At 41.7% G+C, this 72,089-nt stretch overlaps 2 protein-coding genes across 5 annotated transcripts; both read left to right on the plus strand.

Annotated features, from left to right (window-relative positions):
* The first annotated feature begins 8,239 nt into the window (after positions 1-8,239).
* On the plus strand, positions 8,240-26,428 carry Nt5c1b (5'-nucleotidase, cytosolic IB). Of its 4 annotated transcripts, none has more exons than XM_059248242.1 (10): positions 8,240-8,378; positions 9,938-10,027; positions 10,353-10,526; positions 11,197-11,334; positions 12,569-13,114; positions 13,297-13,464; positions 15,322-15,451; positions 18,131-18,253; positions 18,822-19,006; positions 26,056-26,428. In XM_059248242.1, exons 1-10 carry the CDS (start codon positions 8,346-8,348, stop codon positions 26,383-26,385), a joined length of 1,917 nt encoding a protein of 638 aa, XP_059104225.1. In that variant the 5' UTR covers positions 8,240-8,345; the 3' UTR covers positions 26,386-26,428. The 4 variants fall into 4 exon arrangements, with proteins under 4 accessions (XP_059104225.1, XP_059104226.1, XP_059104227.1 ...); XM_059248243.1 differs by having other exon boundaries at positions 12,572-13,114; XM_059248244.1 differs by lacking the exon at positions 10,353-10,526.
* Positions 26,429-27,169: 741 nt separating this feature from the next.
* On the plus strand, positions 27,170-32,130 carry Rdh14 (retinol dehydrogenase 14). The gene is made up of 2 exons (XM_059248246.1): positions 27,170-27,606; positions 31,086-32,130. The coding sequence occupies exons 1-2, from the start codon at positions 27,217-27,219 to the stop codon at positions 31,701-31,703; spliced, it is 1,008 nt and encodes a 335-aa protein (XP_059104229.1). The 5' UTR covers positions 27,170-27,216; the 3' UTR covers positions 31,704-32,130.
* The last annotated feature ends 39,959 nt before the right edge of the window (positions 32,131-72,089 follow it).

A 72,089-nucleotide genomic window follows, 5' to 3' on the forward strand; every position in this document is an offset into this window, starting at 1 on the left:
GTGTCCTTTCCCCTCTGAAGAGAGTATCATTATCATTCCTATTTAATATAGGAGGACATGGGGGGTTAGAGCAAGCAACCCACAGAGATGCACAGTAAGAAGCACTGTTCATCTCAGAGCCCAAGGTATAACAATGCTGCTTCGTTCCTGAGCAACACATCACTCAAGGAGGTGAGTGCATCACCTGGGATGTCACCGTGCCTAGAAGTGAAGGCCACCACCGCGCAGAAAATAACTATCGACAGAGAAAGCACAGCGAGATGAACCCTGTGCGTGTGCTGATGATTCAAATTCTCTGCTTCTTTCTGTGGAAGCTATCTAATATAGAAAATGCCTTGTTTTCCAGCATTCCTTCTTAGATCATAGGTCGCCCTCGCGAGTCAGTAAAGTATGAAACGGTCCTCCCTAGGTTGTTCTACTAAAAGCCTGGCACTGACAGCAGATGCATTGGGGTGTTACATAGAATGCGTCTACATACAGACCAGCTTCTGGGATGCATGTCTTTCTGTCTATATATACTGTAATTCCAGGTGTAACTGCTGCTGCACCATGTGTATACACATAAGCCCCACTTAGCCCTTGCACCAACTGGCCAGCATGAGCAGGAAATCGCCCCCTCCCTGGATGAGGCATACAGCAAGTTGATTAATGATGTGAGGCAGAATTGGCTGAGGAGAGGAGTTCTTCACATACCTTCTTGAAGAGAGCTAGAGCTGGCATGAGGAAAGAAAGGTGTGCTTTGTAAGTAGGAGGTGGCAGGCAGCACTGGCTAATTAGGTTTTGGTTAAGGTTGGTGGGTGTTGAACATTCCTGCTAATGGCTGTTACTAATGGGAAAAAATGGGATCATTTGTTAATTTTACTTAAGAGTGGGTGTTGAAGGCAGGGTGGAAGGAAAAAAAAAGGTGAATATGGACCATTTGGGCTAAACTGGATGAAAAGTGGAAAAAATAAGTCACGATTTTTGAAAAGAGAACAAGATACCAATTTCACATTTGGGACCAGGCTATCTTTCCTTTATGAAAATGTGATTACCATCTTCTATTTAGCCAGGCAGATTTTCAAGCTCTTGGCTGTCTTCCAATTGACCTTTCTCCCCCTATCCAATCTATAGATATGCTTTACATGCTGCTTGTCTTGAAGTTATGTGTTGCTAAGAATGTCTAGGCTGGGGGTGTAGGTCATTGATAGAATGTTTAGTGTTCAAATCTGGGAAAGATTCTGCCACTGAGAAAAAAAAATGTTGTGGACTTCCTATATACTTTTACTTCCATGACTACATTCAGACGTTGCAACAAAGCTATTGGGGTGTTGGTGTGTACTTCTGTGTGTGTGTGTGTGTGTGTGTGTGTGTGTGTGTGTGTGTGTGTGTGTGTGTGTGAGAGAGAGAGAGAGAGAGAGAGAGAGAGAGAGACAGAGACAGAGAGAGAGAGAGAGAGACAGAGAGACAGAGACAGAGACAGAGACAGAGAGTTTGATTTTGATTTTGATTTCTATTTTACAAGTAAGAAGATTATGAATACTGCTTTATTGAAAATTTTATGTTTTATGGAATATCTTTACATTTGAGATCCCCTTTGGTAGAATTTTTTTCAATTCTTTACTAAATTATCAGTGTTTTGCATTAAAAAAATTTCTTTCCTCCATAAAAGACATTACATCTCAGTTTTTATAGACAGAGTTATTTGGCCCTCTGACTCCATGGTAACCCCTGAATGTATGGATACCCAATATGGACTGGATCAGGAACTATGAACTTCAAAGACAACTTATTATTCATGAGGGATCTCTAAAGAGCATTCTTCTCTCTGCATAGGATTCTTAGGACTTGTATTTCACAGCCTTGAAACATACATAATGCTGATGTCACCATGACTTAAGAAGAGCTTGGTATAGACACTGGCCTTCAGTCAAACTTTTAGGCAAGGAATTTCGACTTCACAGCTTTTGGCAAGAATATTCTATGAGTATGCTGAAGTAGGTACCCCATGATGGGCGGCTCTTTGATCTTACCATGAGATTTGGAGAGACACAACATTCTTGGGTTAAAGCTCCTACTTGTAAACTGAGAATATGTCTGATCCACTTCTTAAGTCTCTCTGACTGCACTGGACTTCAGATGACCTGCTCTGATGGTGGATGAAAAGACAAGGCAATTGGAGACGAGAAAGGATAGTTTAAAATGCCAACCATTATAAATATTAGAGGCCCGTAGGACAGAAATAGAATCCTGATTCCACCAATTGTCATTTTGGAACGCTAGGCATGTTGTATCACTCTATACTGCTTATAGTTTAAAAAAAAATGGAAAACAGTGTGAACTATGCATGTCTTCAGCTACTCGTTCTCTTTGTCTATGCTTTCTCAGCCATGAATATTTCAACCCAATCTCCGAGTAACAACACCCCCAGAGGTTAAATCACTCAAATACTTGCTGTGATCCCCTAAGATCTTGGAGGAACCTGTTACTTTGCTCCCTAAAATCCTGACCCAACTAGGCATAAAAGCACCAGCTTTATAGACACAAAGAAATAAGACTCCTGGATTAGCCATATAGATATGGCAGGTTTTTTTTAACAAACTGAGAACCATTAGACTTAAAAGAAATAATGATAACTTAGGTGAACTGGACATGGTGGTATGGGCCTATTATCCTGTACTTGGGAGGAGAAAAGAGGAAAATGGGGAAACTGAGGCTAACCTGGCCACATAGTGAGACCTGGTCTCAAAAACAGAGTGTGAGCTTTCAGATATTCTTGGAAAGCAACCATGAGAGGTACCTCCATTTATACAAAAAACAACTAATACGAATGCATCAATTTCACTTTTTATATTTAATTTTACTCAAAAACTATCTTTGCAATATAAATCCCCTTAGGTTTAGAGGAGCACCCAGGTCTGTTCAATTCCAGTCTGGACAAGAGTGACCTCAAAGGAGACCAGAGAATTACACTAATCACCCAAAGACATCCAAACAAAAGAATCTAGAGGACTTAAGTAAGTGCTCCAGAAATTCTGTGCATATTAACTATCGTAGGCCACCATCTTATTAAATATCAGGACATGTCTTCAGATCAAATGCCCAGAATCACCTGTATTTGCTGAATGGTTGGCGATCATCACTGACTACAACCCTGAACCCTGAGCATTATTCAATTAACCCCATGCTTTGAAAGCTTAACAAGGCAATGTCAATGAAGAAGTATGTGGTCATGCCTTGTAACAGCATCAGCAACACCACAGCCAGGATACCGACACTGATGGGATCAAGGCACCAAAACAGATCTTCCATGTCATTCTCTTAGAACTACATCCACTTGCCCTGACTCACTTGTTAACTCTGGCAATTACAAGTCTGCTCTCTATTTCTACCATTTGTCATTTGAAGAACAGTATACAAATGTAACACACAGTCTACTACTTTTGAAGATTTTTTTTTTTCGCTACAAAATTGTCTATGTGACTGGCTGTATGGATAGTTTTCTCTTTTAACTGTTAACTAGTATTCCATGTGTGGATACGTCATAATTAAATTATTAATTAGCCTGTACAAATCTCATTTCATAGGATCGCCAGGTAATCTGATGCCTTCTCAAGTATGATAATGACTAATCTCTGGATAAAGTGCTTACAAAGGTGAGCAAGAAAAAGAAATATAGCCAACAGTGGTGGAAGAGGCAGATACAGGAGGACCATGAGTCCGAGACCAGCCTGGACTACATATTTAGGGGCTAGAGAGATGAATCCGTGGTTAAAATCACTTCTTCTCTTCCAGAGGACCCAAGTTTGATTCCCAGTGCCCATGAGAGACAGCTCACAACCACCCGTAACTCAAAATACAGGGAGATCTGATACCTCTGACCTCCTAGGTCATTTGTGTGTGTGCGTGCAAACACACACACACACACACACACACACACACACACACATTTCAAATAATAAAATTAAATCTTCCAAAAATAAATAAATACAGCAGTTCTCTTATTTCCCACCCTCTGTACTAGTATCACTTCTTGAAGCATAAGACAGTGACTTCTCCCTTTCATTTGTACCACTGCTGTTAACAGAGGCCTCTGTGCCTTTCTCATCACTGCTAAATGAATGACTTCCCTAGCAGATCAATGCATCCATGAGACAAACATTTAGTAAAGCACCTGCTAGGAATTGCTCTGGAACATGAAATCACAACTGTGAGAAAGATACACGAGGTGTTTCTCAAAAGCTACTTTCACTCCAGTGGGGACTGGAAATATGATCAACAAATAAAATCTTGTGAAACAGAGTCAGGTCAAAATAGTTGTTGTGAACAAAAATAAAACAGGTAAGAGTTATAGAGCTAATTGAAAGGAGGGTGCCAACTTTAATGACAAAGACCTCTGGGAGATGCCATGGGTGCAGAAAGCCAGCTGGAGTGAGCAGTTGAGCCATGCAGTATGAGGAACGTTAGCAGACAGAGCATTAAGTTTAACTGTCTTGACTTGAGACTACTCTTAGCTCATAGACCTAGTGATGGTCATAAAGAGAATGCTGTGGGAGATGAGATGAGATGAGAGCTATCATACAAAGAACATTGACTTTGCTTATGTGTATTTGGAGAAATAGAGTTTTGAGTATGATCCAAGTCACAGCTTTAAGTCACCATTTGTGGTGTTGTCTCAGGGTAGGAAAGAATGGATGTGAGATTGCAGAGACCTGCTGAGGCACCTCTCCAAGCAAGAACTGATGAAATTGGTTCTCCGTAATATGCCAAGTTGAAGGCACTCTAACTACTTGCTGGAATTACTAGCCATTGTGAGAATAGACTTCATGCTAAAGAAATTTTACTCTGGTTAAGCAAAGAAGCAAGAAAAACATTATTTGTACTGAAGAAACATTGGAGATGTCCCCCGAATTCAATAGTAGGAAAGTCCTTATGTAAACTATTGTGTACTCAGTCTTTAATGTTATATAGTCATTAAAAGCTATGATTCCCAAAGCAAGTAACAATATGGAAGCTATACTTAGTATTATGCACAAAAAAACAAAATATTGAATTGTGGATGCTATATAATTCTTGCAATACTTGACAGAAAAGACGTTAAACAAGATAAATGAATTCTAATAATTATATTAGTATAGGAAGTTCAAAGATTTTTATGGCTCTCATTATTTTATCTTATGATATTTACTCACTTACTTTCCTTGCTTCTTTAATTTTTAAAAAAAAATAAGTCATTTTTATGACAATTTCATGCATGTTTATAATGCATTCTGGTTACTCTTTCCACTTGTATCTCCACCTGTGCTTCTAAAGCTAACTTCTAAGGTCTCATCACCTCTAAGCCTGAGTTTCCCCATATCTCAAAGCACTTTAATGCAGCAGTGAAGGTTGTTGACATTTTTTATGCGTTCTTGTATCTTTAGACTCAGTAAAACTAGTAGACTAGGGACATAAAAAAATCTATTAAGGCAACAGAGCCACATCCCACAATATTTATTGCTACATATCTGAATAAAACAAGGTAGTTATGGTGAAAAAATGAGCCCTTGAGGTCTTCCCTGGATAGTAATTTTTAGTTGACTCAATCTTTGTCTTATACTTTGAAAAGCTGCAGACAAACCAATAGTCTACTAACATCTCCAAAAATTTCAAGTGATGACACTATTGTCCCAGAAAATAAAACCTAGAGGAGACATGGCCAGGTGGAAACTATGTTCCAATAATTTTCCTGAACCATCCTGTTAATAAGAGCACTGGTAACACAATGGGTAGACCATCTTTGTAACCATGGCAAGAACTGAAAAGTATTGCTCCAAGGAAATAAAGAATGTAGATTTACAACTCTCCACGTTTTGTGGTTTTCTAACATTCCTTCCCAATCCCTTTATGGATATCCTTTAAAAATTATATACAACTGGAACTGGCAATGATAATTAAATCATTAAAACCCATCAGAGGTGGTCTTCGAAGGCCACACAAAAATGCCATAATGATGTTTCAATTTGCCTTTATGAACAAGGTCAAACTCCTAGAGAGAAGAATCCTAGCCAAATAAATGACTTACCTCCTATACATATGTGTGCTTTTCCATGTTTAATAATGAAGTTAAGAAGTAGACAAGAATAAAGGAAAATAAATAAAGAAATCTGAAAATAAGCATGAAAGGGCTGTTTAATGTCACCTTCAGAGCTTGAAACCAAACAACATAGCTATATATTTAGATCTCAATTCATAAAATATTTTTAAGTACTTATTAGAATCCTACTCTCAGCCAGGCAGTGGTGGTACACACCTTTAATCCTAGTACTGAGGAGGCAAAAGCAGGTGGCTCTCTGAGTTCAAGGCCAGTCTGGTCTATAGAGCAAGTTCCAGGATGGCCAAGGCTACACAGAGAAACCCTGTCTTGGGAAATAAGAATCCTACTCTCTCATATGCTGTGTGATATTGGAAATATGTAATTGCAAGGTTAGTTGGAGGAGTATAGAAAAATGAGACAAAGATGGTAGGTGTGGTTTAGAAAGTCCAATAAGAAATAAGACTGATTTCAGCTCTCTTCTCTGTAACATCTTTATTCTGCAGTCAAATGCTCTATCACCGATATATCCACAGCACCTACTGTATTCTGTAGAAAGCAGGTTAGAGTTTTCCCACAGCCTGTCCTGTGCCAACTGGCTAATTCACTGTGCTTGTACCACTAAGGCTACCATGTAGGGGATAGGAAGACCACAAGACTGACATTTGATTGTTCATAAATCTAGATCAACAACAAGTATACTTTAAATTCTGTTCTTACAACTAGATATCAGTAGTTTCTAAATTATTTAAATTTTTCTATGTAGATGCAGTAATAGAACTATAGCAAAAATTATGAGCAAAATGAATGTTTATTACTCACTTATAAATGTTTTTGCATACTCTACAATATCTCAACAATTACAACAAATATGTGTGTGTTCACTGATAAGGATGAAAGTGGAGGTCAAAGGTCGTCAATGGGACGTCTTTGTCAATGGCTTCCCCTCCCTATGTTTTGAAACAGGGTCTCTCAATGAACCTGAAGCTGGGCATTTCATCCAGAGAGGCTCACAAGCCCCTAGGAAGCACCTGTCTTTGCCCTGCTTGGTGCTATGGTTCCAGGTACTCCCAGCATAGATGACTTCTTATAATAGTGCCAAGGATCCAAACACAGGTCTTCATGCTTAACCAGGAAGCACTTCTCACTCAATTCACCTTGCCAGCCTCAACAATAACTGATTAATATTTATTCAGTTATCCTCTCCGTTTTGTAATTAAGAAAATTAAGATCATGAAACGTAACCGATCCGTTGGAGATCCCAGAAAGATATGATGGTAGAGAGTGGTGGTGTTAAAAAAAAAAAAAATCAGATCTGAAGCCTGAATGTTTTACTCACTAAAAGATTATGTGGAAAACATCTGCTATTCAAACTTGACAATCAGTAGCTTCTATGAAGATCAGAAATCTGTCTCTGTCTTTGATGGTTTCAACAGTTCATGTTGGCAGGACACATGAATCTTACCTACATTTGTGTGAAGATTAAAATCAGAACAGAAAAACATAGAATATTGTTCGGCTCTGTAAACCAGAGTCTAAGGACTGCCTTTCATATAGTGCTCTCTGTTTACACAATAGGGAAAAATATTTATTTCAAAGGCTAAGGATTGGGCTAACATAAGAAAAGATAGACACAGATAGTATAGGTGACATCCTACTCTGTCTAGCCATTGAAAGGATCTTTGACAGTAACTTCAAGAGTCTTTGCTATTATAAAAGCAATGTCACACACTAAAGCAATACCCAGAACCACACTTCATAACTAGAATAAATTCTCAGCTGTCAAGAAGTCTCCAGTTCTGCAGAAAAAAAAATTTTTTTGAACCCACAAATGCACTTGTTATTCATTGCAACAGTACCAGAAGATGAAAGATCTGAGTAAAATTAATAGGATGAGTGTCAGAATAAGACTTTTAAGGACTTATAAATAATTAAGTTGTAAAATTGATATTGCTGTGTAATGGACATTTGAGCAGTTTACACATCAACTCCTGGAGTTTCAAGGGAATGGCTATAAGTAGATATGTTGAAATGGGAAAGAAGGCCATTGCTCTACACACACACACACACACACACACACACACACACACACACACACACACGCACAGACACACACACGCACACAAGCATAATTACATATTTGTGGCATCAGTTAGTTACCACGGAATCACACATGATGTCATAAATTTGACATTCTAAATTCAGAGCTAGACTGAACCAGAAAAGTAACAGGAAATGGGGCTGGGGAGATGAAAACCTTCGTAACAACAAAAGAATTCCAACAGTTGAAGAAATGAGTCAAACATCTTTGAAACAGAAAAAGAAAGTGAGTGAGTGAAGTGCCCTAGAATCTTACTAGGAAGTCGAGGACATGTAAACATTAGTCCATCTTTTCTCTCTGGGAATGCTCTGAAAAAACAAATAAGTCTAGATCACGGTGACGTGTAGAGGGGAGTGGAGTGGTAGTGTGTGGGTCACCCTAGTAAGTCAGCATTTGCTGAGCATATGCTCATAGTTAATATGAAGAAGTTAAGTTCAATGACTCTGTAGGACAGAGACATAAACAGTACAGTTCAGTGCTCAGCAAAATTTGTATTAAAGACACAGAGGAATGTTCAATTCTGGACCCAGACTGGGATGAGCTAAGCTCTGAAGAGAAAGATGGTTTCCACAGAAATGACAATGAGAAAAGCTACTTAGCCTAAGTGGAATGTAACAGGAAGGTGGGGAGCATGGAAGCCGTAGGTAACGGGGGTCCATCCTGAGGCTTCTGGTCCTCCTGAGTAAATATAGAGTAGACCCAGGAATGAGCTAAACTAATTAGGCTTACATCTAATTACAGAGACAAATTTGGAAATGGGAAGGCTTTAGAAGCCAAGAACGGTGACCTGAGAGCCAGCACAGAAATGAGGAAGAGTTGGATTTAAATATCTTTGGGAGCTAGAAGTGACAGAATATTATTGAGACTAGAAGAGGGGCATGGGAGTTAGCGGAGAGAATTCAGTCAGTTCAATAATTATGCAGCTAAGCCATTCCTTATAGTCACATTCTCATTCAACTAACATGGGGAAGGCACTCCTAGGCAGACACAGGGAGTAAATGGATGAATACAGAAGTCTCTGGGAGGACTTGGGTCTAACTTATGTGTGGAGCTCCAGAAACAGACATTTAATACCAATATTAGTTACAGTATGCATCTGAATTAGCGTGAAACAATACAAATAGTGTCCTGATAAGTATTTCCCAATTAAAAATGAAAACGTCAGTATTTCTTTATGTTTCCAAGGAAGAAATGGTCATCCTCTCTGTGCTCAATTTTTCCCTATGGGTTTGTTTAGAGGAAATCCCCTTTTTCAGCTAGACACTGAGAAACTTTGACATTAAGAACAGATGTTCTGCCAATAAATCCATACAAGATTAAAGTCCTTGTTTGTAAAAATCAAATTAATATTGGTTAGGGTCAGTTAAATGAGTTTCTGTTTCTATATGGAAAATGAAAAGTTCCATAATTAGCAGTCTTAAGAAAATCAGAGGGGAAGAAACAGCTATTATGCAAAGCAACTTAAAACTTAAATCCAAGAGCTGTTGACCCCTGGAAGACTCTCATTACATTTCTCATGTTATCATTCTTAATGACAAACACTGCTCATATTCTGAGTCTATGGAATGACTGAGTCATATAACAACATGCTCATGTAATTTTTATTTATAAAATGTGTTCCTTTCTTATACTTGTCAGAACGGGCAAGAAACTGTGTCTAAAGTTCAACATATATTTTTGATGTTGGCAAAGAGACGAAGTTTAGGCTTTATGTACCCTTTTTATTTCCGAACCCGGGGTTTGGAAACCAACATTAACGAACATTCTTTGTTTCCCCTATTAAGAATGAGCCTGGGATGAGGTACTCAAAAGAGAGTCTAGATGCAGAGAAAAGAAAAGATCCTGACAAAAACGGAGCTCGGCTGAGCACTCAGGTGAGCTACTCCCCATAGCACAGCTGAAAGAGCAGAGAACCCACTAGAGGAAAGCAGGTGAGGAGCTCGGGAAGACCCGCGAGCCATTTCAGATCCATACCGCGGGGGAGCTAAGGTCCAGTGAAGAGGTTAGAGACACACTCAGGAGAAGCTGGCCCTTACCCTCCCTCCAGTCCACAGCCCCCCCTTGTTCAGGCAGAACGAGAAGTGTAGATATACCCCAGTCTCCTCCACTAGGCCAACAGGAGGAGACTGGTCCACGCAGCTCAGGGAGGGAAGGGAAGTCTGGCCATCGCATTGACCCATTTTCTGCACAATCTTTCAGATGAGGCGTGCAGGCTATCCGAATCACTCGCTGAGATGTTGCCCCATGCGGTGTCACCACTCCTGTAGACGCTGCCTTTGTGCAGCTGAGGGAACTAGCCCCTGTCGCACAATACGTATTTATATTCACATGTGCCTGTTGTGGGAACAGGGCCGGCAGATCACCATGATCAGGGTGAGCAGAGATCTCATGACTCATTTGGGAGGGGAGCCCGAGGCATCCTTGGGCAGGGGAAGGATACGGGACAGAAGCTAGCCCACTTGCCTCTCCCAGGTGTCACCATGAAACAAAGGCTGGCAGGTTGTATGGACTTGTGTGTGGCGGTCACAGAGCCCTGCTGCAGCTGTGGCTTGGTTGCCGTGTGCCCTTACTTTACAGTATGGTAAAAATCACAAAGATGTAATGTATTTACATATTAGTAGCTTGACCTTTAGTATTACTAGTATTAGTACTACTTTACTAATTAGCAGTTTGAGCTCTAAGGGAGGATGGAGGTGGGGGAGAAAATATGATCAACTGTTACTTGCCATGGGAGAAGAGTCCCAGGTGGCAAACTCTCAGCTACCACAGGGGTTTCTCACTATTGGATGCTCATGCTCTTCTAGGGGAATCTCCACTTTGTTACTTCAGGCTGAGGTTAGGACCGAGTCCAAAGTAAGAACAGTATACAACAAGGACCTAGAAGGACCTAGAGTGAATCAAGGGTCATAGAAATGGGGGATGGGAGTTTGCATCTTTCCATTTGTTGCTGCTGATTTTAGCCTGCCGAGCTTATTCTGTGGGCACATGCCTATAAAGAGTGGGTGGTTAAGAAATAAATATTTGGGTCTCTTCTCTTACACAGGGATCCCAAGAATTACCTGTGCCTAATACAGACTCTCGAGGGTACATTGTGCGAAATCAGTGGTCCCGAACATCACGGAGCCCATCAACCGGGGCTCCGTCAGTGGATGAGCCCAGAAGCAGGAATACAGTTGTCAAGGTAGAGCTAGGGATGAAAGAGAGGAGTGGACGATAAATAATGACGTATCTATTGGGACTTACTTTTCAAAGTACTCAGGCCCTGCTCTGGATAAGTTACTTGTTTATGGTTAATTTAGCTCTTCCAGAAACACTCAGGTAAACACAAATTTACCACCGGGAAAACTAGAGCACAGGGTCATCTGCCCTGGTTTTCACACTGCAGAGCAGTAGAGAGCAGTATTAAACACAGCCTTTATCTCTAGCTGTATGGTCTCTGTCCTTCAGCCACACAACAAATACCAACTTAGTACACACGACACTCAAGAAAGGAAAGGGACGAAAAAAATTAAAGCAACAAAAGGGAAAAATAAAATGTCATTGTGTGCTATATAGGCCCTTAACTAGGCCTACCACAATAAGCAAAACTACAAGATTCTTTTCAGGTGCATAGAAAATAATAGATCCCCTGGCCTGATACATGCATACATACATATACATACACACAAACACACACACACACACACACACACACACACACACACACACATATATATACATATATATATATACATATATTTACACCTATATTCTGTTGAATTTGGTTCAATAATCTCACCAAGAATATCCTTCCCCACATGTGAAACAAACATAAATTGAGGTAATATATGAATGTTGATAACAACTTTTTGCAAAGTTGTGTCAGTAAAGGTATTCTTTCTCTAGAATTGCCCCTTCTTACATAGTTCTGCTGTTACCAGATAGCATACCAAAACCGAAGGCACGTGACTCCCCAGCCTTCCCAGCAATCACATGCTAGTCGCAGGGCGAACAGAGCCAGAGAGGATCAGGAGAAGTAGAAGATTCTAGCCCCAGTGTCTTACTCAGTTTGTTCATAAAGCTGGCTGGAGTCACTGAGTGAGACAGGGTCTGTGATTTATGCTACGTAAGGATAAGAGGGCTTCAGCCTATTTACACAAAACCAAATAGCAGGTATTACAAGGAGCGCCCGTGGTGTACATTCGTGAGGTGCAGGTAGGGAAATTGGAGGATGAGAGCAGAGCAGTCTGTCTATTTAAACAGTAAGATCCAATGTCTGCTTGGCTGCTTTATGGATGCTTGGTGGCCTAGTTAAAGGAGCTAGAATGCACTAGGATTCTTTCAAGGTTTAGGAATAGGCTAGAGCTAGGAGATGCAATGTTGGAGATCGGGATGTGAATCCTCATGGGCCTGGGCTTCAACCCCCTTTTCTTCAGCAGGCCCCCAACAGCTCCGCGACCTCTCGAACTTCCTCTGCCTCCCCCAGCCATCATGAAACCTCGCCTCCACCTCCATCTTCAGAGAAGCCCTCCCTACAGCAGACACCACAGACCAGACCTAACACCCAGCTTGACTCCCAACCTCCCACACCCCCGGAACATGAGCCCAGCTCCAAGCGGACTTCGAAGATGTATGGGGGCAGTGAGCCCTGGAGTCTTAGGGACACCAGAGAGCCCAGAGACTTGCAGTTGCGGGACTACGCACACAGTTGTGACTCCAGAGAGCTGATACCCAAGACTCCTCGAGAGTATCCACGCCCTTCTCCTACTGAGTGGAAGCCCTATGTCCAGCGTCGCCTGCAGTATGGCACCTCTGTGGACATGGACCAGGAATGTCTGTCTGAAATCCAGCAGCAGCAGCAGCAGCAGCAGCAGCAGCAGCTTCGGCGACAGCAGATAGAGGAAGATGAGATAGATGAGGCCTACTGGGCATCTGTGAGCATGCTATACGAGAAGATCCCCAGCTGTGCGCGACCCAGGCCGGTGAGAGCACCAAGGCCTCCGGCAGCCCTGGGCCCCCTTTTTCCATTCCTTCAACTCCCTCCCACTTAAGGCCTAGGGAAGTCCTTCCGACCACGGTCCTCTTTCCCTTCCCAGCTGCATTTCCCTTCCCCACTCCCTTCTGTGTGTGCATTGACTCTCTTTCCCTTGACCTTTCTCCACAGCCCAAACCCAAGCACGCCATCACAATTGCTGTCTCTTCCCGGGCACTCTTCAATATGGTGGACGACAGGAAAATCTACGAAGAAGAGGGTCTAGAAAAGTACATGGAGTATCAGCTCACCAACGAGAATGTCATCCTGACTCCAGGGCCAGCATTTCGGTTTGTCAAGGTACTGTGTGAACTGCCTTGCATTCCCATCAGGGACTCTGGATTGGCAAGAGAAGGACCCACAGAGACCTTTTGGGAGTTTGTCCAGTCTTCCCGACAATCTCTGGACCGCCTATATAATTCTTGCCCCATTCCAGGTGACCAAGTCTCAAAGACGTCTGGAATTGTTGAGAAAAGGTGTTTGTTGTTGTTGTTGTTGTTGTTTGTTTGTTTGTTTTTTGTGTTTCAGCCTGCATCCATGGTTTCAGATCTTGACTTTTCTTCCTAGTTGTCTGACCTTTAACAAAAGCCTGTTTCCTCCATACATGTAGAAGTAGGAAGTAATATGGAGTAAACAATGGTCCTAAGTAGTGGAAATAAAATGTCTCATTAAAATGATAGAATTCGCCGGGTGGTGGTGGCGCATGCCTTTAATCCCAGCACTCGGGAGGCAGAGACAGGCAGATCTCTGTGAGTTCAAGGCCAACCTGGTCTACAGAGTGAATTCTAGGAAAGGCGCAAAGCTACACAGAGAAACCCTGTCTTGAAAAACCAAAAAAAAAAAAAAAAAAAAGAAAAGAAAAAAGAAAAGACAGAATTCACTTTAGCTGGTCTGACCCCAAATATATCAAGAAAATCAAGATGCTCCTGACACTTCAGGTCGTGAATGTGTACTAAAACATGTAGCACTTAGAACTAATCTCCTTTGTAAGCTATAGGATTATTGCACAATCAATCACATAACCATGGGAAAGCCAATGACACCTCTATGGTTTGGGGTAAACGGTGCTTGCACGACATGTAGAAGCATGGGGAGAAACCAAAGGCCTATAAAAAACATATGTTTTAAAAATCAAAAATCTGGATTAAGGGGCTGTAGCTAGAGTTTTCCTGCCTGGCCCACAGTCAGGACAAATCTCTATCACCTGCCAGCCCCACAGCCTCAGACCCGACCAAGTAAACTCAGAGACTTACATTGGCCACAAACTGCATGGCCACGGCAGGCTTCTTGCTAACTGTTCTTACAGCTCAAATTAATCCATTTCCATCAGTCTACACCCTGCCACATGGCTCGTGGCTTACCGGCATCTTCACATGCTGTCTCTCATCGTGGCGGCTGGCAGTGTCTCTCTGACTCAGCCTTCCACTTCCCAGCTTTATTCTCCTCCTTGTCCCGCCTACACTTCCTACCTAGCCAATGGCCAATCAGTGTTTTATTTATTGACTAATTAGCAACACATTTGCCATATAGGACATCCCACAGCAAGGGGCTGTTCTTGAAGAGGACCTGATTTTGGTTCCCAATCTCCATATAGGGAAAGTTACAACCACCTGTAACTATAGCTCCAAGAAATCTCTCTCTCTCTCTCTCTCTCTCTCTCTCTCTCTCTCTCTCTCTCTCTCTCTCTCTCTCTCTCACACACACACACACACACACACACACACACTGAGATTATCAATCTGCCTCCGTCTGTTTCCTGCACATGAGTAACATGTAAATTCCCAAACCATTCCAAAATTTCTCACAATAAAATCAAAATTTACAAACTTACACAAATAGACAAACCAGAAGGCAAGTCATAAAAGGGATACCCTGATATTTTTCTCTACCTACCCATGAGATAATTATAGTAAACAGAATGCTGTAATAACATCTCATGGGCATTACTCATCTGTGCCCTGGGCATTAACTGAAGCCTATGTGTAAAAGTTATAAAATGCAGGAATGGTAACATAACCATGTCTTAAAGGAGCACTGATTTCTCAGCCAGGACTCCGTGAAACTTGATTCTGACCCTGCCGAGGTGTTTTTTTCCGCCTGCTGCCTAAGACCCACCTTGCCTGCCCTTTTTAATACACCTATGTTTGTAACCTGCAGGCGCTGCAGCATGTCAACGCTAGACTCCGTGATCTGTACCCTGAAGAACAAGACTTATTTGATATAGTACTGATGACTAATAACCATGCCCAAGTGGGAGTACGGCTTATAAACAGCGTCAATCACTATGGTAAGTAAAATAAATACCATGTGGAAGACCAGCTCAGAGCTCTGCAAAAAAGAGGCCATGCTATTTTGCTAACTGGGGCTTAAACCACGGCAGTGTCTTTGATACCGACAACCCCTTCTGCGTGGGGAATGTTTATTTGCCTATGTCAGAACAAAAAAGGCCATGCTCATTTTTAACTTCAGCACAGAGTTGGGCTCAAAGCTCTGGACTTAACTTGTCAAGTGTGAATTTCAAAGTCTTAATCCCAGGTCCTCAATATATTTCTCTGCTTTATGTTTTTCACTTCTGAACTTGACTTCAAGGAGCCGTCAGCCCAGAGACTTTTTCTACAGGATCAAACTTCTTCCTCACCACAGATCCATGTTAAGGGTTTAAGGGTTTAAAGGTTTTCACCTCGCCTTCCAACTCTTAAAATTGGATGCTTCTGGCTGCCCTCTCTCTCCCACATTCAAATCCATATTCTTACCAGCAAAATTGTCTTTATTACTTTACATGGAAAAATTTCATTGGTGCTAGTCTTCCAAACATTCCGATTGATGTGTCACTTTCTTGTAAAGTTTCCCATGATTGTTCTATTATGAAATTACCTAACATTCTCTTTGGGACACCATTGTCTAGGTGTTATATTGTTCTAGGAATGGATCTAGTTGTGGGTATGTCACCTAAAAACCAGGTTTAACTTGTGCACATAGAGATCCTAGGTTTAAATCAGACATTAACCAAGGTGTATTACAAGCTATTGATGTTTATTTTGTTATTTCATATGATCCCAATTATAAAATTGGCATCTGAAAAGTATTTTAATAATGCAACCTTCATAATGTTGTGAATTTAAAAGAAAAAGTGTGTGTGTCAAAGGCTCTGAGGGGCATATAATATTCATTCAGTGAATGAAGAATATTTCTATGTTTTTTGTTTGCTTTCACATACGTCCTTGCTATATAGCCCAGGCTACCTCTAGATCATCTTAACCTCAGTTTCCCAGTACTGGGATTATAGGTGCGTACCATCCTACCCAGTCTTACTGATGAAGTAAGTGATACCGGTCTTTCTGTCCTTCAGCATGTTAAAAACGCCAAGGTTTCCAGTTTCTTATATATGAATTCTGTTGATAAACCAGTCAGTACACCTTTCCATCTTGCCATTTCCATAGCATTACAGTCTTTATCTTGGAAGAGTTAGTTCCCTCTTTAGGGTACAGAGGACAACCCGTGTCTATCTCTACTGTGGTCTTTGTTACAATTTACATGCCTGGCTGCACAGTAAACTGGGATTCCTTTGAGAAAAAAAAAAGGCCAATGTTTTCATTCATTTTTTAAGTCCTAATACCAACACATACTTTCCAGAACATTGTGTTGATGTTACTTAAGGGTTTATAAGATCTACTTTTGAGTCATGTATGCCCAACATTGGATCAAAGGAAAATTTGGTAATATTTTGTTAACACCAAAGCAGATGCTTCTACCCACATTGCTGACCTATGTCTTTGGTCCTTCAAATAGCTGACTAGACCCCAGGTTTTGCTTTTATTTAGATAGCATAGTTACCCAGTTTATCATAAATTTAAAGCCAACTTTGAATAAAGCCCATAGAATTTTATACTATGCATGGTAGTCTCACACTGATGAATACATTTTCTTTCAAATATAATCCTAAATTCAGACTTTTCTACATAAATGTTTACTAAAATTGTGTATTATTTTCTTAAAATAATATCTTCAATAAAGGAATCTCTTTCTAGACAACTTATGCCAATCTATCCTTTCATTCACTGCAAATGTGGGTGTTGGCTTTACAAATATCTTTTGAACAGTCAATTTTTTCTTATAATCGTTGGAAGGTATTTAAAAGTATATGAATTGGACGTTGAGGCAATAGGCTTAGAATGCCAACTTTTCAGAAGACTACAGCAAGAGGCTAGAGGATTGCCTTGAGTTCAAGACCTACCTGAGCTACACAGCAACACAGCAAGTTGAAAACCAATACGGGCAACTTAGCTGTATCTGACTTAATAATTTTGAGAAATTAAATGGATGTGGTAGTTCATTGGTACAGTGTTTGCCTCACATCTGTGATGCTCTGGGTATAAGCCCCATTTCTGAAAAAGAGGAAAGAAAATCCAGAGACTATTAATGTCAAGTCTGGTAATAGCTGTAATCAAATATTCTAGTCAAGAAGGAGTGAAATTTTCCGATTACCTTTAGAAAATAGTTTAAGTCCTAGAGTGACTTATTACTAGTATTTTATTAAAGAAATATAGAGGAAGCAAGGAAGAGGCTGTAGTTTAAGGAAAGAGAGATATCCTAGTGCACATATGAGTTAAACATGTGGACTGAAGTCTGTCCTATGTCTGTGAACCAGTGGACTGGATTTTAATTCCGTATCCTTTTCTATAAGGAGAATAATATCTGCCATGCAGTTTTGAGTAAATTGACATGGTCTGTGTGAGTATGTTCCATAGACTATAGTGTACCAAACATAGTGTATGAATTATCTGAGAGCTGTGAAAATCATTTTTAATTTTTCAGTAATTTATAAGAAGATAACATTCAGTTAGACTTGCAAATGAACTCAAATAGATTTACTAATACAAGCTTTTATTTCTACAGTAAATGTCATTTGGATCAGTGTTGTATCTTTAGTCTGAACTATAACACTGCCTTTCTCACTTGACATTAGGTCTGCTAATCGACCGATTCTGTCTGACTGGCGGGAAAAGCCCCATTGGCTATTTAAAGGCATATCTTACCAACTTGTATCTTTCTGCGGATTCTGAAAAAGTACAAGAAGCAATAAAAGAAGGTAATGGGCCGGGCGGTGGTGGCGCACGCCTTTAATCCCAGCACTCGGGAGGCAGAGCCAGGTGGATCTCTGTGAGTTCAAGGCCAGCCTGGGCTACCAAGTGAGTTCCAGGAGAGGCGCAAAGCTACACAGAGAAACCCTGTCTCGAAAAACCAAAAAAAAAAAAAAAAAAGAAGGTAATGGCCTGGGTTTATTCTTCTAGCTCATAAGGTTTACACTGATGATCAGGTGCCTTGGGTTTCACACAGTTTTAGGCGGCTTATCGTCTTACTGAGTCTTTTGCTGGTGTTTTTACACATGTGGCACCCCTTATATCTGTATATAAGGGGTTTGACCTTCCTGGAAGGGAACATTTTCAGCGATTATTCCACAACTCATGTTTACCTTCCATTCTGAATAAACAGAATCAGTACATAGATATCTGTTTTGAGATTTGTAGTTGTGGACAGGAGCAGAATTATGTGGCAATAGCTACAGAAGAAATATCACTGTGGGGGAGAAGTTTTTACTGGAAGAAACTAAAAGCCTTAGGCTTCAGAAGAGTACTAATCTCTCCATGTGATGTCAGGCATTGCCTCTGCAACCATGTTTGCTGGAGCCAAAGACATGGCTTATTGTGACACGCAGCTCCGTGTGGCCTTTGATGGGGATGCTGTTCTCTTCTCCGATGAGTCTGAACATATTGCCAAGGACCATGGGCTGGACAAATTTTTCCAACACGAAACACTATTTGAGAATAAACCTCTTGCTCAGGTAAGTTTACTAAGCTCCATTTTCCTCTGCTCATCTTCTAACGTGTGAATATAGATATTGTTCTTTGTGATGTAATTTTAATTAATTTTAGGTGGTCCCCTCCAGTCTCTCTGCACTTTGCTCCCTTTTGTTTGTGAATTCCTTACTCTGGAACATGTACTGCTGCCAGCACTGGTTTTCACATTGGACATGCTTTTATTTATCCTTTCGGAAGCACTTCTGCAGTGTGTTACTGATGAGTTAACCCTCAAGTCCTTGTAAACACATAGCACAGCTTACCAAGAAGTCATTCCAAAATCTTCAGCCCTCAAAACAGTAAGGTTATTTCCAACATACTGCTCAGTAAACCTTTTCTGGGGCTGTCAGTCTGTGACCCCAAATTCAAGAAAGATGCTGTTCAATTGAGAAGAGCTTCAAGACTAAAAGCTTGGATCCAAATAAATAATTACCCTCCAACACCTCTTACAAGCCCAAAACAAGTGTTTGGGGGTTTTAGTTTTGGTTTGGATTTTTTTTTAATCTATTTCATGAAGTATTAAAGGTGAAGATCTGAAATGGACATCTGAACAGAAGGAAATTGGAAGCATGAAAATGGTATCCAAATGGAATCTGAACTGATGGATGATCTTTTTACATTGAATCTGCTCAATTTAATGTTCAGTAACAGCCATGAGCATGGACTGCCTGGCCTCAATACCTGTCCTTCAAAGGATTTTCAACCTTACAGTCTTATGTAATGTGTCTACAGGACCTTTGCAGGTATCCTTTGTCAAGTTGAGGAGCTACTTACTCACTATGCACTTTTGAGGGTTTGTAGAATGAATGTTGGATTTTGATTAATGCCCTTGTACCATTCACTGAGAAAAATCAAGTGACTTGGGAAGTCATTGACATGTAAAGTAACTGAAGAATTTTAACTTGTTGAGGCAGTTCTTCACTGGGGGTACACTTGAGATGGCCACATATTGTGTCCTTTTTATATAATCCTGGATCCAGGCTATAGAACTGAGAAATTCTCTGCCTTCATATTTACGAAGCAAGTAGTCTATAGTTCACTTATATCTCACTTGAGAAATAATGATTTCATAAAATGCATGAAAAACTAAGCAAATGTCTGGTAAGCCTTTCTAGACAAGCTAGCTAGGTCTGAACAACATTTTTAAAGGCTTTTTAATATGTATTGTGTGTGTGTGTGTGTGTGTGTGTGTGTGTGTGTGTGTGTGTGAACATACAGAACCAAGAGATGGATGTCAGTAGTCTCCCCCTATCACTCTTCTTCTTGTGTTTTGAATTCACGATGAGAGCTGGACAGCAAGCTCTGGGCATCCACGTGTCTCTGCCTCCCTAGGACTGTGATAACAATCCTCCACTGCTGCACCTGGCTTTTTATGTGGGTGCCAGAGTTCCAAACTTGGGTCCTCCTGCTGGCAAGCACTTTACTACCAGCCCCACTCTAGTACCTGCACATGGTTTTAGATGATTAATTCTTTTTGTTTGTTTGTTGTATTCACAAGAAGAAGACAGTATGGAAGCATCCTAATATAACTGGGGGCTTACTGATTGATTGAGACAGGATCTAGCTATGTAACCAAGGCTTTCCTTGGGCTCACTGCCCTCCTGTCTCAGTTCCTCAGGTGCTGGGATTACAGGTGTGTTCTACCACACCTGGCAGTTTTAATCAGTGTTGTATAATGTATTTTAAATCCCACATATTGAGGATCATTGTATATATTCTTGATCATATTCACCAACTCCTCTTTCTCATGCAATGCCATCCTGAGTCTGATATTCATATATTCCTGACTTTTAGAATAATACTGTATTATTGTATACCTTTCAGTACTTTTGTCTTCAATCAGTCCAAATCTAGATAGATAGATAGATAGATAGATAGATAGATAGATAGATAGATAGATAGATAGACAGACAGATAGATACATCTGTTGGAGTTATTTTTTAGAAAACTAAAAATTATTTTTTAAATTGTTTTAATTTCTTTGTGACATCCACTCTGTGGGGTGGGTTGTTTACAATTAGGTTACCTAACTGCTAAATATTTGAAGAGGTTTTTCCACATATCTGTTACTATGTACAAGCTTTACTTACTATACTGTAGCCAGAAAACGTATTTTGGGTTGTACTTTGTTATGTTTTCTGTTTGTCACCTGAGTGTGTCCTGTGTGCTTGAAATCATTTAAGTATAATGGGATCAATCATACCTGTTGTGGTAAAATCTAATGTCTTCCTACTTTCCTCTATATAGTCTTTTAATCTTTGTCTCCAGTTTAGTCATTGTGTTTCAGATTCATCTTTATTTATATTACTTAGAACTAAATGAAAGTTTTCCCCTGTGTTTATGATAAATCTTGTAACACACAACTTCAAGTAACCTTGATATATGGTCACACAATCCTATTTACCTTGTCTGTAATATATGAACCTTGCCACAGATCACTCCCAAACTCCTTCAAACTTATTCTGTGTTGTGTTGGCATATCTTTCCTTTATGTTCTATACTATTAACTCACAATAACTTGATGTTCTTTTTGCCTTTGGCAATGACTACAAGTGAGTAAGAAAAAAAGGAGAAAAAAAAAGAAAAGAAAAAATGTGAGTAAGAATCTTGTATAATATTTGAGGGACTAGCCTTAATATTATATATCCCAGGGGCTCAGGAGAGAAAACTACAAATGGCGAGGACTATTTTGGGGAAATAGAATCTCAGCACACTGAGCTCTATAGTCCACTTGCTTTAATTCCTCTGGAATAACATCCCGTTTACACAGCTTCAGTTCTGTTCTTGTGTCTAGCTCCTGTCTTGCCTGATTTCTCTCTATATTTATCTACTGCTCCCTCTAAGTTCTATCTTAATTCTTTTGTCTTAATTCTGCCTCATCTAGGTCCTTTTCATGTTGTTCTTACCCAGCTAGTACTTCCCCCATCTGACTCTTCCTCATCTTCCATCTTGTCCACATGTTCTCTCTGGTCAAAATCCTCCTTATCCCTCTCCATTCCCCATCTCTAAATTCTCCACACCTCTCTTCTTCTCCTTCTCCTTATACCTCTAAGTTCTCTCTGGAATCCAGTTATAAACCCAAACAATAGCAATTCTCTGGCCAAGCAAGGTCACCAAGCTTGAATTCTACGGGGTCATAAGAATTTTCCTCAGGCAGTGACCACCAGGCTTTCTTTTACAATCCAAAATGGGAGTGGTAAAAGAGGAGGTCAACTGAGTGCTAATGACCGGTTAGTATATGAAAAAGGGGGTCTATGTGCTCAGTCTACATGCTGAGAAGTAGTTAGGTAAGAAGTTAGGGGTCTATAAAGTTAGTAAGGCTTTACGAAAGGAGGGTCTGAACTAAATTGTGTAAAGCTACTACTTAAGGTCCACCTGACCTAGGCAGTGTCTCCTTATGGGATTTACCTTAAATCAGGGGACTTACATGTGGTGTGGTGTGAACTGTTATTTCTGCTAGTCCTTGAAAGTGACTGATTCCAGTGTTGAAAGGGGAGAAATGGATGGGCTGGGAGGAAGGAAGCCTTTCCTGAGGCTGTTCTCCAAATACCTGGAATGTATACATCCAAGAGAGTGATCAGTCCACACTGTTAGAACTTCTTAGGGAAAAGTCAATTGGGAAAACTATGAAGGCACACATGATTTTCATAACAGAAGACAGCTGATATATAACAAGCTAAATAACACCGAAAGCTCCTTGGAATTAGGCTTCCTCTGAAGTAATTCCCTGATCCCTTCAGGTAGTGGCTTTGCCATAACCAGCTGAGTTCTATATTTTCCTGCAGCTCATAGCATAAGAATGAGACAAAAATGGTCTTTTATGTTTATGTTCCTTTTTAAAATTACAGGTTCTCTTTTAGCATGTCAGTAGGACATACATGCTGGCAATAAATACTGTTTGCTTTTCCGGGAAATTCTGTTTCTTCCTCACTTTATAATTACACTATAGCCAAGCATGGCAGCATGCACCCTTAACCCCATAAATGGGGAGGCAGAGATCTCTGTGAGTTCTGAGGGCAGCCTGGTCTACATAGTGAGTCCCAAGATGGGCAAGCTACAGAGAGAGACCATGTCTTAACAAAATAAAATGAAAATGTATTTTATTTTTCACTGGTTATAGAACCATGTGTTTCCTTTATTTTTCTTTAGCAACTTCAGGATGCCCATCCATGGTTTTCTGACACACTTCCACTGCACAGGTTCTGACCTCAAATGTTTTGAGTCTTTTATCTACTGTGATCCTCTGTATATACTATGTCTATTTTCACTAACTCATCAAGGTTTTCTGTTTCTTGTTGTTGGAGCAGTTGTATTGCTCTTCCCCCTCCTACCCCCTTGTATGTGGGTGAATGTGTGTGTGCGCGCGCGCGTGCACGCGTATGAGCTTATATGTGTGTGTATGTATGGGCGTGCATGTATGTGTGTGTATGTATGTGTGGCATATGCCTCTGTCTCTCTCTCTTTCTCTGTCTGTTTGTCTGGGCATGCATTTGTGCATCTCTTCCTCTCCCACTCGCCCCCCTGTATGTGGGTGTATGTGTGTGTGTGTGTGTGTGTATGTATGTGTGTGTGTGTATGTATGTACACGCATGCATTTCTACCTCTCTTCCTCTCCCTCCCAACCCTCTGTGTGTGTTTGTGTGTTCCACAGCATTCCAATGTGTTGCTCTTTTTTTAATCTCTATATTTAAGTCTATTTTAACTTATCCTCAATTTCAACCCTCTTTTCTTAGCCATAGAGAGTCTGCTGGTCATCAACTGAAGGAATGCTTCATTTCTATACAGTAATTTTTAATTCTAGCATTGTATTCAATTCCTCTTTACCAAAGTTACTATTACACTCATGTTTGTTTTCTACCATTAAAGTAGACATTTGACTTTTGAAGGGATTAATAATAGCTTTTTCAATTATTCTATTATATGTTTAATATTTGTGTTATCATGAGGTCTAAGTTCTTTAAATTCCCCTTGAACATAGATTTCCCTGTTTTATTATATTCCCACACATACATATATATATACACATATATATATACATATATATATATATATATATATATATAATGGTCAATTCCACTAGCTACACATTGAGGCTTTGCTAAATGCTGTATCAATCTGCTAAGTGGCACTCCTCCTCTTCCACTAACTATTGTGATAGACTGGATCAAGGTAATCAAGAGCTGAACCGGTTTTAGTTCTTGTTATTGCTGTGGCTTTCTTCAGACTGTCAGGGACTTCAAATTCTTCTCATTGGTGCTAAGGCTGTAGAATGGTTTGCCCATGGTCTTTCTCAGCTCTAAACTTCAGGCCTTCTCTGAAAGTCTGTGCAGAAAAATCTCCACACTCACCTGTCCGTGGTTCTTTCCCTCTCTGCTGGCTTTGGGCCCCTGTAATTCGAAGATGGTGCTACTTTTCCCGAATCCCAGTGACAGAAGATGGCTAGTATTCTGGGTTCAGATGTCTTCTTATGTCAGCTCTAAGAGCAGACAGCTTTTCATTCATCCAGTGAGAGTGGATCTTTACATATGCCTGAAGAGTGCCTGCCTAAAGCCCTTCTATCAGCTTAAGCCCTCTTCCCTGCAGGTCCAAAGGGCTCGGTAAGATTCACTCTTTTCCCAAATGCAGGGCTTCCCTCCCTCTTGTTCCAACTGTTATGTCTTTTTCTGTCTTCCTCCCTGCCTGCGGTGTTTCTCATGAACACAGAGTGAAGTCCACAGAGATAAACCCAAGAGAGCACTGCTCGGTCAGCAGAGCACAGGGCTGTCCTTTATTGTTGTTTTAAATGTTCTGAAGTGTTCACACTTACTTGTACAGTGTATGGTATTTCCCTCTTCTTTTCTCTGGAGTTGTGTGAGTTCTTGCACACCATCTTTCCCGGGAAGATGCCCTTTTCTCCTTGACTCCAGCATAGTTGGCTAGCCTCTGGTTTAGCTGCATGACATGCAGAAGAACAGTTATGGTTGTTCCAAATATCCAGGTATTTATTATTAGGAAAGGAGACATAGTTTATATAACTTTCCAAATCTTAGACAGATTCCAAAGGTAACCAGCATATAACCGGCAAGATGGCTCATCTGGTAAAGATGCCTGTTTGCAAGTCTGAAGACCTGAATTCAATGCCTTAGACCCACATGAAGGAAAAAAAGCAAATCTGGCAAGTTGTCTTCTGACCTCCATAAGTGAACTATATATACGTACATGCATACATGCACACACACACACTATACACACACACACACACACACACACACACACACACACACACACACACATTTGTAAAATGAGCCAGTGAGGTGTCTTAGAGTATAAGGGTGCTTGCCACCAAGCCCAATGACCCAAGTTCCATCTTATGCAGAGAAAATATAAATCACAGAATCTATATCCAGGTAAAACCTCACTCAGGAAAAGAGAGGACAGTAAGCAGAATGGTTGATAATATACTAAATTCTCAAAGATTATTTCCACAAACATAAAATATGTTTACTCATGGATTTAAACGTATAACAATGGTAGAGACTAGAGTAACGTAGAAAAAGAAGCAAACATTATGTCTTAATGTAGAAACTATAAAGACATAAAGATATATACCTTTAAGACAGGGCTGGACTCAAGCCAAACAAATACCTAGCTAAACAAAGTGACAGTAGTTTCAAAGGTAAAAAACACAGCTAACAAAAATGGGGGGGGTGTGTGGTTTTGGTGATCAGCTGAAGTACATCTCACCCAGGTAGCATGGATAGTTATGAATATTGTCCCGACTTATTTATAGAACATTTTTTTCACACATAAAATAGCTTCATTTGGATGATAAATGATGTGGTTATCCGAGACTTATTCCAGGCATGCAAAGGGATGGTTGTGTATCAGAAAAAACCTTCACATAAATGCAGAGAGTTTGGCACCATGCTGTCAGCTCAGAATCATGGTATGACAGCACTGTGTGCTTTGTAAGGTCATATAAGACCCTGTTTTGTCAGTAATCACTTCTTTTTGCTCACCCATTCCCAGCTGAGACGTATGTTCTTTTTTCCAGGGTCCTCTTAAAAGCTTTCTGGAAGATTTAGGGAAACTGCAGAAGAAATTCTATGCCAAAGACGAACGGTTACTTTGTCCCATCAGGACCTACTTGGTTACAGCCCGGAGCGCAGCGAGTTCAGGCGCCCGTGTGCTGAAGACCCTTCGCCGCTGGGGTCTAGAGATAGATGAAGCTCTTTTCCTAGCTGGAGCCCCCAAAGGTCCTATCTTGGTGAAGATTCGGCCCCACATCTTCTTTGATGACCAGATGTTCCACATCGAATCAGCACAGAAATTCGGCACCATCACAGCCCATGTACCTTATGGCATAGCTCAAAAACGCAACTAGGGATGGGGAGGAGAAATAAACGGTGACAGTCTGGTATTACAAATGGCATGTGTTTTGGATGTCTAGAGTAATTGAGTATTTCCAAAGACTGGACCACAGAACTTAGCCTCTTTGGTGTTTTTTTTTTTTTTTTCTTCCTTCCTTTCTTTCCTTTTCTTTTCTTTCCTTTCTTTCTTCCTTCCTTTATTCCTTTCTTTCTTCCTTCCATCTTTTCTTCCTTCCTCTCGAAATTTCTTTCTTTCTTTTTTGATGTTGTAAAACATTTTGAACTGTCAAGCTGCTACGGTCAAGCTACTTTTCTGTAAGCGAAGGACGTTGAATCTCATCGCACCTATATGTGTAAGTCATAATGGTGGCTCTTTAAGATAAGTTTAGAACTTGCATATTTAAGTTATCTCACAAGAAGCTTAGTTAATTTCCAAAAAAACATTGCTCATTTTTTTTAACGTTAGCAGGCCGAATGAATTATCACCTGGAACAGGCAAGGTAGAAGAAACACTATTGGAAATAGGGCTGCGTGCGTCCTTTGTTAGTTCCGTGCGGCGAGCCTTTTAACAAAATCAAAATAAGAAATGTCCCTTTGTCTGCAGGCGTATACCAATTTTAACACGGTCCACTTCTTTATATATAAATCCACCCGTGGTTTCCACAGGGGAGTTTCTGTGATGAACTCTACTTCAGGTGGCCGTCAGGAAGGAAACTACAAATCCCAGCAAGCCCCGCGCGCACTAGCCCCGGACAGCAGGCGGCGCCCCAGAGTCCTTCGCGCGCAGTGGCCCCTGGGTCTCCGGAACCTGTGCCCTAGGCCCCGTGCACCCTGCCCGGAAGGCTATGGCAGTGGCTACTGTGGCCGCAGCGCTGCTGGCCGCACTGGGTGGGGCGCTGTGGCTGGCGGCGCGGCGGTTCTCGGGGCCCAGAGGCCAGCGGCTGCAGGGAGGCGGGGACCGGAGCCTCATGCACGGGAAGACAGTGCTGATCACCGGGGCAAACAGCGGCCTGGGCCGGGCCACAGCCGCCGAGCTGCTGCGCCTGGGGGCGCGGGTCATCATGGGGTGTCGGGACCGCGCGAGAGCCGAGGAGGCGGCGGGTCAGCTCCGCCAGGAGCTCGGCCAGGCTGCGGGTCCAGAGCCCGACGCCACCACCGAAGGCCAGCTGGTCGTCAAGGAGCTGGACCTTGCCTCTCTACGTTCAGTGCGAGCCTTCTGCCAAGAACTGCTGCAGGTGTGGGTCTGATGGAGCCCAGCCACCCGCGGGGGAGGGGCCCGTGAGGCCTGGTGTGACCTTGAGCGTGGTTAGGACTCAGACACCTGACTGCCTGCCGGGGACCCTGCTGGGAGGAGGGGCAGGTCCCAGAAGGAATTCCTGGGAGGTCCCCCAGAAGAAGTGAATAACTAAGCCAGTGCCTGGACATTTCATTTTGTTAGGCGAGGACAAGTCCAAGAATCATCACCACCTGATCTTTGAATTGTTTTCCCTGGGTCAGAAGTGAAATGTGTGTCAGATCTTAACTTGCTGTCACAAGGCCTGAGAGCACTGCTGGAGAAAAGCTAGCCAAGAACTTTGATTAGGCCCGTCGTTAAACTTTCTTTTCTGTTTTTCTTTCTTATTTCCATTTCCTGGTTTTGTTTTTTGTTTTGTCCTGCTGAAGTAGGAGGGAGTGTCACTTGCTGATTGACACTTTTGCATCATCCCCAACTTGATTCTACCCCATGTCTAAAGAGAATGGAATTTGGAATTCTATTAATAGCCCAAAGAGGGACAAGAATAAAAATCATATGCCTGACTTTATGGAAGGTTCGATGTATGCCAGGAGATGTGCCAAGCATCTTTTTCAGTGGTGGAAAAAGTTCATTGGCTGTTGTCAGATCCTGGCTGTAGCTCTTGTAAAGCAAGCATTAATATCTCCATATTAGGGAACTGAAGCATAGGAAGGTTCAGTAACATGTCTGTCTTCAAGGCTTTGCTTTAATCTCCTGTATTCCTGGTGCTTGATGGCTGAGGGGTGGGTGGTGCATGCTCCACTGAAGTAGAAAGACTGTGGCCGAGGTGACTTGCCAGAGGTAGATCTAAAGCCAGCTAGGTACAGGAACACTGCTTGTCTCAGTTGGAATCTCTTAAATCTAAAGCTGAAGTTCTAATTGACTTCCCCACTCCCCACCCCCGTGATGTACTTCGATCTGCAAGTTCATTTGTTAGCAGTTAGATCTAAGCCTGAGTGTCCTAACAGTTCCATAACTGTCCAGTGATAGACATCATTAAAAAAGAAGTATCTTATTTAACTCTTAGGTAGCCATAATTATTAGTGGAAGTGTGCCTGTTGGTCCCTGTGGTAACTTCCAATCTCCAAGTCATATTGGACACAGCCACTCTCATTCTTGTTCCTCTTTGTTGTTGTTGTTTGGTTTTTTTGAGACAAGGTTTCTCTGTGTAGCTTTGTGCCTTTCCTGGAACTCACTCTGTAGCCCAGGCTGGCCTCAAACTCACAGAGATCCACCTGCATCTGCCTCCCGAATGCTGAGATTAAAAGGTGTGCGCCACCATCGCCTGGCTCTCATTCTTGTTCTACAGAGATTCCTTTTAGCTTTTGCACTTGCTTTTAAGACCCTAGCTCATAGCTAATAACTGCTCAAAGCATGGCTGTACAAAGGAACCATGAGAACAAAGCCCATATTGAACCACTTGGAGGTAGTTTTTGAGATAATGAGTGGATAGTCTCGCTGTTTCCCTCAAAACTTCAGCTCTTGCACAGCAAGCTCTTGTGTTCTGGGGCATCGTGTTGCATATTAGGAGCTGGTGCAGATCAAAGAAACTGTTGTTACTAGCATGTCATTTGCATGTAGCTGATCAAGTAGCAATAGTAGTCTTTGAGAGGTTTTGGAAGCCTAGAGAGCAAGTCATCCTGTCTCACTGACGTGTGAATAGGGTGGAACCTGCTCCTTCCTGATACCATCGCTGCTTTAGTCAGAGCACAAAGAAGTAACTAAATTGTGTTATCCTAAGTACTTACAACCTTGCTTGGCTCTGAAATTCAGTGATTATAATTAGAAGGGAAAAGAAATAGAAGTTTTGACATTCTACTGTTTGGTATTCTTGGAATTTATGCCGTTTATCTCCTTAGAATTAAAAAAAAAAAAAAGAAAATGATAAAGTCTTAACACAAACCCCCGCAAAGAATGATAGTTCAGAAATGATTGATTCTGGAAACCTTTCCAGAAGATTAGTGAAGATGACACTCCTTCCTTCCCCGTATCTGTGAACTCACATCCTCCTTTTGAAGTTGGCTGGTGGAAAACATGCAAGTTTTTCCGCCAGCCAACAGGAGAAACAGTTAACCCGACAGGTAGCCTTTGATAACAGTTGTGAAATGTAACACATTTTTCTTTCACTTGCACTTGGCAAAAAAATAAAAGAGAGAGAGAGAGTTGAAATTCGACCTGAAATTAATTTAATCATGGGTCATCGCTGTGTCTTTACACCTGGAACATATTGTGTATTTCTTTTCCTCTGTCATCAGAAGAGACAGAGGAGCTAGGAAAGAGCCAATGAAAACCAACTTAAATGATGTCAGGAATGAAAAGGCTCCCTATGAGAACAGTACAGTTTAGGACTTTAATTGGGGAAGATGTGGAGGTATATGATGCTTGCAAGATATTTCAAACAGAGAAGAATGAGCCAAGTTCTGAAATCACCGTGAAGGTTAATGGTGCCTGTTGATGCTTGCTCTTTTTTCTCCTGTACAATTGAGAGACTCCTGTAACAGTCACTGTGTTGTTACTAATATTTTTATGTTTCCCACTCAGTGATTTTACTAACTTTTCTTTCTTGGTTTATTAACAATATTCACTCTAGTCAAAAGTTTACATCTCTGACTTTTCTTTGTCCTAATTCTGGGGAAGTGCCCTCAAGCTATTCTGTCCCAGTGGTGACATTTTACACGTAATAGGACTGCAGAGTAAAGCATCTTAATTTACCATTGATGGTGTTACCGGTAAGGTGGGAGCCACAATACCAGCCCTTTGCTGGATATGGTCTGCTTTGCTCACCTTAACTCAAGCTCTGTTTTAAACAGCCCAGTTAGAAGACCAGGCTAGGTTACTAATTGTGAGAATGGGCTTTGGAGTCAAAAGATTTCATCTTCAGACTGATTCTGACTTGCCTCTTAGGAGCTTGGTGACATTGACCAAGTCACCTGGGTCTGCCCTGAACTTAGAACATTAGGAGTAAATAAGGTTATTTGAGAAAGGGATCAAGCAGGCCCCTCCTAATCATGCATCATTGCTTTAAAAGTATTTTTTTTTTCATGTTTCACAAGCCTTTTTTAAGTTTACCACAGGGACACATTATAAATTTAATATGATAATGCCAAAATTGGTATTTTTCTAGTTCAACTGAAATTAAGGGAAGACATAGGATCCTAGGAGTCTCCCATCCCCAAATTTGCCATATTTCTGTTCTAAGAAAGATCTTGATAATTATATAATCAACATCTGAGTGAATTGTAAGAGTATACATATTCATAATCCTTAAGTTGTAAAAAACCTTAAATTGACACTGCTTCAAATAATTACTGGATACATGGGCTAAAACTTGAGATTATTTTTAGTCACAAATTCTTTTCATTGTTAGTAAAACATACATGAATGAAAAGAGCTATGGAAAATGTGTATTCATAATTCTGCATTCTCTCCCTGGTTTTAAAGGAGGAGCCCAGGCTAGATGTCCTGATCAATAACGCAGGGATCTTCCAGTGCCCATATATGAAGACGGAGGATGGGTTTGAGATGCAGTTTGGAGTGAACCATCTGGGCCACTTCCTACTCACCAATCTTCTGCTTGGACTCCTCAAAAGTTCAGCTCCCAGCAGGATTGTGGTTGTTTCTTCCAAACTTTATAAATACGGAGACATCAACTTTGAAGACTTGAACAGTGAACAGAGCTATAATAAAAGCTTCTGCTATAGTCGAAGCAAACTGGCCAACATTCTTTTCACCAGAGAACTAGCCCGCCGCTTAGAAGGAACAAATGTGACTGTCAACGTTCTGCATCCTGGTATTGTGCGGACAAACCTCGGGAGGCACATACACATTCCACTGCTGGCCAGACCACTTTTCAATTTGGTATCCTGGGCTTTTTTCAAAACTCCACTAGAAGGTGCCCAGACCTCCATCTACTTAGCTTCTTCACCTGAGGTAGAAGGTGTGTCCGGAAGGTACTTTGGAGATTGTAAGGAGGAAGAACTATTGCCCAAAGCTATGGATGAGTCAGTAGCGAGGAAACTGTGGGACATCAGTGAAGTGATGGTTGGCATTTTAAAATAAGACTAAAGATAAAAGGGCTATTTCTAAGACTATCCATTACATCCTTGGTCAGGAAGAGCATGTTGTGAGCGTGTGCTACTTGGAAACAGTTTGGGTTTTACAGTAATACTGCTGAGATGTACTCATGGATATTTGAAGGGCATTGGAGTTATGTGGACTAATACAAAGTTCAAGCAAAGATGTTGTAAATAACTAGAATGAGCAACACATTTCTGTTTCGTTATCAAAAATTATAATTGGGCAATCATAAATTACAAATACTAAAGATACTGGCAATTTAAAAGATATCTTAAGAGAGTTTTAAAAAACTTTTGAGTTTCATAGCAAAAATGTTAAGAATTTTTACTACAATGCTTGTTTTGTGGAAAAACTATGCCTAGTGTGTGCACATAAATTATCACGTGGAATAAATGTATGATGCAGGTTCTTCAGTGTGCATTTCTTTAGAAGTATCTGAATGCAGTCCATTAGCTTGTCCTCATTGGCCTTTCTTGGTCTACTGTACCCAGGTTCTTCCTACCTACTGCTCTGAAAATTTATTTTTATAAAACTCCAATCTGTGACTTGGTGTCCTTGATACACTTCCAAACCCGTGATGGTTTTCCAGTTAACCATACAGTTAAGTTTTCTTAGCCTCTTGTTGTTGTTGTTTTTAGGGATTTTTGTTTTGTTTTGTTTTCCTTTTCCAGCTGTAGAATTCTTTATTCAAAGAAGTCTTTTACTCAAACATCAATGTTGAGTATATAAATATAGCAGTGATATGGGGCTGAAATCTCCCAAAGGGACAGAGAATGTTGTAGTTAATATGTCATCCTTAAACTTTAAGCTCTGTAATACATGCTGGAGACACTCCACAAACTGTCCACATGTCCTCTTGAGTGGAAAGAACTCTATCCACCGCAGCCCAGTAGAGTAGACTAGACATGTGGAAACAGAGTACATGAAATATCATTGAGAAGTGAACTTATAATCTTATGGAAACAGGTAAATGTCTGGTGACTACCCTCTTAGACTGTCCATCTGCAGTGATCAGCCCTGAATATAGAAGGGCCCTCCATTCCCTTGCCTTCAGATCATCTCTTCATGTTCCTTCAGTCTGAAAAGCCCTGTTTCAAGACACAACCGACTTTTCCTGTGTCTGTCAGGTGTACCTGTGGGCAGAAACAATTCTGTCTTCTTGCTTTGTTTCCTTTGAATTTGGTAGCTGTGCTTAAAATGCACTAATTATTGACTCTAGGTCCAGTTAGACAATTCAAAAGGATTATCCAAAAGTTTTTCTCCCTCAAGAATCAAAAAATGAGATATAAATATTTATAATTACATGTTTTATAAAATTATAAATATATTTCATATATGTATTTTATTAAGTATATAAATATATAATAAATATAAAAAATTTTTTAAAATAACTGAGCCCAAATAGGCATGTTGTAGGCTTCTGTGTTTTAACATCAGAAGTATCAACTTAATAACTTCATTTTTTTTGTCCTGTCACCTCAGAATATTAATGAAAACACCAAATGAGAGGCAGTTCCACTTAGTTTAATGACCATTAGGGCAGAGCTAGTGCTTGTTATTTTTAAGAACATGTCTGGTTACAAATACTGGTTCTTCTCCAGACTGGCAAGATGTTGGCAGATCATGCAAAAGGTCTGCTTTCCCTCTTATCACAGGTGTCTCTGTGGGTGCAGTGGGCAGAGCTACAGCATGCTCTTTGAAATGCTCTTAGAAGGTTGTCCTCCAAAGAGACCTGCTAAACTTGAAAATATAGGCAGGAAGTACACGAGAATGCAACTTGGAAAAATAGAAACTAATAAATCTGTCCTACACCTCGGCTTCATTAAAAGGGAGCTCCCTTTTTCATTTAATACCATCTTTTTCTGGCTGCATTTTGATACCTGATGCTTTGGCCCTTTTGAGCCTTTCAGAGTTCTTGTTTGTGGCACCACAATAAAAATAGTTATATTAATTTATAGTGATGGGAAAAATAACTTATCTGCAAACACCAACCATTACGGGAAAATGAGCTGCCATTTGGAAGATGTCTTTCCCACTACTGTGGCTGATGGAATCAAGGACCCACAACACCAGCCTGACTAGTTAGAGTTGGAAGCTTATTCCTGTTCGTTCTTTCTCCCATAACTCACTTCTGACATTCCACCGAGCAAAAGAATAAGGGAAACAGTTTATTGCTTTGATACTTTTACCCTCAGCAAAATACTGCTAGAGCAAGCCTGGGCCAGGTAATGGAATAAGTGAGGGGAAACCCATTTTTCCATCCTGATTCTTGACTTTTGTTTGTTTTTAAACGGACTTCATTCAAGCACTTTGGTCCTGTAAGCAACATAATCACTGGCCTGTTGTTTCAGCATCACTGATATTACTTAATCTAGTGGGGTTCTTAACTACCATTTAACTGGGAAAGGTTCCTTTCTTAGCCTACTACTACATTGGCTTTAGTTAATCACTCCCCAACGTAACTCTCCCAATGATCATGGGAAATTATTTAACTATTCTAAAACATTGTTTTCCTAGCTCTGGTGTTAGATAGAATGTCCACTTTAAAGTTCATTGTTGTGTATGAGAGAAAGCGCATATGTACCTGTGCCACAGCGTATGTATGAAGGGCATAGAACAAGTCAGTGGAGGCTGCTCTCTCCTTCCACCTTGCCCTTGGTTCTGGAGATCAAACTCAGGTCAGCAGGTATCTGTAGCAAGCACTGAACTATCTTCCTGGCTGACAACTACATACTTTAAAGGACTGGTCAATGAATGACCGTGACAGAGAGCATCAAGCGTTTCATAAAATGATAACAGAGACACGCATCCACCTCTATTTCAAAACATTCCTAACAGTGATCGTAGCAGTACTAACAATCAGTGATAGAGATGGTTAGCTGAGTATATTTGATGGAAAGGATTCTAAACCATGAATCAGTAGCACGTTTTGGTAAAAAGCTAGATGTGCGTATTTAAGGTTTGGTGCCTCATTGCCAATCCATGTTACATATTTTTTACACACTTAGTTTTTGCTCCAATATTATAAAATTGCAAAAAACGTTCTCAGCTAGTCGAGAACATTCTATCACACTTCAACAACTAGTACCATCTTCCAAGTCTGGCACATTCACATACAGTTCATCTTTCTGCAGTGGTTGTAACAACAACTCCTTCTGCAGGGAGCTGCTTCTGTTTTTCTATATGATTTTTAATCTTGTATGATTATTTGCTCGAAGACCCAGGAGGTCTACAGAGTATATTTTTAAATCTATCTCCAGCTATAGATTCTGGTGTGAGGAACAGCAGTTATCTGCTTCCAACTCCTTCCCCACACAAACCTGCTGGGCCTGGCCAGAGATCTAAGAAAAATCTATATTTGAATATTTAATTGATTCCAAATGTCCCAAGGAACACTAAAGAGAACATGTTACTAATCACCCTTCAGGAGCTGGGCCCCCACAGACAGCTTCAGATGTTCACAAGGCTTCTCTGGACAATGGGGAGTTAAATTAGTTACAGGTCAACATGGAGGAAGGTAGTTAATTCCTAGAGGGAAGTTGGAAGGCATGCCCAGTTTTCTGCAGGCAGCAAGGAAGAGGTTTTGCCAAGCCAGATGTTTAATCAAAGTAGAGTAGATTTACTCTTCAGCAACAACCATGTAACTGACTGACTGTAAGACAAGAATACCCATTCTTTCTGAGAAAATCACAGACTGAGTCTCATAACCTGTAAAGGTGGTGATGAACTCCTTTCTAGCATAGTGTTATGTCCAACCTTTGGACACTGAAAGCATACGTTGTCAATGTTCATTCTGGAAAGCTGTGAAACTACATTACAGAGAGAGAGAGAGAGAGAGAGAGAGAGAGAGAGAGAGAGAGAGAGAGAGAGAGAGAGAGAGAGAGAGAGAGAGAGAGGGGGAGAGAGAAACCTTGTAACATTTTAAGTAAGTGTATAATTTTGTGGTAGACCACATTTACAGCTATCCTGGGGTACACGTGGCCCACATACCACAGGTTGGATATGACTGTGAACTTTTTGCTCCCTTTTGTCCTGTCATCATTAAGACAAGGAAATTATGTGCCACGACGTGTTCAACTAACAATGAATGTCTTTTACATGTTAGACATTGGCCTGGCTCTGCATCCTAGGGAGGTAGGAGGCAACAGAGAAAAGCCAGCCAAAGCTCTGTGTCCTTGTGTGCCCGTTAGCTATGCTTTTTGTTAATCATAGAACAATTTAATAGTTGTGACACAAACTGGTGAAATGTAAGAGCAAAGAAAAAGTGAATCTCGATAAGGCTTAGCCTGAGGGCTTTGCGTTTGACAAGAAAATGAGGGCAAATCACTGGAAATTTACTGTTGAATAAAGTTACAAACAACTATCTTTTACTAAAAATACATGCTGTGAACAGACCAAACATTGGGGTGCACAGCACCTTGAAAGTGACAAACTCTGAGTCCATTTTTTTCTGCTATTTTTCGCTTTTTATTTTTATTTGCTTAATTTGTAGGCAGACAAAACAATTAGCTTTATTATGGCATTTTTATATGCACTCAGGACTATACTGTGTTCCTGTTTCCATCCCCTCTACTGCACTGTTTGGTCATCTTTTTAAGAAATGACACCAAAGTTGGAAAGCATAGACTGTACCCCCTAAGTGAACACAGTGTAAGAAGATCCAATCCCACGTGGAGAGAAGCTCCAAGAGCAGCAAGGAGGTTGATTAAGCCCTTAGCCTCAAATGAGATGATAGGTCAACGAATAGACGTGTTCTGTCTCACGTTCAGGTAATGGCTTCATGGTGTAGATGACTCGCCATTATTATTTCCTCCTCTCTTAAGCCTTTTCACGTGGCCAGCCAGTTTCAAGTAAGGGGGCTTCTACTGTGTAAATCAGTAATCGCTGGCATTCCAGAAGAATCTCAGTTTGATGGAACTGGTAATATATATTTTCTGCGGGGTGATTTGCAATTATCCAAAGGCTTCTAAATTTTGGAATAACTTTATTTTTTCAATGGACCAACTTGCGGAATTGATTATCTGACATAATCAGTGGGGTCCCAACATGTTTGTGCAGCTGCTCCTTCAGATTTAATTTCATTATCGGCTTTGCCTCTCTCTCCCTCATTTAAAAAGTGCCAACTAATTATGGTAAATAGCAAAGTTCCTGAATGCTGAAGATTTATTATTGTAACATTGTCATCTTGTATTCAGAAGTTGCTGTGTTATGTATGTGTTACAGGCCCATTGCCGATATTTGAGTTTGTTTGAAAACAAAATCCATTCATTTATAAATCCAAACTTCCAAAAAGTGATTGTACCTTTTTGTCATTGTTGTTGTTACACTACACACATCTAAGCAATCATCCAATCATTAGCAGAACGGAATGGGAAACCCTTCTAACCGCTCCCATTCTTTGTACCACCACGAAACCAGTAAGATGAATAAGTCAAATATTCTGTGGTAAACAGATAAAATGGATTCAGAGATTTTTATCTTTGTACGTCTGCATACATGTTGGGCTTTTAGCTATACCTGGAAGCTGTGCGTATGGTTTGACGAAATGCCAAACCCTATCATTATTAGCTTCTTCCAGAGAGAGAGAGAGAGAGAGAGAGAGAGAGAGAGAGAGAGAGAGAGAGAGAGAAGCAAAACGAACGAGTTTCTGCCACCAACCCATGAAAGCACAGGAAATGGCCTCATGTAGTAAGTGTCCAGGTCTAAGCAAGCTGTTGACAGAAGGAGATTCTACCCAAGGGTTTCTCGTTAATGTAATCAAACACTTCAGAGCCGGAGCCCAGCAAGATCAGGTCCACCCACCTCTGAGTTTATCTTTAGCTCATCTGGAAGAGTTTATTTTCAACACTGAACATTGTTTGCTGCTGTTGAAATGAAAGTGAAGGAGTTACAGGCTTTATTCCACTGCCATCTGGCAGATTTACTGATGGATCGGGTTCTTTAATCCATGTAACCCCGTGTGTGGGAGCTATTGTCTTTGTGTTGATCGTGCAGCTGGCTTGGCTGAACTTTCAAATGCTCACACGAAGCTATCAAGAGCCATCCTATACATAAATGAAGTTGGGGTTGTTCTAAAAGTCATCACAGCCTTTTTGGAGAAGGTGTGGATGTATATTATCTTTATTCTTCTCTGAATACACATTTTTGCTCTGTGTCTCTTTTAGTGAACTGGGAAAGAATATGACTGTACTGGAGTATTTTAGAAAAAACATAATTGAAAACTACAAAAACTCAACCGTGCTTAAATAAGAAAAGTACATAGCAGGGTAGAAAGGAGGGGAATAACAACCAGGTTAGTGCTGTTTGCTGTGAAGGTTTGTCTGATTGTTTGGTCGTTCTCATTCTTTATGTGGTGTAGGCTTGCTCAGTGATACACAAATCACATAACAAATCACTGTGTGAGCATAGGCCATAGTAGTACCCAGAATTCCAAGCAGTACTTTACACTAAGCAGAATTTATATCCAAGTCTAGGGCACACTCATAAATGCAAATGTACACAAGAATTAAGACATTATATGCAGACAGGCAAGATAGCTGAGCAGGTAAGGCCACTTACCACATACATGGATGACTTGGGTTCAGTCCCTCATACACACATGGTGGGGAGAACCAATTCCCCCAAGTTGTCCTCTGACCTCCACATGTATGCCATGTCTTGTGTGTACCCACACAAATAAATAAGTTAAGACACTGTATGCAAACAATAGGCTTTGTGGAAGATGGGCTAGCTTGCATGGCATATATAAAGTTAATAGGAAAATGATCAGACAAATAGAAGTTGAAACAGTCAGATATAATCAATTAGCATTCAGTTTTATTCCTATCTAAAAATCCCTATTCTAGTTTGTTTTCATTTTTATCTTATTATTTATTATTAGATGTCTGTTGGTAGTCTAATGAGAAAAAGAAAGGTTGTGGGTTTGGGTGGCTGAGGAAATAGTATCTGGAAGGAGTTGGGGAAAGGGAAACTATAATCAGAATATACTATATGGAAAATAAATTTTCTATTAAGAAACAAAACTGGATTTAAAAATTTTACAAATTATTCTGTTTAAAAACAAAAGGCAGAGCCGGGCGGTGGTGGCACATGCCTTTAATCCCAGCACTCGGGAGGCAGAGCCAGGCAGATCTTTGTGAGTTCAAGGCCAGCCTGGGCTACTGAGTGAGTTCTAGGAAAGGCGCAAAGCTAAACAAAGAAACCCTGTCTCGGAAGAAAAAAAAGTCAGGAATATAGTTCATTTGGTAGAGTAAACTTGCCCAGCATGCATGAAGCCCTAGGTTCTACCTCCAACACCACATCAACTGGAGATGGCTGCATACCAATAGTCCCAGCACTCAGGAGGCTGAGGAAGGAAGGTCAGAAATTCTACTTCCCCTTTAGCTATATACTATTTAGGCTAGCCTGGGATAGGTAAGACTTTCTCAAAAAATGTTTTTATAAAGCTAAACCCAAAAAGAACTGCATTGCCTGTAATGTGGATAAAAACATGCTATCCCAAATGCATGACACTAAATAGGATTTTGACAGAAACAAAGAGAAAGTAGCCTTCCTCCTGCCACTATGGGATACTTTCTACTGGCAAGAAAGACCATCAAAACAGTCACTTCTGTTGGCTCAGCTTCATTTATTGCATAGTTTGTTTGTTTTGAGGACAAGGAGCGCTTGGGACATAGTACTGACGAATATGGGTACACTTATGCCTAAAGGCGTTGAGAGAAGGGCACAGTGTTGGTGACTGAGCTGTGATACAGAGCTGTGATGCCCCAAGTTCTAACTTGTAGTTCCAGCAGAAGCCTCCAGCCTCCTTGCCTTCCTGATTATGGCAGAAGTAGTCACTTCACCAAGCTGATCAGTTCTGGTAATATTCTCAGCCATTCTGTAACTTATTCCACTCTTTTAGACTTTTCCATTACTTTCTTGGTGCTTGTCTTACTGTGTTTTTGTCCCTCTCCAAAATGGGACCTATCCCAGATGGTTTCTGCTTCCAACAAATGAAAAAGGCCACCAGGATGCCTGACCTGTTCAATGACTAAATGACACTGGTATAGATGGATGGCATGAGTCGAGCACTTGACTGTTTTACAGTCTGAAGGAAAAGGAGACACAGAGCCAGTGAAAAAGGCAGCTACCATGGCAACTCTTGGGTAAAATTTAAATTGCGTAATGTGATAAATCCCAGCCTATCAGCTTCAGGTATTTAAATTTGTTGATGTTTGTTGACGACGCGAAACAAACAAGCAGGAGAGAGAGAAGAGGAAATCTATTTTTTTTTTTTTTTTTACCCCAGTGAGGAAATGTGTTTAGAAAACCAAATGGTAACAAGAATCTTTTAGCTACAAATCCGAGCAAAGAAGTGAGTCCTTGATTGAATTTTGGTAACACAACCAGTAATGGTTGCGGTAGGTGAATCCTTGACCACTGCTCTAGCAGTGGCTCTTCAGGAAACCCCTGGACTCATGTGTGCTGCCTTGTTAACTGTTAACTTTTCTGTGACTTTTTTCCTTTTAATTTATCATGGCTAACATTTTCGTCACTCTGTATATCTCAGAGACATAAAGGTGGCCACATTAAAAAAATCGAGGGCTAGAGACTGATATTCACAGTGTGATAGGCTGACACTTGGAAGAATACATACACACACACACACACACACACACACACACACACACACACACACACACATATATATGTATATATGTATACACACACATATATGTGTGTGTATATAGATAGATATATAGATATATAGATATATATATCTCCATACCTAACCTAAGATGTCTGCTGAACCAATTAATTTATCACAGCTCCTTTCCAGCTAAGAAACCTATGGTACACCATGGGCTTCCTTAGCAGCAATGTGGTTGAGATTTTAGAATGACTTGTGATGGATATCCCACGTAAGTTGTTGGGATATTGAGGCTGGATGAGAAAGAGGTTCACAATGGAATCCCCGGGAATATTTAGTTCTGCTTCTCTGCTGCAAATAAAATCAGAGAAGTTAACGTAAGAGATGAGTCAAAGGCTCAGAAGAGCTAGAGAGGAACATTGTGACTGCACAGAAGTCACACATTTGAGTGAGTCATTTCTGTCCCCTTATTCTGGCAAGGGTGGCCATAAATTAATTACAAAACACTGGGTTGTTCTTTAAAAAAAAAAAAAAATATTTACTTATTTATGTATAAAGCATGTATGACTGCAGGCCAGAAGAGGGCACCAGATCTCATTATAGATGGTTGTGAGCTACCATGTGGTTGCTGGGAATTGAACTCAGGACCTCTGGAAGAGCAGTCAGCGCTCTTAACCTCTGAGCTATCTCTCCAGCCCTGGATTGTTCTTTTCAATGTTGGGTTGTTAATTAGTTAATTGGTAACCTGATGTGCAACCTAGATGGGGATGATGCAGTGGCCCCCTAAAGCAGAGCAGTGTGTCTCACACTCTCAGAAATATGTCAGGGTTCAGTGTTTGAAAAGAGAAGGGAGCCCTTTTGGCTGGGTCAGACACAGTCGCGTTCTCTGGGACAGCCCTATTCAACAGTGGAAATAGGAACCAGGAAGCAGGTTTTCTCATTTTCTGTAATCATAATCAATGGTCATTGGGAATTAATATGAGGGAAGCTGGAATGTCTACAGAGAAGTCACACAAAAGAAGTCACACAAACTGAAAAAAAAATGTTTTGAATCTAGCCAATTCCCCTGGTTGCTTCTGTGTTGTTAGTCAAATTATTGGTTCCCACCATCTAGTAGTTCCTGGAGACCTAATGAACTGTGTTGAACAGTCTGCTTTTGGTTGCTTAAACGGCATGCTAAGGCCAACATAATTATTTCTGCCATAACTACTGTAAATTTATTTCATCTCTTCATGAATTTCCATGTAAGATAATAGACATAAAACTTGAGGGCTTTTTATTCTTTTTACAATAATAACACATTCTTTTGTGAACCTCTAGACCAAAGATCATCACCTAATAAATAACACAAAAGGAACATGTGATCAAACTCACTGGAGACAGTTTTTTCTAGTATTGCTACCATTTCTATGACAGATTTTGTATGTATCACCTCTAATATAATAACATGGTATGCAAGGAATTCTTATTCCTCTATAATGGATAAGAAATTGGAATTCAGAAAACAAATAGTGATTTACCTAAGGCTTGATGAGCCAGTGGTTGAACCAAAATCCCTTAGGAGTTAGGGTTTTTTGGCTGCTTTAATATATTAGCAAATGCTTCCTTTAGGAACCAAATAGGTTACATAAAACAAATTAACATTTCCTCTAAACTCAAAAAATAATATATATTTAATTCACATGCTTATATCTATTATTTTTCAATCTTTTTCCTAAATACATACACTTCTGAGAATAGGTATTATTTTAAGTAAGATTGTTTCTGCCAGGCAAGTCAAGAATGTGTTAATTTTTTCACTAAGTATACTATATTTAGTTTCTCTGTCAACACAAGCTAATTGAAAAGGTTTCTGCATAATATCCTAAGTGTAAATTATTTATCAGAGTGGTTAAATAACCCAGTGCCCAGCACAGTGTTCGTTTCCTGCCAGAGGGAAGTATATCATCTTTCATGGCTTTGGAGAAATTGAACAAACAATAGAGATGTCTGAACTAAATCATAATGCAATGATCAAAAGAACCATGTTATGGTGCTTTATAGTAAATACATTTATTTCTCCTGCAATGAAGCACTTTTAACTCTCCCACAGCTGCTTAGAAGTCAGAGACATTAGACATACTCTATTAATGAAACCCCACTAACTAAGGCTGGCACTTACTTAGAATAGTTTTCCTATTCTGAAACTGGTAACATACTTGGCATATCAATATTATTTCATGCAAATTTGACTAAATAAAGTGAAAAGTGACAAAGGAAAGATTTTTGTGGTTGGTATGTAAAATAAATGAGAAAAATGTTATTTAAATAAAATAAACTAATAAAAAAACTTAAAAAATAGTTGAAGGATCATTGGTGTCTGGATTTGATAGGCTAAGTTACACAAACTAATCATTGTTTTAAGGACAACTCTGGGTGCAATTTCATGTATTTTTATAAACTTCAAAGAATCATAAGATAATGAGATGTTTTCAGATCAAAATCCGGTCAATGTGAATAAATAAATTCACACAAATTGAAAGATGGTTCTTGTCAAGCAAGCACGTCTCTCCCTCTGCCAATCTAGAAAACAAGGTACACGAACTTTTGTTCTTTTATTTTTCTGACCCTTGAAGAACAAATAGAAGTGAAAAATTACACAAAATTAGACAGCTACAGAATTCACATTAAACTGCATTTTGAATAGCTATCTACTTAAAGTAAATATATGCATGAGTTAATGAGATTTTATCCCAGACTTTCTTTGGTATAGAAGTTCTACTACATAGAGCAGAGGAGGGAGTGTTGAAGAAAAGAAGAAAGTTCATCCTCTCAAGGCTACAACTAAGTTCTAGCTTCCCATGAGTACAAACTGAGTTTAGCAGGAGAGTCTAAGAAACTCAACCCAGTGATTTGGTTCATAATTGTTAGGGACCAGCAGTTTCTTAGTAATTGACCAGAGAAAACAAATGTTCACTGGAAGGTACCTTCCAAAAAGGGTTGGGTGGCCTCTGTGAAGAGTTTTCTAAGTGCAATCACTAACACTAAGAATTCAGGCGCAGGGACATCGACCCTCTACTCAAAGTTCAAACAAAAGAACTACCAGGTACAAATGGTAAAATAAGTGACAGTTACTACGTGTAATAAAATTAAAATTTCAACAGAGGCGGAGAACTATGGAAGTGATAGGCCTGGGTAATAATGAAATAAAACCTCTATAAATGAACATATAACTGAAAAGACTCAGAGGTAGAGCTGACTGAACCCAGTAGAATGGAGAAGTGGGAACCAGAGGGGTAGGGTGAGGAGATGACTGGGGAAGAAATGACCAAAATTCAATGAGAGACACAGAAGACAGAAACCATGGGAAATATACAAAGAAATATGACAGGTGAAGCAAGTAAAGAATTTACTGGATGTACAGAAATAAACAATAGGAAATGAAAACAGAGGCAATATTTGAAGTGACAGCAAGAATTTTCTATGAGTGATTAAAACAATAATTCAGTTTCAAGAAGCCTAATTTGAAACATGAACAGTAAAAAATTACATGTTAAAATATTAGCACACACACAGACACAAAATCTGCAGATATTCACAACAGTTTTAATCATGACAGTCCCACACTTGGAGCCATGGAAATGAATAAGTGAATGGATCACAAACTGTGGTACATCTAGGCAATGAAATAGATTTCACTGCTGACAAGATACATGCTGCCAGACCTATGCTGAGGCCATAAATAAATCCATGAAAAAGGCCACATGCTGTATGAACCTGAGGCTACCGCTTTATGCAGTATACAAACCACAGCGGTAACAGAGTGATCAGTGGTTAGCGCAGATTGGAAAGCATGGATATGCAGAGCACAGGGGAGGTTTTGGACATTTTAGTTGTACATACTTATTATTACTCACCTGACAAGAGCCCTGGGAGCTCACCAGGAATGAACTGTATTAACAGCAACAAAGAAAATATTCCTATCTATATACACAGTGAAGAAACTTACAGAAAAGGAAAAGAGACAAGGAGAAAATCTAAGAAGCTATTGAAAAGAATAGACGGATCACCCTTAAAAAATAGACAGCTCCCTTCTCTGCAGCAATCATTTGAGCCAGAGACCAAAATGTACTGGACAGAAATAACTGCCAGCCTACAGCCTACCCCAATCAAGCTGTACGTCCACAGTGGATATGAAATTAAATGTTAGCTAATGTACCAAAACAAGACAGGCCACAACTGAACCCCATCAGAGGCATCCTCAGTGATTCACTTCTGACCTAAGGAACGTCATTTCAGATGGAAGACCTGAGGTATCCAAAATAGACAACAACATAGAGAATGCTGAAGCTAAAACTCAGAGGTATATTAGAAAATACAAATGTAGAATAGTATATTTGCTTGTGCACGCATGCATACGCATGTGTGTGTGTGTGTGTGTGAGTGTGTGTGTGTGAGTGTGTGTGTGTGTGTGTGTGTGTGTGTGTGAGAGAGAGAGAGAGAGAGAGAGAGAGAGAGAGAGAGAGAGAGAGAGAGAGAGAGAGAGAGATGTGGTATGTAAAATAGCAAACAAAATGCCTAACAGTGTTTAAATATAAATTATTTTCTGGAAAATGGAAATACTGAGTTCAAGCGTTCTAAGATTTGTTTTCCATTACCCTGAAATCAGATAAAAGTAACTGTTGGTACTAAAAATTTGCTAAGGACACTGATGTGATACATGTGGCCACTGCGACAATCACAAGAAGGAACCCTCTCCAGCATCACACAGTAAAAAACCAAATGAAAAAATAACCTGAGGAAAAATGAGAAGCAAGAGAAAAAGTAGAATGTGCAGGGCATGGAAGAGCTTGGTGGAGTCAAACCAAAATGCATAGTTGAGATAAACATGAGTGATGGGAACCACTCTCTAAAAGACGCAAGCAGGGGGTTTGGGACAGTTTCCTTTGAAATCTAATATGTTATTAGTAAAGATAAAATGTAAATATGAAAACAGTTTGAAAGTAAGAAGGAGGAGGGGGAGATGGTTCAAGACATTATTAGTCAAATGAAAACTAGTGTAGATTTATTAAGACATACTCAAACCAAGTCCAGAAGCTGTACTATCAGAGACCATATCATGATAATCAAAGGTTTAATTCACCAGTTTATTACTGTTTCATGAACTTAATTATATACAAATCTTAAATAGTACAGCCTCAAAACATTAAAAATCTGAGAAACCCCAATAACTCTATTTACCAGGGGGATTGCTGCATATGTCGCTGGAATAAAAATTTGAAGTATGCATCAATTTCCCAGAACTATGGTACAGTAACTGTATGGACCAGATACAGAGCATTGCTCTCACTCACTGAAGGATATGTTATCTGTCAAGCTCCTGGAAATTTTCAGAAAGTGACTTTGTATTTTGTAGAGAACAAGGTTTAACTCATGTCATAGGTTTGAGAGTATATGGAAACTCTCCCAAACCACAATTCAGCCAAGAAAAAAACATCAGGAGCTAAACCATAACTAGTTGTTATTATTATTGTGACAAGTCTTTTCCTGGGGAGATGTGGCACATATGTCCACTCACTCCAGATAAGGAACCCACAACAGACCAAAGTGGCAATACCACTAAAATCCAACTTGCTGAACCATGAGTTTTATTGGGGTTACTTTTGGAAATATGGGTGAGAGATCACTTAGCAGAAGCAGAAATGACTCAAAGACTGCAGCTGTATGGACAAGGCCCAGCCCAGCATGGGTGACAGCTCACCAAAGCTGGGAACCTCCAACAGGTTGGAGGCTGTCTCTTCCAAGTGACTCATTTGTTCTAAACCTCTTCCAGGCAGCATGCTGGTTTCTGCTTCTTCCAAGCAGCTGATCTGGTCCCAGAGCCATTGAAGCTTGTCCTGTCTGAGAGCCTTCTTTGCAGCTTAGCTTATCTGAGAGTGACTCTCAACAGCCTTTACTGCTTGCTTACTTGGGTGGGGAGGGGCCTAGTGAATCTGGTTAGTTTCAGGGACTTCCTGAAGTTGTTTTGAGTTGTTTAATCTTCCTGTGTTGAGGAGATTCCCTGGGAAATGGAATGTTTTGCTCTCAGAGGAAAATGCCATACAATATTAGTAAATGTGCATATTTGAAAATTAAGAGCCGGGCGGTGGTGGCACGCGCCTTTAATCCCAGCACTCGGGAGGCAGAGGCAGGCGGATCTTTGAGAGTTTGAGGTCAGCCTGGTCTACAGAGCGAGGTTCAGGAAAGGCACAAAGCTACACAGAGAAACCCTGTCTCGAAAAACAAAACAAAACAAAAAACTGCAAAAAAAAAAAAAAAAAGAAAAGAAAATTAAGAGGTATATTTCTAAATGACTAGTGAGTCAAAAGAGAAATAAAAATGGAAGATTAAAGATATTTTGAAACAATGATAATGAAAAGATAACCTTGGATAAATAAATTAGAAAAAGAATAAAGAGAAATCAATATTGTGCTAGGAGTTAAATAAAATATGCCAAAAATTCATGTACAGGAAATTAAAACAATTTAAAGCAAACAGGATAGTTCATCTACCATTCATAATGCTTCCACTACCAAATACGTGGAGTTTACTTTCTCACACTAAGAAGTTCTCTAATGCTCTATAGCATCCAGTAATTCAATTCTGATTCAATTTTTCAGTCAGACCTTTTCAATTAAGACTGCCCCAAATTGCAGGTCTGAATCACAAGTGATGAGGTACCAGATTACTCATACTGTTTCAAAATTGATCACAGTTAGACATTCATATACTCCCTTTTCAGCTTACTATGACATCTCACAACACTGAGAAATCTTTACCTACTATTAAAAGTTTTATTATAAAGGATGTTGTAAAAGACAGAAATGAGGAACCAGATGGTAAGGTACAAGGGTCCCGTGTGTGTGCATGGCTGTTTCTGCCTACCTGAGGTCATTGTCATCCAAACATGTGGATGTATCACCAACCCAGAAGCTCTAAATCCAGTTATTTGGAGGATTTATGAAAGCTACATTATGTAGCAGGCATAACTCATTCAATTATTGGCTGTAGGCCATTGACCTTACTCACCATTTCTTCTCCCTTCCTCATAGGTTGGGAGGTGGTGTTCAATATTCCAGCCTTTAAACCACAGGCTGGTTCCTCTGGTGACCAGACTTGATCCTCATTAGCATAAAAAGACTTTGAAAACATTGAAAGCTGTTCTTTTCATTTTTATCAGAAACTTGCAAAGGATATGAAGCTCAGAGCCATGAGTGATGAAGACCAGACATCTATTTCATATTAATAACAAAATCACAAAAAAAGAGAAGGTATTCATGAAATAGAAACAAAAAAGGAAGGAGAGATTCAAATAATCAGTGCTGCTCTTTGAAAAGGCCAATGAAATTGATCTAGTTTTACAGAGAAGGCTCAAATAAAGATAGATCACTACTTACTTCCTTCATAACCCCATAAACACTATCATTATCAATACTATTTTGATGAATTCTTGAGGACCTTGCAGCTCCTACATGCTACCTGGTCCCATCTTTGTTTTTCTCACCATTTTATTTTAAGCTATCAGATTTGTGTCTGCTTCCCCTGATGGTGAGACAAACCACTCTATAACAATGTTGCTTGATACCACACAGCAATGTGCTTTACTTATGAGTCTGTTATTTGGGACTAGGCTCTACATATCTACTCATCTCTTTTCCTCCTTGCATTAGCTAAGGGCTATTCTGCACCCATCTGGGCTTTTGTTATCATTAAGCCACCCAATTAAATGTTTTCCTTTATAGAGTTGCCATGGTCATGGTGTCTCCTTACAGCAACAGAAACCCTAATTAAGACAGCTACATAGGTAGTCTGGCTGTCTGATGTCTATTGTTCCCTTAGAGATGACTGGTGCCTGCCCCTACCTTACTGATTCCTTACTCTTTCAGAGACCTAGGTCCCTCTGAGTCTATAGTCACCTGTTATGTGTATCTCTTTGAACAACACAGCCCAATAGACCAGTTTAAAAATGACCACAGAGGAAGGAAAAAGCAACTGAGGCAGGATGATTCTTGGGAATTTTAGGTCAGTTTAAGAGTTGTAATGAGTTTGTGGTCATCAGCCTAGGCTACGTAATGAATTCAAGAGTAGCCTTCGATTAGAGATTAATGACTCCCAGACTTTGACTCCTCTCTCTCTCTCTCTCTCTCGTCTCTCTCTCTCTCTCTCTCTCTCTCTCTCTCTCTCTCTCATCCACAGCACTCAGCAAAACCTGTCTGACTTTAAAGACTTCATAATAACTTTCCACAGGCTTCTCGAACACCTGAGATACTGCATATGTACCACATTTGCTTCCTCCTTTCCATTCCAGCTCGCCCAAGTGAAACCGCTAACAAATGGGCTGCTGCAGCAGACCACAAGCTGGCTGTGCCTCACCTACTCCCAGCAATGGAGTGCTTACTGGCCTCGGCAAAGGGGTTTAACCTGGAGCTGGGTGACACCTTCTAATGGGCAATTCTGTGGTGAGAATCCCACCTGGGAATAACAGCAAACTGCACTGTTTTACAGAGCATGTAGTGACGACGAGATAAATCCTGACTCCAAGGAAGAGGACCAGAGGAAGTTTATCACAGAATCTGCCACCTTGTATTTCCCATTTTTCTGGATTTTAGTGAGCTTCCAGTGATGAGAACAAACGCAAACAGTGGGACATAAAATTGATCAAAGTTGCCCCTGAAAACTTCATAAAAATAGTACCAGATACCTCTAAAAATAGCTGACTATTATTGTGTTATATTTACTTATTATATATAATCGTAACATTGTTTATATAGGATTTGTTTATAATGTGCATTTATAGTATACCATTAATGCTTACTTTCACTTTTTTCCTTTATTTCTGCAAAATATGCATATGGAGGTCAGAGGACAACTTGCAGGAGGCAGTACTCCCCTTCCAATACGTCAGTTTCTGGGAAGTGAACTTAGACTGTCAGGTTTGACAGCAATCATCCTTACCCGGTGAATCATCTCCCCTTCTATATACTTGTTTTCAAGGTGATTGATGTGTCCCTTAGAAGGGGGCATGGCTATAAAAGGGGCAATGTGAGGGCTCTGTGTAACAGAAATACTGTGTAACTCAACTATACCAATGTGCGTATTTTGTTTACTAGCTTGTGGTTTAGTTTAACATTATGATCATTGGGGAAAATTAGTAAAGGGTATCTGTCATGTCTCTATATTATTTATTTAAAGTGAACTCCTAGAGTCATCATATTTTTATTTCAAAGATGTATGACCTTATACTATATTTTGTTATTGTTTTTGCTTTTTGGGGGGTCTGCCACCCAGCTCCCAAATAAATCATACACAGAGGATTATACTTAATTACGAATGACTGGCCTTAACTTGACTTAATTGCTAGCCAGATTTTCTTAAATTATCCCATCCACCTTTTGCCTCTGGGCTTTTCCCGTTCTCTTAATCCTGTAAATCTTACTCTTACTCTGTGGCTTGCAGTAGCTGGGTGGCTGTCCCCTAGAGTCCTCCTCCTTCTCTGGCTCCTAGCTCTCTCATACCTTTTCCCAGATTTCTCCTTTTATTTATCCTCTCTGCCTGCCAGCCCCGCCCATCCTCTCTCTGCTGCCTCACTATTAGTCATTCAGCTCTTTATTAGACCATCAGGTATTTCAGACAGGCACAGGAACACAGCTTCACAGAGTTAAACAAATGCAACATAAACAAAAGTAACACATCTCAAAATAATATTCTACTATAATATTTTATCTATGTATTTATTTATTTTGTAGCCCTAGCTGGCCTGGAACATTATAAAAAACTAACCCTGGCTGGCCTGGTACACTATCAAAAGTTAGCCAGAAGTTCAGAGACTTGGCTGTGAGATTGTGTTGTCTCATAATGTCAGAAGCTGCACCCATAACATCTTATCACATGACTGTCGACGCAGGAGCTGAACAAGGACACCACCACTAGACATGCCAAAGTGGATAGGGAAAAGCTTATGAGACCTCAAACCCGCGCAAAACACTACAGGAAACTGAGGATTGCTGACATCAGAAGAAATAGTCTTCCCCAGGAAAGGGCACACCAAAGGTTACATATATATATATATATATATATATATATATATATATATATATACACACACACACACACACACAAGTATGCATACAGTAACAGTTAATGGAAAAGCAAGAGGCCATTAACTTGAAAGAGAGTAAGGAGGGGTTTTAGAAAGAGAAGAGGAGAAATGTTCTAATCATAATACCCAAAATTTAAAAGTTAGCCCAATAAAACATTCAGACACTAAGAAAGATTTGTAAGCATCACTTGGTTTTTTGAAGGGTGATCTGGGATGCTGAGTATCCTCCACCATTTCTATCTATAGGCTTTCTCTTTTCATCGCCCTTGAGCAGATGAGCATTCAAAGACCAGAGATGAAAGTTCCTGGCTAGGGACTGTGTCCCATGGTTGGGGAGTAGCTTGTCTTCTCTGACTCATTCCCATACCCGCATCCCTCAGCCTCTTCCAATCTAGCTCATTTGATAATATGATGAGTTTTGCCAGACACGCTCCTGTCTGCCAATCATAGCATCCTCTATTGGCAGTGAGTAGTAGTGGGGACTTGATGCTTACAGATAAGGGGCAGCTAAATTATACCTGTGCAGGGGTTCCTCCTCAAGTGTGTACTCAGCAGTCAACATTCTCCAAGTACACGAGCTTTCCGATCTTTCTCTGACCCTGTGGACACGAATCTCTGGGAATGTGGTCCAATACATCCTAACGTAAGAGCCAGAACCTCCCAGGTTGTTTTCGTTCGAAAGGCCTTTAATGAGAAAGCTAGAGATCCTCTTCTGGTAGATCTTCAAGAACAAGAAGTCAGGCTAGGAAGGTGGGTGGTCACACCCAAGCCCGTCTCTCCGTACGTGAAGAGAAGGTGGATTCTGTCTAGGAAAATGAGGTCGTGGTCCATTCTGAGGAGCGGGGTAGCTTTTTCAACTGATCACATCATCTTAAGAGACTTCCAGAATTGAATAATACCTCCAGAATTAAATAAACCGCATATGTGGTTGTAAGAAAGCTGAGCACTTATTTATCCACATCATTAGTCATTGAAATTCTTGTAAGGAGGAACAGCCCAACCCCACAGGTCATCCACTTCATGTTTCCTTAACACTTCCACTGTTTTTTAAACACCCGCTTCTTGATTTATGACTGCACTGTGACCTCAGGCTGGGCCTAATAACGCAGCACGTACCACCCCATCAGAATGACATGCACGTTCCCTCGCACCAATTTAAGTCATCCCATATGTGAGCCTTTGCTTTATTCTGCTCTCCGGAAGTTCATGAAAACAGGTGACCTACGTGGCAAGCCCAAGTCCTTTCCTGTGGCTCACAACGCTTCTCAGATTAACTTTAGCCACTCCGTGTTCCTACAGGTTTTTCCCCTCGGTCACTTGGGTTTTCTCCCTACGGGGCACTTACTTCCCATGGGAAATATTTTCCCTTCTCCTTGCATGGCACAGGCTGAGAAAGAAAAGAAATTTCACTCCTGTATTGGGATTCTCTAGAGGAACAGAACCTGTTGTGTGAATCGATATTAAAGGGGGATTTATTGGGTTAGTTTATGCACTATGGCCTGGGTAGTCCAGCCATGGATATCTTTATCCTGAAGAAGATAAGAGCCCACTGTCTGCTTAATCTATGAGGCTGAATGCCTCAACCATAATAATCTGGCAGCGAAACATTCCTGGAGATTCACTGGTCCTCAGATCACATTAGGTGGCAGAAACTGGGTTCTGATGTCAGTGAAGAATGGCTGAGGCAGAGGTAGGAGCACAGAGTGAAACATGAGAACAAGACAAATGAGCTCCCCATAAGGCAAGCAGGCAAAAGGCAAAGGCTTTCCCTCAGACCGCCTTATAGCCAAGTTGCCATAAGGTAGCAGCTGCACTCGGGTTGGGTCTTCCCAGGACAGGAGATGTCATCAAGAAGAGCCCATACGCCTTGCCTCTTAGTTGATTACAGATTCAGTCAAGTTGACAAACAATGCTAATCTCCACAACTCCCTTTATGAAATTGCTGCCCGTGTAACAAGTCCCAGGCCACAGAGGGTTACTCCTCCAACAGGAAATATTCTCCTGGATTTGGCTTCACTTACCTTCCCTGCTTCGTTTTCTCATGTTGGCTCACATGTCCTATTCTACAGCTAAGTGAATATCCTCAGGACTACCCTCCCTGTCCACAAGACGCCACTGCCTCTATATATGGTCCATCCTTGAGATGGAGGTCATGGCTGTGTCGCCTGTCTCTGGATCCGATTAATGTGTGTGTGCTTCAGTACTTGGCATCAAGGACACACATGACAGAGGAAATCGACAAGTGAGGACCAGCAAACAGCAAGTAAGCAAGCCAAGGCAAAAGGACTCAGAGGGAACAAGCTTGCCACTACCTTGATCGTGACGTCCAGCCTCCGAAACTGTGGGGATATAAGGTTCTCTTATGTAAGCCATCAGTCTGGAGTATTCTGTATGCTAACCATGGCAAAGGAATACAACAAATAACTACAGTTTATGGTTATAAGAATTTGATATAGTTAAAGATCACAGAACCCATGGAGGAAAGGAATCATGATTACATTCAGCCTGAGAGATGCAGAACAGGAAAGAGTTCCTCAAGCAAGGCTCAGAAAGATGGACATGAACTTGAAGAACAAAGATGGAAGGAACACATGCTGGATGGAGAAATTCCTCTAAGATCCTCAATAGCTTTCTTCGTATTGGTGCCTCAGTCTACCCCCAAGACCTGACTTCCCTGCTTTCTCTCGGCCAGTCCCTATGAATAGGAGTATAAGCTATCCTTTCCTGAGGCTTTCTCTCTGCCTGCCTCAGCTGGTTATTTTCCTCAGAAAATGCCTTCCCGTGTTTGTGTGACGACAGAGGACAGGCACACCCCATGCGTTTTGCCAATATGGCCCTCCAAGGGGCCAGCGTCTACAACAACCTTATCTAACCCCATAGGGATCCTGGAGCACTCTCAGCTCCATCTATACACTATCATCTCCATACAGTGTCATTCCCTGATTGGACAGGCTAGTTCGGGTGGTAAGGCAGCCCTGTGGCCATCAGGATCAAGGGTGAGGGGTGTAGGAAGGCGGTATCTGTTATCAAGGGCAAGAGGAAGTAACAAGTAGGCCAAAGCAGCAACTACCATTTCCATGTATTTTCCCTATCTAGAGGAGGAAAGTGAGGCAAGGAAATTAACTCATGAATTCATTCATTCAACCACAATTTACTGAATTGTGTATCTACAATTTTACAATTTTTAGATAAAGAGATGGAGGAAATCGCACTTCACAGACTTATCCTTGGAGCAGCAGCCAGATGAACCATTCAGAGCCTAGGTTCCACAGCTAAAGATTGCTTCATATGTTAAGTGCCATGCTAGGTCTTTGGACTCTGTATTAGTAAGTTTTTCCTGTAGCTGTGATGAAAATAACTAGCTAAAGCAATTTAAGGAAGGAAGGTTTGCTCTGGTTCACAGTTACAGGATCCTCTATGATGGCATAGAGTTAGACTGAGGGAGCTGGTCACATTGTGTCCACAGTCAGGAATCAGAGGGGGATTGAGTTACTTGCTCTCTTATTTGTGTTTGATCCAGGACCCAAGATCATGGAATGATGCCATGTATGATTAATGTAGATCCTGCCATCCTAATTAACCCAGTCTAGATAATCCCTCACGGGAATGCCCAGAAGCTTATCTCCTGGGTGATGTTAGGTCCTCTCAGGTTGACAGGATTAACCAACCATTTCATAATCTATTAGAGAATCAAACAATTGCCTTCATTCATAGAGCTTGTATTCCGATAAAAGGAGGCATGGATGAAGAATGGAATCAATCAATCAAATACACCTGAGGTGATCAGGGAACAGGCAATCAGGTACCCAGTTACTGTAGTGTAGTGTTGGTAGAGATGGAGACACACACAGAAGGAGAGTTTTATTTATAGGGATATGTTAGACAAAGACATGAACAGGTAGCTCAGCCTGTTCAGAGGAGGAGCTGTCTACCTCTGTTTTCATGCCTCATCACTAGTACTCTGTGAGGACTGTGGCATTGGATGTAGGAGCTGTATGGCCCAGGTTCTAATCTCAGCTTGGTTTTCCCTAGGATGAGCCATGGGTCAGGTTACTTAATCTCTCTAAGCTTATCTCAACAGCGTACAAAGTGAGCATACATGGGGTAATGTGTAAAATCACTCAGTCAAGCTTGGCGCAGTGTAAACCGCTGAACACTAGCCATGCCAATGTCCATCTAGATGCAGGAGATCTGAATTCAAGCCCAGCTCTGTGCCTTCTCAGCTTTATGAGGCTGGGCATCCCTGAGACATCTCCAAAAGGGAAGTAATCACCCTTGACTCTTTTCCAGCATTGTTTGGAGACTGTGTGACATCACAGATGTGCAAGTGGCCGTGCACTGTAAATGGCTGTGCAGATATATGCGATTCTCATTGTTACGAAGCAAATCTCAGGGAGGCCCTATCCAGTGTCTGGATAAACTGACAGAGGGAAAAATATATTTCACAGACTTGGCAGAGTTGGAGCAGCAGCCACTGAGACATTCAGAGACCAGAGTCTGGAGACACAAAGGATTCCATATGGAAAGGCTCGCATAGGACCTCTTGCTCTTTTGTACCGGTTAAGTGGGCTGCAGGTGGTACCTGAGACCTATAAATACCACCTGGAACACAATCCCTTTCCCTGACTCTGCACTGTCGATTAAGACGCAGCATTATTTAGCAGAAAACAAAGGTCACGGGAGAAGGCAAGCAGCAGGGAGGACTTCCAGGAGTCAAAGCCAGCTAAACATACGTGGTATTCCCATGGATTTCCTGGTGTTGCACAAGGATGGAAGGGAACACAGGCACATTAATAACAAAAGTAACTGAAGTTTGGCATTGCTTTAGCCTTTTAGCTATTTCATATTTTGTATGTTTGCATATGTGCAAATGTAGGAATGTGTGCATTCATATGTGAGGGTGAACATATCCCTGTGTGTGTGTGTGTGTGTGTGTGTGTGTGTGTGTGTGTGCGTGTGGTGTGTGTGTGTGTGTGTGTGTGTGTGTGCATGTGTGTGTGTAAGTTAGAGGACACTCACAGGTGTCAGTACTGGCCTCCCACCTTAATAGAGTCAGTTTCTTCTTTGTCATTGCCTGTTGCATGCACCAGCCGATCTGGCCTTCCAGCTTCTGAAAATTCTCACGGCTGATCTTCTCCTCTCTCCACAGAAGCACTGGGGCTATGGGCACATGCTACAGCATCCAACCTTTACATGTTTTCAAACATGGGTCCTCATGATTGTACATGACCTGATTTATCCACTGAGCCATCTTCTCAACCTGACTGGTTTTTCTCAGATGGGGTCCCATTCCATAATACAGGCTGGCCTTGAACTCTTCATCCTCCTGCCTCAGCCTCCAGAGTGCCAGGATTATAGAGGTATGTTCCACCATACCAGTTGCTTTTAAATCTGTTTAAATTAGTTTAGATAAGGTTAAACATTCTGCATCCCATGCAGCCCACTTTGCCTATCCCAGGTGCAAACGTATTGTCTCATTTAATCTTCATGAGCTCTAGGAGGTTGGCATGGCTGTCCACACCTCACAGATGAAGGAAGGAGCCTAAGAGTAGCCATGTGGCTTTACAGAGGTCACGCCCTCCAGGCTGATTCCATTCTTCACAAGAAGGAAATGAAGCACAGAGAGTTTGAAGAACTTATTCTGGGATATTATGGCTGATAGAATGAGAGACAGATATGAAAAGGGAGGGGGGGTCTGAATCCAGGATGCTCAAGCCTTTCATCTTGATCTTTTCCAGACTGCGTGAGCTGTGTGCTATGGAAGACAGGCTTCCTCTTCCTTCAGCTGTTACCACTGCTGTGGTGCCTGAGTTAATTGGCCAGCCTAGATTTACCAGTGAGGCTGTGCACACTTTACCTGCCACAACCCAGACTCAGGCTAACAAGGACTGTCTCTCAGGGTGAACATGCGGTGTGATGTACATCAAAGAAAGCTGTGGGATGGGCTTATGGTAAGCATGCCATCACACAAAAGCAATAGACAAGTCTAAATGCCAACTGGCTGTCATTTGGGTTCCTCGCTATTTGTTGTCTCTGGAGAGAAGCATTCTCTTCTCATCTTCATATTTTTTTAACTTTTCATTCTAGCCTCTGTTTGAGGCTTTGTGTGACCCCTCTAATCTAAAGTAGCTGCTTCCACATCCATCCTTTTATCCCATCATCGTATATGACGTTTAGAGTGCTCCTTGGGAATTGATATCATTTTACTCATTTTGAGTTTACACATTGGTGATCAGGCTTCTCGGGTAGAACGTATGTATTTTGGTTTGAATGTAATTTGTCCTCCACAACTTCATGGGTTGATGGTTCTATCTCTGCTTGATAATGATGTGTAGGGAGCAACTGGAAATTGTAAGAGGTGGGACCAAGCTAGAGGAAATAGATGACTGAACACACGCCTTTGAAGGTTCCGCCTGCTCCTTAGTCACTTCATTGCCCTCACTTCCTTTTCCTCTTCATCAAGAGGTGAATGGTATCTGCTGCATGTACACTCCTTCAACCATGACAGACTGCTGTGTCCCAGGTCCAGAACCCTCAGAGACAGAACCATGGACTGAAACCTCTGAAAAGATGAGGCAAAATCAATTCTTCCCCCTGGAGTTGTTTGTGTCAGATGTTTCAGGGCATCAACATAAAGGCTAACTAGCACATTTGCCTCATGACAATGGGCAGTCACTGTGCCTGACCCACCCTGATATCCCTAGCACTGTATGTGGAAGGCATGTAATAATCCCTGTGCATGACTTGCCTCACATATAACAGGATAGGCATTCATTGGTGTTTGGATTGTAGAAAATGAAAGTCACAAGGGACAGAAACCCAATGGAGAAATGTATCAGAGATGGAAACCGTGTCTCCAGAAGAGAACATCTAAAATCCAATGAGCTAAGGACCCCAACATCATTCAAACATAAGACATGCATTCATTTCCACATGAGAAGCAAAACTGAATAGTCTCACAATCAGCCATTGTCACAGCCAGTGGTAAACACACACCCATACGCTGCTGGTAAAAAATGCAAAGTGGTTCGTCTACTTTGGCAAGCATTTTGGCAACACATTCCAAAATTTAAAACGAGCATTCTCCATGGATCCGCCATTCCACTTCCAGATGTATATTCTAGAGGAATTCTTAAAGATGTCCACAAGTGAACATGTGCAAGAATATTCATTGCAGCATTGTTTTTAACAGCTAAGGAGTTGGGAAACATCCAAATGTCCATCTATAAATAAATACACTGTACTATATATATATAAATTCTATGCAGCTGTTAAGAAGAATGACCCAAATCTATATACATAAATCTCAAAAACATATGTGACTTCCACTTCTGGCTGAGACGCAGTAGCTGTCACAAAGCACTGCTCTCTCTGAGAAAGAGAAGAAAAACACGGAAGAAAAACAGAAAATAAAATCTCAAGAATCCTCTTGAAGGTAGCGGGAAGCTGCTGGGGCACCTGGAGCAGAAGGTGGTTAGTTGCGTGTGCATGGCCAGAATAAAGCTGATTTCATACATAGGCTAGTTCTCTGAGCTCACAAAGTGCTGAGACGGGCCTCTGAAGCACTCATGGCCAGCTTGGGAGCTTGAGGCCATCCAAGCAGCCAATCCATGAGGGACTTCAGACTCATACAAATTCCCCGCAAGCACCTGGACAATGAAACACTGGCATGGTAGTCTTGTGAAAACTGAATAAAGCAAGTGTCCATGACCTGACATCTTCCTGGCAGTGATTTCCCCAGCAGGAGGCAAGAAGAGCCAAGTGTGCCAAGAATGTAGGAATGGCGCTGGGTAAATCCTATGTAAAATTGTTCTGAAGCAACAGTTATGAATTTAAATCCTGATACTAATACTCCAGCCCCCTCCACTGAGCTTCTATATCATTTGGCTTGCTGTATAACGTGATAAGAAGTTATGTGCATTTATGCTCTAAATGTGAAATAACTCATTTACAAAATATATAAAACGTAGTGACTCATTGGAGAGATAGTTTAGTTGGTCATCTGCCTGCTTTACAATCGTGAGGACTGGAGATCAGTCACTAGGACCGTGTTACATTTTTTTCAAAAGCAGCAAAAGCTCACTACTTTTAATCTCAGTACTAAAGAGGAAAAGACAATTGAATCCCTGGGGCTTGTGGACCAGCCACATTAGTCTACTTGGTGATAAAAGACTAGTAAGAGACTCTGTCTCTAAAGAACAAAAAACAAACAAACAAAAAACAATGGACAGTACCTGAGAGACAACACCCAACATTGTCCTCTGACCTCTACATATACACAAAAGAACACATAGATACACATACACACGTCACAGGCACACACCACACAGGCACATACCACACACACCAATAAGAATCACATCCTGGGCAATGGTGTTGACTTGGTTATTGCCTGCTCTCACGGTTGCTCTGTGGAAACATGATCTCTAGCACTCACAATAAGTGCTCAGAAATTCCTCCCTGTTCATTCTATTGTTTCCTCAAAGTGCTGAGTATATAATATAATGTTCTTATAAGACCCAGAAACACCCTGGGGGCAGGAGAGATGGCTCAGCAGTTAAGAGCACATACCACCCTGAAGAGGATCCAGATTTGGCTCCCAGCATCCACACAGCTGCTAAAATCCAGATACAAGAAATTTAATGTACTTTTCTGACCTGTGAGGGCTCCTGCAGGCATGTAGTGCTTAGACATATACTCAGGTACACACGCATACACACAAAAAACAATGCCAGCATCTCATGTGAATGGTCTGTTACGATATCCAGGTGGGCTCTCACTATGCTATCCCAGAGCAGGGACCAGAATCCATACTGGAGCTCAGTCCAGAGAAGTTTCCAGAATCCTTAGTCCTTGTCATTTGATTTGAGGTCACACCCATGCCATCCTTACCCTAGTCCCAGGGACAGACCAAAGATGCAGGGCTCCATGTAAGGGGAACAAACTGCCTGGTGAAGATAAAGTCCAGGAACTCTGAGGTGGCAAAAAAACTCCAGGAAGAGAGAGCTACATCCCAAGACTTGATCATTTCTATGCACATCTCATGTTTCCTAGAGGTCTAGTCTGTGGTAAGGCATTGGTTATGACCTAGAAAGGCAATGTCACCCTTGGAAGTCCCTTTGCACACTTCTCTGCCCAGCTGTTGAGCAGGATCCCTCTTCAAGCCTCAGTTACTTCATATACACAAATGAAAGTTGCCTGAGATTATGCCTGAAAACTCATATTTCTTTATGGGCACATGGAAATAAAACAGGGGTTGGCTAGCCACCTCCCTGGAAAAACAGTGTTTTAGCCTTAGAGTGCGTCAAACCCACCCTAGTCCTCCTTCCCCCCAGTGCTTACCCAGCCTCCACGGGCTTAAAAACACCCGGGGACCTTTCCTCTGCCTCCTGCTTTATGACTTGAATATGACAAAGTCCAGAAAAAAGGGAAGAGAATGTCTCTCTCTTTTCAGGACCATCCCTCTCTTTCTACCTCCCTGGCTATAACATGAGAATAGCAATCACTACCATAAGGAAATACTTATCTCCAAGGGATGTGGGGATAGTTCATGAGATAATGGACTCTGTAGCTGCCAGCAGGGGAGAAGGGGGGACAAGAGAGCCACCCCCACCCCACGGGAATCACTGCAGACCAAGAAGGGAGCCTCAGGGAGTGTGGAACTTCAGCATCTCCTCCTCCTCCTCCTCCTCCTCCTCCTCCTCCTCCTCCTCCTCCTCCTCCTCCTCCTCCTCTCCCTTCTCCTTCTCCAGTTCTTTTTCCTCCTCTCCCACCTCCTTTTTCATTTGGTTGGTTCCCTGACCTTACTCTGATTGCTGGAAGATTCTGGCATCCAAGACTACAGGATCTCCTATCCAACATTCCTTTGGGATAATTGACAGAATCCTGCTAATCATTTTATGATTTCTTCAACCAAGCTGTTTTGCTGTTCTAGTGTATATGTTTCAAGAACCCACTACTTAATATTAGAATTTTGCTTCACTGTCCTTTAGACATTTCAGGGTACCCAGATACCTTGGACATGTTTCTGCTGTTGTGATAAAATACCCTGACAAAAGCAAATTAAGGGAGAACGAGTTTTGGGGGGCTCACACTTTGGGAGGGGACAGGCTGTTAGGATGGGAAAGTCATGGCAGCAAGAGCGTGAGGTGGATGCTCATACTGCATCTGCGGTCAAGGTAAAGGGAGTGATGACAGGCACTACTCAGCTCACTTTCTCCTTTATATTCAGTCTAGGACTCATGCCCAAGGGACAGTGGCATCTACAGTTAAGGTGGCTCCTCCCACTAATAATCTAATCTAGACAGCCCTTCATACGTGTGCCTAGGTGTGTCCTACATGTTTCTAATCAATAAACCATCATATCAGGGCAGTGCTGAGGGTGCCAGCTTTGTATCTATTTTGTAGGTATTGCCTAGTCTATCACTTACAAAGAATCTGAGTCCTATTAGCTTACAGCCAACGACTCCCCACAGATGGGCTCTGTCATCTCATACCTAGGCCACTGTATCAGCCACCATCCAGTGCCCTGAATCTCTCTCTATGCTTTTCCCATCCCTCTGTGTCCTCCTCCGGCCCCACACACTTTCATCAGTAATGTTCTACCTGGCTCTCCATTCAGAGAATTACCTTACAACTATACATGTTCTCCTATGCAGCTTCCAAATATAATATTTTAATCCCCCACACACACCCAAGGTGCTTTGGTGGGGAGTCTTGTTACTCCAGTCTTAATAGTCAGAAAAGGGAAGGCTGGTGAGATAGGTTAGTTATGCTTGCTTTGCATGTACAGGTACCTGAGTTGAATCTCCAAGACCCATATAAAAAATAGTAATAATAAAAGGATGTGTGTGCTTCTGTGTAAACCTTGCGCTAGGCAGGAAGAGATAGGAGGAACCTCGGGACTCACTAGCCAGCCAGTCTAGCCTGATTGGTGAGCTACAGACTAGTAAATGACCCTGTCCCAAAATTCAAGGGGGATGGCAACTAAGGAACAATACCTGAGGCTGGCCTCTTACCTCCACGTTCACACATACCCACGTGCAATCACACACACATATCCACAGAGCACACACCCACATGCACCGACATATAGACACATATACACAAACACAGACACACACAGTGAGGGAAGAGAGAAACTGAGGTGTAGGAAGTCATGGTATTATAGACCCCCAAAGCCAGAACTGAAATCCGCGATGTTTGACCCCAATTCCAGCGTTCCATGTGCCTTTGTCCTTCATTTCTTAATGATTTTAAGACTTTATTGAATGGGTGTCCTAGTTTGCGTTATATCATGATGATCAAAAGCAAGTTAGGGAGAAAAGGGTTCATTTCAGCTTACAGCTTACAAAGTCCATCACAGAGTGGGACCTCAAGCAGTGGAGGGACCTGGAGGCTAGCACTGAGGCCATGGAGGAATGCTGCTACTGTCTACATCCCATTGATCTCTCCACTTGCTTTATACAAAACTGAGGACTACTGGCCCAGGAGCAGTACCACCCACACTGGGCTGGCACTCCCAAGTTCATCATGAATCGAGAAATACCAGGCTTGCCTGGAAGCCAATCCAATGGAGGCGTTTTCTCACTTGAGATTCCTTCTTCCCAGGTAACTCCAGCTCGTGTCAAGTTGACAAAACACTAACCAGCACACTCTCTAATACAGCACTAGAAATTCTGGTTCAGCAGGTCTGAGGACTGAGGCAATGCAGTTTTGAAAGGGTGAGACTGTGTTCCATCCTGAATTGAGAGCTACTGCCCATAAATAAAGATCTAAATGTCCTTTGAAACTTTACTTACATTAAAATGCCAACTTTGGGTCAGGCCAGGCTGGTCAACTCACCAGATCCTAAATTTCCTTCTCTCTGGCCATGGCTCCTTTTCTCCAAAGGGCTATTCTTCCTAGAATGGATTTCCCAGTACTTTAAGCCTACCCAAATATCCTGCTTCCAATAGTCAACCATTCTTCCCTTTGCCATGAAGGCTACCTGGAATGTCCAAGTCCGCAGGGATTGGCTGTTCGCAAAGCCCTTAGTCTGTCGGCTCATCTGGAGAACTCATGTTGGCAGTTATCATTCATTGCTGCTGATCTGTTTTATTGGCTCTTCTGAACACCACAGAGAAATTGTGAGAGGCTGTGTATGATGAGAGGTTCAAGGTCAAGAGTCTCAGGTCTGACCCTTTACTTAACCAGCTACTTAGCTAGATGTCCCACAGTTGTGCATGGATTCTTGTTTTGTTTTCCTTTTTAATTTGGCCAGTGGCTTGTTTGCTTGATCTTTAAACTTCTTTACTTTTTATTATAAAGAGGTAATAAACACAATTAAATGTCTCAAGATCTTTCTCAAAGGCACCTGCATTACTACTGTGGCCTGATAAGCTCTCAGTGTGATGGAGGACTCAACCAGGGACCTGAATACAAGCTTTTTCTCTAGCTTCATTCTCATTAGACTATGTAACTACTGCAAATTCATTGCCCATGAAAATCAGAACTGGAAATGTGACATTTTAGGACATCCTAAATTCAAAGAAATCCCGAGTCCTTAAGGACCTATAAACAAACATTTGAACTAAAATATGAAGGAAGAGGGCACAGCAGAAATTCCACAGAATACGCATGGAGGACAAAGGCAGGGTGAGCTTTTATCTTAGAGACAGAGTATCCCAGTTTGCTTCCTATTGCTGTGGTAAACACTGACTACAGACGATGTGGGATAGAACAGGTTCATCTGACTTACAGGCGACAGTCTACCAACTAGAAGGTAAAGACAGGAACCCAGGCAGGAACAGAGGAAGGAACCGTGGAAGATCACCCATTCATTACTGGTTATTCCAAGCGGATCACTCAGCTTGCTTTTTTATAAAAATCGGGACCTCCTGCTCAGGTATGGCGATGCCCATAACTGTCTCTCTCACATCAATCAGTAATCAAGAACCGCCCCTTTACACACACACACACACACACACACACACACACACACACACACACACACACGAGACTTGCTTACAAGCCAATCTGATGAGGGGAATTTTCTCAATTGAGATTCCTTCTTCACAAATTACTGTAGTCTGTGTTAAGTTGACAGACAGAAAGAAGGAAAGGCAGGCAGGCAGGCAGGCAGGAAGGAAGGAAGGAAGGAAGGAAGGAAGGAAGGAAGGAAGGAAGGAAGGAAGGAAGGAAGGAAGGAATTAAAATGGGTAAATTGAGTAAAAAAACAACCTGGAAGATGAGGAATTGAGGTATGAGGGCAAAGATGAGAATATATCTTATCTTCACCTTCCATTGTTTTTCTGTTTTATTTTGTTTCTGAGGTGGGGTTTGCTTTGTAGCCTGAGGCTGAACTCATTATGGAGCTGAGGGAAGCTTACCTGGACCTCGGGACCCTCCTTCCTGAGCCTTCCCTGTTCTCAGATTACGTGTGCCATCATCTCCACGTTCCCCTAAGGATTCAGTACAACCCAGTTCACACGGAAAGAGCTGAGGCCTTGGGCTGGTAATTCTGCATCAGATAATGTGCCACTCTCCCTGTCTTTGCAAATATGGAGGTGACACTTACTGGGCAGGACCAGTCAACAAGCAGGCATGCTTATTACTCAAGGACTGTCCTTTGTTTCATTTTAGTCCTGCTCAGGGAAGAGACAAGCTTCGAGAACAGGATCTCATATCTCCAGCAAACAGACCAAAGCCCGGCCACACATAAAGAGCAGAGGGAACCAGAGACGTCTTTCTGTAGACTCTATTGAGGAGAGGTTGGTCTGAATCCAGGCTGCTAGGCCCCTGATCTCAGTCACTCCTCCATCCTCAGGAAGCTAGAGAGAGGAGCTTGGAATGTTCCCCTACCCTCTCTCACCCCGAATCCCTACTACTTGTGCCTCTGTGTGAAAATAGGGTGGATAGGCATTTCTTCCCAAAATAACTTTAGCGGGCAGACGTTCAAGAAAAAGAAAATCCAATAGAAGAAATGGAGGGCACAGGACTGGATGTGAAACACTGTAACATATACACATGCAGGAGGGTACAGCACCCTGTCTGACCCACCATGAATGTAATGTTGTGGAGGGAGAGAAAGCTCTCGCCAGATCTGAAGACCCTTGAATTCCAGGCTTAGGAGCTGGGCTTTGATCGGGAGGCAGTGCAAATCCAAGCCTCTTATTGGAAACATAACTCTGAGCTCTGACTCTACTCGCCAAGAACACCATACCATGCAGAGTGGGTGCTAGAGAGGCCAGTTTTATCATCCTCTCCACATCGCCTGTTCGTGAGCCCTTCCACACTAGATCTACTGGGTTCCCAAACCACCTTGCACACTTGACTCAGATATAATGGGAAGCGGGTATCTGCAATTATTGATCAAAGATTCAGAAATACAGCAGAAATACAGCATGCATCAGACTGGGACTGGGACCCAAGTGGTGTTACTGGGGTTTTTAGCGTCAAAGACTGGCCCTAGTACCCAACAAGTTAGGCTCTATTACCTGTCCTCAATATACCAACCAAAGATATATATATATATATATATAGATATATATATATATATATATATATATATATATATATATATATATATGAAAAAAAAGGATTATTCGGTATGGCTTTGTTGGGAAGAGAAAGAAACAAAGGGGTCCACTTACCCAATGGTCCAATTTGGGGGTTGTGATATGGTTAGTTTTAAATAGAGTGCAAGGGATATGCACACCTTAGCAGTCTTGGTCAAGGTATAGTCCTGTCTCTTATGGTCTTGGCTCCCATCTGTCTGAACGGTGGTTTGATGGATTGCCAGGACCATAAGGTTTCTTCTGGGTAGACCCATCTCTCCTCCAGCTGACCCCAGGACCCCAGTCTTTCTCTCCCCTCTATCCGGAAATCCTCATAAAAATTCCAGTTTCTTGGGATCTATTGTCTCAACAACCTGGTAGTGGGGGAAGATCTTCATGCCTTCCAGGAAGGTCACAGTGTGAGGTGGCTGTGACCCCTTTCTGGGTGACACCATTCTGAGGACAGAGCAGAGTTGCAGGTGAGCATGGCAGGTGAGACTCTGAGGCAACACTCACAGATGATCTCTGCAAACATTACTTTATGAGAAACATCATGAAGGGAAATGACTTTTACTTCAATGGTGGAATCTCATTTAGCTACAGAGACAACCACGCCTACAACACAAGGTTTTTAAGGGCATAGTGACCTACTGTGAGGACGCTGCCTCCTCCCAGACAAAAAAGTAAATTATGCTGTGCACAATGCAATTCAGAAAATGCTTCATGAACATAACACAGTTGGGGTTTTTTGGTTTTATTTTGTTTTTTGATTTGGTTTTGTTTTTGTTTGTCCACAGATGCAGCTTGGGGAAGGGGTGCATAATTTTCAGGTTAGGAAGCCAAACCGGTTCCACAAGTCAGTTTGAGATGAAACCAGCCTTCCCATGCTGTTTTGTTGTTGAAGAAACTGGTGCAATGGGGTGACATAAGAATTCACCACTAGCTCCTCAGGCTGTCCTCTTCATGAGCAGCTACAACAGAAAACCTGCCATGATCACTTCCTGAATGTGGCAACCAAGTAAAGTGACAGGATTTACCTCCTCCAAAGTGGTCAAGAAGACTGATAGGTAAAGTTCTACTCTGGATCTAAGACAGGAAGTCAAATTCAGGCTTATCTGGGCAGATTTGAGATGTCTTATACTAGCAAATACTTGTCTCCACTTTGTCTTTTAAGTAGTTCTAAAACATAAAAAGTAAATAGAAAGATACAAATTGGTAGCTCCAAATCCAGAAGATATTCATATACGTGTGTGTATGCGTGTGTAGGCCAGAGGCCAACTTACATGTCGTTCTTCAGACTCTATCTACATTGTTCTTTGTGGAAAAACATGGCTCATTGGCCAGTAGCTCATCAGGTAGACTAGGCTAGCCAAGGAAGCCCAGGAAGTCACCCACCTCTTTCCTCCTCTCTCCTAATCACTGGGATTACAGGTTCATACCACCATGTCTGGTTTGGGGGAACTCAATGACTCATGCTGGCAAGACAATTACTTTACTGACAGAGCTCCCTCCTGTACCCCCAAAGTGTGTTTCAAAGGCAATGCTTTGGACATATTAAGAATAGGGTATCTGCTCTCCAGTTGGATAAAGCTCCCACCATTTTATGGCCTCTGAGCAATCCCACTGTGTGAGTCAATGAACAATAAATGCCTGTTGTACACTTTCTCTAGACCAAGCTTGCTCCATAAATTTCATTTTTCATTCCTGCCCAACCTATCAATGTTTGAATGCATGACCTCTATCCTACAGATGGTATAGGAGCTAACACTTGATGAAAGTTCCTTTTTTTTTTTTTTTTTTTTTGGTTTTTCGAGACAGGGTTTCTCTGTGTAGCTTTGCGCCTTTCCTGGAACTCACTTGGTAGCCCAGGCCGGCCTCGAACTCACAGAGATCCGCCTGGCTCTGCCTCCCAAGTGCTGGGATTAAAGGCGTGCACCACCACCGCCCAGCCCTTTGTCCATTTTAATATAAACCTGTACCTTGACTCTAATTGCTTTGAAGCTGAGAAGTTGTAATTAATGTCTGCCTCTCCCAGTCTTCAGCACTTGGTTTTGTGGGGGCCGTTGTGTTTCTTAAGAGACACCCGCAGCCAGGGGCAAATGTCAGTTAGCTATTGTGTTCCCAAGCCCAATGAGGTAGCAGAAGCCCAGAAACTTGTGCAAGTCTCAGAAGCTAGTGAGAAGGCTTCCAGGGAGGACAGGCCCACTTGACTCAAGGCCCAGGGCTAGATCCCTTGTCCTTGAGGTCTTTGGTTTCAGACTCTGCCTGAGAGAACAAAAGAGATTTCAGTTGTCACATATCTGCAGCCCTGAGCTGCTCTGTTTCCTAACTTGGCTGCCTTTCCTATGTACTGTTTCCCATCAAACACCTCCCCCCTGCCCTTCAGATGATTGGTTGAAATTAAATATCCTGAAATTACACTGAAAGGGAGAGAGAAAAGAAAAGAAAAGAAAAAAAAAAAAAGCTAATACGAAATTTTAATCAAAATACAAGCTTAACAGTTCCCAGCCTTTGAAATGCGAAGCAGACACGGGGTCCATGGGGATGTCCCAATATGTCTCAGGTGTGACGTTAGCCAATAGGAGGCACAAAGCAGAATGTAATGGAAAAGAAAATGGGGATTTCTAAAAACAGTGGGATCGTCTTTCCATTTCCACAGTGGACATGACTGGAGGACTCAATTCCCCAAGAAAAGAGGTCTGGGGGCTTCTCCCCATCCCCAAGCACAAAGGTTTTAAATGCTTTGGGAAAGACCAACAAAGAAGCTTGGCGGACCACCAACCCTCTATAAAAGAGGTGGACATGGGCGCCCTCTGGTGGTCAAAGCTCTGTTAGACGGCACAAGGCGGTATTTCTCCCTGGATTAACTCTATAAATAGACAGATGATTTATTAAACAGATTTGAGGCTCATTTGAGGCACTGGGCCATGATTGCTTCGGAGCTCAAATAAGGGAGTGCTTAGGACCTCTCTTCTTCCGCAAGCACCTGGATTTACTTAGCGTGATCTACATTGCAAGTGCATTGGACACTGTTGGCTCCACTGCTCCCAGCCAGGACATGCCAAATTCCTCCTATATAAAAAGAGCTTTAGTAACTCAAGCAAAATAAGCACACTTTTCCCCCACCATCTTCCCAGGGACAGAGGCGGCAGGGTTGCTGGGAGGATACACAATACCTTGTTACAAACCATGTAATGTTTTAGAAAAGTATCTGACAGCCTTGGCTACAGCCAGATCTTCTATCTCGATTACTTCAATATGTCAGGTCCATATCACACCGCTGCGTCCAGGCTTTCAGAGCCAAGACCTCTGTCTTGTCCAACCTTCCCATCTGGAAGCAATGACCTTAATATTCTGGCTCTCCCCCCATAAAAGCTATGTCACAAAAAAGTAGCAGCCTGTGAACTGCTCCCCCCCCCCCCCCCGCCCCAAGACACACTGGGACTTCTTCATGCCCTGGATGCTCTATTCCGTTATACTTAAAGAGCAGCCTACCTCTCCCCTCCCCATAAACCAGAATCCGCCTGTAACAGCATAGTACCAAGAGAGAAGGAATGAATTGACAATCATTTACACTTTAATCCCACTTTTGACATTTTGAGAGATGCAGCTTAAAATATACTTGAGGCTTAGGGACGCCTTCTCTCCAGCTGTGCTCACTAGAGAAGAGACACCCCCTTTTGTGGATCCTACTGTTTCTGGTGTCCCACTGGAAACCCAATTTGGGGTCCGTTTTATACTGTTTCTCCCACAGACTTGAGCCTTTCCTTCTGTACCGAAATGCTCCCCCACCACCACCGCAACCACAAGTTCAGTGTTTGGTAGTTCACAGTGATGATGACCTTTCCTGTTTTAGGTGTTTGATTTCATGTATCCGTTCCCCCTATTTTTTTTTTTTTAAATCCGTTTTCGATTGAGTACCTAGCAGATTCGTTTGCATGCCCTCTGTTACGCTGCAAAATCATCTGGCTCCCTGGTCCCCAGTGCTTGCTGTGAGAAAGGACAAACTCAGCTCTACAGCACTTAGATGGGTGGTCCCCATAAACCACGGCTGCATTGGATTCTTTGGGCCCTCGCTAGATACTGGTCATCCCAAACCTACTCGTTGAGAGTGGGGAAAGCAAAGGCCGGGACTGCGCATGCTTAACCAAGTCACCAAGAAAGAACCATGTACACATGTAAAGTAAAAGACAGGAAGAGTAAGGTCAGTGGCAGCAAATGATGAACCACACAAAGTGAGGAGAAACCATGGGAACTGCAACAGAGAACTCAGGACCCTTGCCTGGAAATGATAAAACGCTGCTGTTCACCCTCCAGTGAATCCGAGGCCTGGAGTTCTGGAAGATTAGCATGGCTGGAAATCACCCTCCTGCTGAGCTCTCTGGACTCTGGCTACTTTTCTGTTCTCCTTCAGCTGGAACCTTCTGGGGGCAGAGGTCAGCTTTCCTGTGTTGAATCTTTAGAGAAGGGCCTCTGGATCCTGGGGGAGAATTGGAAGATCAACTCGTCCCGATGCCTTGTTTTATATGGAGGACACCTCACTTGGAAGGGGGAGTAGATCGCCCAAGGTCACCCAAGCCCTCAAACAAATTTATTTAGGCTAATTCGGGAGACATCCGCAGCATTTGGGTACAAGCCAAGCTCATGTTTGTTAAGGGCCTTATTCTCCAATGTCCTAAAGCCTTGTGCATCCACTCACATACACAAAAGAGTTTCTCAAAGTGCTCATCTGAGAGCCATTATATAGGCAGGAATTCCAGTGGCCCAGACTCCCAGGCAGTGTGAGCAAAACCTGTTCCCTCAATGCTGCCATGCTGCACTGGAGTTAACCTCTTTTTTGGCAAATTAGTTCATGACCTGGGAACAGTTGAACAAAACTGTAAGCACATCAAGAGGACGTTATTTGTGTTCTGTCTTTTTTTAGACTGAGTCTCTGATGTGTTTATTTGCAAGCTTGGCTCGTAGTTGCTATCCTACTACTTACGGTTAATCCTGTGTTTTCTTTGAGCTACCTTTAAATCCGTGTCAGATGAGAAATACTGCCCGATTTTGAAGTGTGTGGTATTATGAAGGAATCCCAAGTTTATGGCCTCAAATTTATTGTCAGATGTATTTAGTTTTAGTCTTTTTTTTTTCTTTTCTCTTCTTCCATTTTTTTTTCACCCTCCCACCCCACGTTAGCTCAAGTCAGCTGAGAAGTTTTTTGGTGTGAGTCATGAAGATGCAGTGGTATACGACACTGGACAGTGTTTCCCAGAGAATGTTTTGTCCTGTAAAAGGGTTGCTGATTCAGAGACAGCCCTCCTCAGCTGCAGCCTCTGTCAGCTCCTCTCTGAGGGCATGGACCACGTCTGCTTCACCCTTCTGGGTTGTGCTGACACTGGGTTTGGCACGAAGGGCCATTCGGTGAGTGTTCACTGGATTGGGGCCATAAATATGAGCCTCCAGCCAATGCCACCATGCTACTGGCCATTGCTACTATTAAAACGGGTTTTAAAATATTTTCCTTATTTTCTTAGATGTTCATGAGGCAAAGAAACTTAGTTTTCAGGGGGAGGAAAGAGGAATTTTGTTTGTTTGTTTGTTTTTTTGAGACAGGGTTTCTCTGTGTAGCTTTGGAGCCTGTCCTGGATCTTGCTCTGTAGACCAGGCTGGCCTCAAACTCATAGAGATCCTCCTGGCTCTGTCTCTCAAGTGCTGGGATTAAAGGCGTGCGCCACCACCACCCGGCTGAGGAATATTATTTTTAAAGCAATTCAATATTGAATTAAGTATTTTGGAGACAACTCAATTAGATAAATAAACATGTGACCTGATGTTTGCTTCCTGCCACTTATAATGCAACAGAAGGAAACAATGAAAGTTGCATTTTCCAGTAGTGTCTTAAATGAAGCCGAGCTTTATATTAGAATCATTCTTTCCTAACTGTTTTAAAGGTTTGGACTGGTTAACCTTTCAGCTCTGAAAGGTTCTCACCAAGAGGGAAGATTTGGCACTGGGGCAAATCTAGATGCCTAGGGACCGCACAAATAGCAGAAGTCACAAAAGCATCCCAAATCGGGCCTTCTTCTCCTGGCTCTCTGGTTTCATCATCTTTAAAGGGCTATGGGTAAGCTGCATGCCAAGGATGCTAATAAAGAGAGACAGTGGCAGCGTACCAGGTACCTTCATATTCATGTACCACTTCCCCCCAGCACCACACAACAGCTTAGCTCAGGATGAGACATAAGGACACACCGAATGCTTCCCTTGGATATAAGGAGGCCTCTGGCCTCAGCTTGTGCCAGCGAAGGATTATTTTGTAGCTACTTAATGCACCATGTTATATGAAGAGGGAGAGGAGGAAGAGGAGAAAACCTTACCATAAATGTCTCAGTCTCAAACCTCCTTTGATGGCTGAACATCTGGCTGTGGCATATACTTATGAACATCACGTGAATTGTTCTGCTTCCTGGGAGTCTGTCTCAACTCCCAGTCACACTAGTGACCACAAGCTCCAGAGCCAACACGTATTTAGGTCCCATCTGCCATCTAGCTGAGAGGAATGGATGTGGATGTTTTCTAAACCTTCAATAAATCAAGAGATCCCTCCCTGCCCTCATCATGCCCACTGCCTTTTGTAAGAATTATCTCTAGATGTCTCCAGAAAGGAGATGGCCCAGGTAAACTGAAAAACTTAGACGTGTTTTAGGAACCTATGTGGGCAGGTTGCTAACTGACCTCTGAACTGGTTGTACATTTTGAGTTCACTATCAAAATCCACAAAACTTCCTAGAGATGTTGTTGGGCCGTATTAGGTAGATTAGCAATAGAAAGGTAAATAGCTTGTATATTCCACTCCAGTTTTCTATACTTTTTGCCTTCTAGGATTGTGCTATTTAAGAGGCTTCCACTCCCACAGGGTTTAGTGGACCCTGCTTGGGTTCATACTACACTGTGGGCGACCTTCCCCCACTTTTCCCAGGGTTCTCTTGAGGAGAGAGGGATAAGAAAATATCAGAGAGAAAGAGAACTAGAAGAGAAAAAAGACAGAAACACAGGATAGCTTCAGGAGGACCTGGGTCAATAACCATTGGCCCATT

The sequence above is a fragment of the Peromyscus eremicus genome, chromosome 22, assembly GCF_949786415.1.
Source record: "Peromyscus eremicus chromosome 22, PerEre_H2_v1, whole genome shotgun sequence".
Lineage (NCBI taxonomy): Eukaryota > Metazoa > Chordata > Mammalia > Rodentia > Cricetidae > Peromyscus > Peromyscus eremicus.

Bases quoted from the DNA above. Each gene is read 5' to 3' on its own strand.
- Nt5c1b (XM_059248242.1), top strand. From the start codon at position 8,346: ATGAGTCAAACATCTTTGAAACAGAAAAAGAAA. The intron at 10,028-10,352 runs GTGAGCTACTCC...ACAATCTTTCAG, and splicing joins GAGCTCGGCTGAGCACTCAG to ATGAGGCGTGCAGGCTATCC. The intron at 13,465-15,321 runs GTACTGTGTGAA...TGTAACCTGCAG, and splicing joins CAGCATTTCGGTTTGTCAAG to GCGCTGCAGCATGTCAACGC.
- Rdh14 (XM_059248246.1), top strand. From the start codon at position 27,217: ATGGCAGTGGCTACTGTGGCCGCAGCGCTGCTGGCCGCACTGGGTGGG. The intron at 27,607-31,085 runs GTGTGGGTCTGA...CTGGTTTTAAAG, and splicing joins TCTGCCAAGAACTGCTGCAG to GAGGAGCCCAGGCTAGATGT.